We start from the raw sequence: 72,089 nt of genomic DNA, 5'->3' as shown, positions 1-72,089 counted from the left end.
GGGTAAAGAGACTGGAACCTCCGGATTTTTTAATCCTGCACCGGCTGAAGCCACGCTCCTCCAGCAGGGGAAGCTCTTGTGAGAGAGGATCCCTTGCCCGCCACTCTCCCCTTACCCCGACGCAAGGTATGTCTAGCAGGAATCCGGGAGCGGGTCACAGTTCTGTACCTGTTCCAGCCCCCACAACAGAGCCAAGACATGAAGTGGGCGGCTGAGCTTCTTTGCCTTTTTATATAAAGAGCTTTCTTTTACAACAGCTAACGCAATGTCCAAATATAACCAAGCGTCTGTAATAAACGACCGTTTAAACCCAAAATCTTTATGCATGTCATTTTTATGACTTGATAGAAACACAGAATTTGACCACAGATGAGAACTGTAGAGATCATCCTTGCCACTGAAAGCTTAATTGCTAAAGTGATTAAACCTGTATATTCCCCCAAGCACTAGCCGAGACTTAGTGTAGGGGTAAAACAGAATTTTCTTTACTAAGGAAAGCACACACACACACATATATATATATATATATATATATATATATTTACAGCAAACATGATTGGATTAAAGGTATAATCCCATCACCCACCAGGCAGCCCAGAACCGCCATACAGGTCTATGGCCAGCTATGCCCACCCGACAAAGAGTCACTATTTCAGGGTGATCCCGGTAAAGCCGTGTCAATCCCGGGGTACCATTAGAGAGCTCAGCGTCCAAAGATTCTATGATCCAAAAAGCGACGTGATCCGACGTTGGTACCCTGAGCGACAGCATTGGAAACATCCCCGGGAATAGTCCATGCGGTAGCCGGGCAGAGTACCACTGGGTAGACCCCAGTCCTAGAAATCGCTGCTGGGTAGACCCCAGTCCTAGAAATCGGTAATTAAACCACGGTTCCCAAACGAGCTCGCTCTCTGTAACCATCACCAAGTATTGCCCACCACAAGCTTAATGTACCCTCAAAAGAGCATCCGTAACGACGCTGTTCCAATTGTCGTCAGGCATCGCCACGGTCCCTAGCTGCCGCACAGTTCCATGAATTTGTGGCTAGGTCCCGGTCAGGCGCATCGAGTGTTTCCTGGCTTGCAGACCCCCCATGGCCGGCTAGTGCATGGGAGTCTGGTTCCAACACCCTGTGCTCCCCAGACAAGGGACTGGGCAAGCAGGTAAGCAGTCTCCCCAGAAATCCAAAAGTGCCCTACTCCCACACTCAAACATAACCCCACGAGTCTTCAGCCTTAAAGGGTTAACTTGACACTTAAATTGCCCCTAAGCCTCAGACCCTCTAGGTTTAGACTATGACCTGTTTAGACTATGACCTTTTCTACTATGTTAATTCCCGTTTAAGTATTTAAATGCTTCTATTGCATCTCCGATCATCTTCTTTACTCCAAGCTATATATATATTAAGATACTTTAGTCTTTCCTGATAATTTCTATCTTGTAAACGACTAAATCTGCTACACAAGAAGGACATTATGCACCAAGCAGGACCCCATCGTGGCCACCACCTCACCCATTCATCCAATATTTAAAATGATAAAGAAAAAAAAGCTTTGACTATTCTCATAATCATTGTTAATGAATATTTCTTTCTAAATAATAAAAAAGTTGCTCTACCTTGTCCGCTGGCCCCAACGCGTCTTCTTTCAGCCAGCTCCACTTCTTCTCTTCTTCTTATATTTCTCCTTGGTATCAGCTCCATTGACCAGGACTCCTGGATTAGTTCTGCAAAAGCTAAGGAAACCGTCTTTGTCACCCACTTTCTGTGTTAATCCAAACAGGTATATGCACTGCCGGTGCCTGCACTGTTAAAAACTAAGCTGCTGCCACCGGGACTGGCCGCCGTGCAATTGCCCCCCAGGCCGCCCTGAATCCGGGCCGGACGGCTGGCCGGGCGGCCGGCCGGCAGACGACCATTCATGGCAGCCGCAAAGTTAAAAACTAAGCGGCTGCCACCGGGACTGGCCGCCGTGCCGGTAGTGTACCTGGTGGGGGGTGGTCCGCCTGGCGTGCCGCTCACTGAGGGGTGCCGGCACGCCTCCGAAAACGAAGCGCACGGCAACTGTGGCTGTGCGTCAGGACTTGATGTCAAATCCCGGCGCACAACACTGAAGCCACGCCCACCGTCTTCCGCACACCGGAAGGACAGGACACAGAAGAGGGAGAAGAAGAGGAAGAATGAAGAGGAGTAGGAAAAGTGACAGTGCCAGAGGAAAGGTAGGAAAATATTAGTAAGTGTGTGAGAGGGATGGGTGTTATGCTGTAGTTTATGATGAATGTTTGTGAATGAGGGTTTCAGATTGCATGGAAGTGTGGGGGGATAGCATGGCATAGGGAGGCTGCCTAGGCATGATAGGAGTGTAATTGCTGTTGTCAATTTTTTATTTTTTTTCGTCCAATAATTCAATAACAGTATTAATAGATATATATGGTTGCAAACAGCAATCACACGCCTATCCTTATGCTAAGTCAGCCAGTACATGCTAGAACTTGGGCATGATAGGATTGTGATTGCTGTTAATTATATGTGTATATTTATATATATATATATGTATATATATATATATATATTAATATTGTTATCGATTTTTTTTTTGTCTAATTTTGGTGTGTTACTTACAAATAAAGTATTTGAAACGTTTTTATTTTTCGGTTTTGGCCAAATGAATTTTCAGTTTAGGTCCAGAATTTTAATTTCGGTGCATCCCTACTATATACTAAGCCAGTCACTGAAGTGGTAGGCCTACACCACATCAATGTTTGGCTTAGTATACAGTGATAGGGGTTGTACTGCAGTATTGTCAGTGTCTGGCTCAATGTATAGGCACACATTGACAGTGGTACAGCGTAATCCCTAAGTATATAATGATAACAGTTATGCTGTACCCCTGTCAATGTTTGCCTAACCATAGAAACTATGCAGTTTTAAAGTGTGTGTGTGTGTGTGTGTGTGGGGGGGCACATACAGGATCTGCCACAGGTGCCAAATACTCTAGGTACGCCCCTGCATCATGCAGCAGTCAGACCCAATGGCCATTCCTCAGCTCTTTGTCCCACGTCTTAAAAGAGGTGGGATAAAGAGCTGAGGCACGGCTATTGGGCGGCGCGGTGCGTGCACGCCGGCCGCTTTAATTTCATTAGGCGCCGGTGGAGTGACTGCTATCAATGTCGCTCGCAACCGCTTTGGTGGCGCAATGGGCCACTTGACTAGACTTGCCCCCCAGGCCTTAGGCTGCCAGCCCTCCCCTGGTCACCAGTTTGACCAACCACAAGAGAAACAAAGGACATTACAGAAGTGGGCAGCAGAGGTAAGCTTAACATTGGAAGCTTTTAGCTAATTACTAAAAACCATATACCGTATTTGCTAGATTATAAAACGACCCTGATTATAAGACGACCCCCCAAATCTTAATATTAATTTAGGAAAAAAAGAAAAAGCCTGAATATAAGACGACCCTATAGGAAAAAAGTTTTACCAGTAAATGTTAATTCATTTAAACTATTTTTTTAATAAAAGCTATGACTGAGAAAAATATTTTGGTTTTATTTCCTTCTATTTTCCAACCTGCCCCCCAGTAACGCACATCTGCCCCAGAAATGCCTTATACCCCCTATATACCACTGTGCCCCATGATATGCCTTTTAACCCTCTAAATGCCACTGTGCCCCATGATATGCCTTTTAACCCTATATGCCACTTTGCCCCATGATATGCCTTTTAACCCTATATGCCACTCTGGCACTTAGAGGGTTAAAAGGCATATTATGGGGAAGAGTGGCATATAGGGAGGTTTAAGGCATTTCAGGAGGCAGAGTGGCGTATAGAGGGTTAAAAAGCCATTTCTGGAGGCAGAGTGGCATTAAGGGGGTTAAAAGGCATTTCACAAAGCACCCTGCCTCCAGAAATGCCTTATGCCCCCCATTTAACACTCCCCCCCGCCCCACTTACCGGTACTTCTGAGTCTCCTGTCATGTAGCTGGGGCAGCGTGTAGACTCACGCTGCAGCCGGAAGGAGGCGTGGCTAGCAGCGGGGGTTGTCTGCGTGCCACACCGGTGCGGGGAACTCTGATCTTTTGACAGCCGGGGAAGGTCTGCATCAGACTAGCATTTGCTCTGAAAAAAAACCTTCTCTTATAATCGAGCAAATACGGTATTTTTATGTAAGTAACATTCTATAAAGCGTTGTCAACATTTCATGAGGATTTTAAAAAAACAAAACAAAAAGATTTTGTCTTTAAAGAGCAAACCTTTGCTAGAGACGGACTCTATGCATTGTTAGTGACTCTCGTGAGAGTAGTCACCACGGCTATGTAGGCGATGTATGTATTTCAGGAATCTGGTAAAGAAGGAAAAGAGATCCCTGGTCTTGTGAGCTTACAGTCTCTTAGGAGGTTCATAAACTATGGTTATGTACAAACTTGACAAGACATCTGCTTACTTTGGTTCTTTTGACGATTAGTTCCATTTTCTTCATACTTTATTGTACTAGGATTTCGTAGCTCATAAAAAGAACCTTGATCTCACTCTTGCCCAAATAATATATCACCCAGTTACCCACACCCTCTTTTTAAACGCCAAGCAAAGAAAGAAAGTGCTGTAAGACACACTGTTCCTTTGAAGTTGTTTCAGAACAAAATACATCTTTGAAACTAAATTGTCTTCAGATCCTACATGCTTGCTTCACTGAACATATTAATGCTGTAGGTACACTTATGGTTTTTAATACTAATGATTATGGATATCACCCTTTGTACTAGTATTGGTCGTTATATGCAAACCCCATAGCTTAATACCACTGCCTATCCCGCCGATACCTGGAACATTCAGGGTCTGAGCTCCAGGGTTCTAGGTGTGTATAGTCAGATTCTCACTCTTGCAATGCCTGCTTACCTTCTACCTTCTTCTAGGTATTGGGACACCCCTCCTAATTATTGAGTTTAGGTGTTTCAGCCGCACACCTTTGCTAACACGTGTATGGAATCAAAAACACAGGCATATAAAGCTAATTATATGTGTATTTTTGCTATATTAATGTTCCTGGAGGGCTAAGCCAAATGCCAAATGATTTAGGTAAACTATAAAAACACTCAGGAGCTGTGGCAACTGGTGTTTTGTGTGGATAAGTGCAAGATAAAGCCCCTGGGGCATAAAAAACCAAGGGGAATGCATAAAATATTTGATGTTGAGGTTGGGACTGTATGAAAGGAAAGGGGTTTGGGCGGTATGTGTCACGACCGGGGTACAGGTTCTGGATCCGCGCTGCAGAATCAGCGCCCTCTGGAGGAGAGAGGACGTACTGCCACCAGTCAGGGGTCAGGCAAAAGAGTAGTCGGGGTCACAAGCAAAGGTCAGGGCAGGCAGCAATATAACGGAGGTCAGGTTCAAGCAGGAGTCAATACCAGAAAGCTTAATCAGGATTCAAACGCTAGTGAAAGGCAAAAAGGCACTAACACAGGCAATGGTGTAGTGCCAAATGAGGGTTTAAATATCCCTCCAACAATATGGATCCTCCTACCCTCCTAATTAGGGGGAGGAGGAAAAAGAATAAATGTCGCTTTAAGAGCGACATGAATATTCATAAGATTAGCCGTTCGCGCGCCCCGGAATTATCCCTCGAAATCGCCGGGGACGCGCGTCTCGCAGGAGAACGGACCTGGCGGCAGCTCACCGTGACGGCACCAGCAGGGAGCCGACTGCGCGGGCTGCGTCTCGGCGTCCCTGCCGGCAGCCCGACGGAGGAGGTAACAGTATGTGAATAAAAACATGTAAATACATAAAGGGAATCAGCCAGATAAAGGAGGAGAGTATATTTAAAAGAAGAGAAACTACCAAAACCAAAAGGACATAGATTTAAATTAGAGGGGCAAATCAGGAAATATTACTTTACAAAGGTTGTGGATGCATGGAATAGCCTTGCAACAGAAGTGGTAGACGTTAATAGAGTGAAGGAGTTTAAGCATGCGAGGGATAGACATTGTGCATATATATATATATATATATATATATATATATATATACACACATGTCTGCACTGATCGTACACAAGACACAGGAAGGTACTAAATGACAACCACAAGTTACAGTTGATGTAAGGCAGCGTGGCCTACTGGTAGAAGGCACTGGAGGAGGCGGGCTCCAGTCTCAATGAGAGCGTGGGTTCGATTCCCACCGCTGCCATTCGCTTTTTAAAATCCCAATAATGCCATTAAGCCCTCCAAAATATTATGTCAGTTTCTTTTATGGTCTTCTACGGGTTAAGTGTGGCTTCACTGCCATCTAGAGGGGATGACAGGACATCGCAGGGACACATTCACAATCCAGGCTGCAGCGTTTGTATGAATGGATAGATATAGATACACTATATGACCAAAAGTATTGGGGCACCCCTCCTAACTATTGAGTTTAGGTGTTTCGGCTGCACCCATTGCTAACAAGTGTATGAAATCAAACACATAGGCAGAAAAAGTTAATTATATGTGTATTATTTTGCTATATTGATGTTCTTGGAGGGATAAGTCAAATGCCAAATGATTTAGGTAAACTATACAAATACTCAGAGCCGTGGCAACTTGTGTTTAATGTGGCAAAGGGCAAGTTAATGCCCTTCGGTCATAAAAACCCAAGGGCAGCGCATAGAACATGTGATGTTGAGGTTAGGACTGTACGAAAGGAAAGGGGTTTGGGGGGGGGAGGTATGTGAATAAAAACATGTAAATACATAAAGGGAATCAGCATGATAAAGGAGGAGATTTTTTTAACCCCTTAAGGACCAGTCTTTTACTTTTTTGTACCCTTTGGGACCGAGGATGTTTTAACACTTTTTCGGTTCTTGTGCTTAGATGTCACTCATTTAGTGTACCCACACACGTTATATAGGCTTTGTTCAGATACCATTTTTTGATCACATTATCTAATTTCCTAAGATATATATATATATATATATATATATATATATATAAATATATATATATATATACATATATATATATACATATATATATATAATGAAAAATTGAAAAAAAACAAAACTTTTTCTCACTTATTCATCCAAAAAAGCTAATGAAAAAATCTGCTAAATAGATTCTACTATTTGTCCTGAGTTTAGAAATAGCCAATGTTTTTATGGATTATCGGGCAATAAGAACAAGAAGCGTTTTGCTGTTTTGAAACCATTTTTTTCCCCAAAGCTGTTCATTCTGCCCCATGTGCTATTTCGGGTATCTTTGAAGCAGGCCAATGCAATTTATGCCCTCATACCATGGGGGAAAAATAATGTGCAGAAAAAAGCAACAACAAAAAAAACATTGGGTATTTCTAAACAAAACTCAAGACAAACAGTATAATCTATTTAGCAGGTTTTTTTCATTATTTTTAGCAAAAGTGAGAAAAAGTCATTTTTTAGCTGTGGTGACTCTCGTGAGAGTAGTCACCACAGCTAAGAGTAGGCCTTTTTTAATCTTTTTCAATTTATATATGATTAAAAACGTGTTACACTATATATTGTATTTCCCTTGTGCTTTCTACGGTATGAGCCTGCGCCATCTGCTATATGTTGGAGGTTGGGATCTGAAAAAAAGAAAATAAAAAAAGACAAGCCGATATACTGAGCAGTATTTTAATCTGTGAGTGGAACTACAGAGGGGGAGATTGTGTATTTAAAATCGTATCACACAGTGTGTACGATGTTTGATTTTTTCTATTTTATAATTGCCTGATATTTGAGGAAAAAGAAGAGGAAGATAAATTGTATTCTCAAATGAAGCTCTTCAGGACCATCTAACAGTTTACTTAAGTATCATGTTTTACTTTTGTGATAATACTATTTTGTTATATTCTGTTACAATTGTATCATAGCGCTCCACCTGTAGAAATGTTGCAGGAACAGTGTGCAATCTGACCTTCAATAGACTGCATTGTGTCAAGCGATTATGCTCAGGAAGGAACACCAACAAGGAGCAAACTAAAGGAATGGGATGCTCTATAACTCTGGAAAAAAAAGCAAAACAACTCCTTTCTGACCTTTAGGGTCCACCCTCCATTGAATGCTGTTTAGTACACTTCATAAAGTTATTCCATGGGGTTTACTAAAAAGAAACATATATGCATGGAAAGACATATCCAAACCACCAAGCATATCTGTTTAGATCTCCCTTCCCACATTTCACTTGGTCTCCTCTCACATCTCCAACACCAGGGGGCCTCAAATTAAAAGTAAAAAGGTAAATCCACATAGTTTCAAATATCACATTAAAATGTCACTTAAAAGGAAATGTAAAATGTAATCTTTTCAATAAAATTTATGGATTAGCATCTTAGTGATTTACACTTGCACATTTTGTTCTTTTAAATAAAGCTGTAGTATTTAGTTATATGCTTCAACGTGCTTTGTGACCAATGGAACCTCTCCTGCCAGCTATCATTGTGTCATCATACTAGAAGTCTCATATGTTACGCTGGCTCTCCACACATACACACACACACACAGAGCGCAAACAGTTTTGAAGGACCATCTCAAGACAGCTGGCTACCTGGCAAAATGATCTGCGGAGTGTCGGCTCCCCGGCAAAGAGATCCGCAGAGCGTCAGGTTTCCATCAACAGATTTGAAGACTGTCAACGTTTCTATGTATTTCTTGTTGCTATGACATTTTAAGAAAAAAATTCTTTACATTTTAGTACTAGTCAGAGTTAGCCTCTTAGTGCCCAGAGGGAGGGGCAGTTCTTCGAGCCATGGCTTCCCAGAGATTTCCTTCAATAAAACAAGGTTTTTTTCTTTCCTCCGTGCTGAAGAATGACTCTTCGTGAGTCCAGAGGCAGCTCCATCTTTAAACTATCCATACAATGTTTACTATTAAATAAAAAGGTTTGTTCTCATAATTGTTGCGGTCTATGAGTAATTCTTTCAAATTAATATCACCTTTAGTTAAAATGGTATTATTCCAAAAAGTCTACAATGCTGTGCTAATGAAACTTATTTTTGGACTACCAATTTGATTTTATGTCATTGAAATTTGGTGTTACTGTGAAATTGACATCAAATGTTTTAGTTATTTATTGTAAAAACACATCTAACTAATTTAACACATCTATTAAAACTAAAGCATACACAGTCGTTAGCTGAATGTGTTCAATGACAATAGCAAAAAGAACACCTTTGTCGCAACTTTCTGTGTGACACAGATCCAGACGGGTATTGACAATGCCGGCACCGGTACTATTGTTCTTGTCTCATCTACCGTTTGCCGGAGAACTCGCCGCAAAAGTTCTTCTCCCAGCAAAACAGTACAAGTGGAAAAACCCCAAGTAACGTCCACCAGGATACCGATGATCCTAACAGTGAGGAGGCTCCAGAATAAGTAGATAAATATATAAGGGGGCAGTACAGAGATCACTCCCAGGACCTATTTATACCCAGGACTGTATCTATAACAAGGGGACATCCTCTACGGCTGGAGGAAAGAAGGTTTCTACACCAGCACAGACGGGGGTTCTTTACAGTAAGAGCGGTGAGGTTATGGAACTCTCTGCCAGAGGAAGTGGTGATGGTAAACTCAATAAAAGAGTTCAAACGGAGCCTGGACGTGTTTCTTGAAAGCAATAATATTACAAGTTATGGATATTAGATTAATAGGGACAGAACCTTGATCCAGGGATTTATTCTGATTGCCATATTTGGAGTCGGGAAGGAATTTTCCCCCTGGTATGGGGCAATTGGCATCTGCTTCATAAGGGTTTTTTGCCTTCCTCTGGATCAACACAGTAGGGACACAATATGTATATAGGTTGAACTTGATGGACTTTGGTCTTTTTTCAACCTTATGAACTATGTTACTATGTTACTATGTTAAAATGATAGTTCTTGAGTATGCCAGGTGAAGTTTCTGAAACTGAATACCACAGAGAATGGGAAAATCGTGTCTGGGGCACGATTCGCTAAATTAGTGAAACCACAAAAAAACAAATGTAGTCAAGTTCATAATCACAACCAGAGCGGGACGCCAGGCGGGCCAAAGGTCATACACTAGATGGCTAGTCAGATGAACAGGGGTTAAATTCCAGAGCACGTAGTCAGGCGGACCGGGTCATACACAGGACGGAAACAAATTCGAATCGCTGAGCAAAAGGAAGGTCAGGAACGCCAAGGGTCGGGAACATGCCGAACAAAAATGCAACCGACTTGATATCAAAGCGAGGACCACGCCAGGGTAAAGAGACTGGAACCTCCGGATTTTTTAATCCTGCACCGGCTGAAGCCACGCTCCTCCAGCAGGGGAAGCTCTTGTGAGAGAGGATCCCTTGCCCGCCACTCTCCCCTTACCCCGACGCAAGGTATGTCTAGCAGGAATCCGGGAGCGGGTCACAGTTCTGTACCTGTTCCAGCCCCCACAACAGAGCCAAGACATGAAGTGGGCGGCTGAGCTTCTTTGCCTTTTTATATAAAGAGCTTTCTTTTACAACAGCTAACGCAATGTCCAAATATAACCAAGCGTCTGTAATAAACGACCGTTTAAACCCAAAATCTTTATGCATGTCATTTTTATGACTTGATAGAAACACAGAATTTGACCACAGATGAGAACTGTAGAGATCATCCTTGCCACTGAAAGCTTAATTGCTAAAGTGATTAAACCTGTATATTCCCCCAAGCACTAGCCGAGACTTAGTGTAGGGGTAAAACAGAATTTTCTTTACTAAGGAAAGCACACACACACACATATATATATATATATATATATATATATTTACAGCAAACATGATTGGATTAAAGGTATAATCCCATCACCCACCAGGCAGCCCAGAACCGCCATACAGGTCTATGGCCAGCTATGCCCACCCGACAAAGAGTCACTATTTCAGGGTGATCCCGGTAAAGCCGTGTCAATCCCGGGGTACCATTAGAGAGCTCAGCGTCCAAAGATTCTATGATCCAAAAAGCGACGTGATCCGACGTTGGTACCCTGAGCGACAGCATTGGAAACATCCCCGGGAATAGTCCATGCGGTAGCCGGGCAGAGTACCACTGGGTAGACCCCAGTCCTAGAAATCGCTGCTGGGTAGACCCCAGTCCTAGAAATCGGTAATTAAACCACGGTTCCCAAACGAGCTCGCTCTCTGTAACCATCACCAAGTATTGCCCACCACAAGCTTAATGTACCCTCAAAAGAGCATCCGTAACGACGCTGTTCCAATTGTCGTCAGGCATCGCCACGGTCCCTAGCTGCCGCACAGTTCCATGAATTTGTGGCTAGGTCCCGGTCAGGCGCATCGAGTGTTTCCTGGCTTGCAGACCCCCCATGGCCGGCTAGTGCATGGGAGTCTGGTTCCAACACCCTGTGCTCCCCAGACAAGGGACTGGGCAAGCAGGTAAGCAGTCTCCCCAGAAATCCAAAAGTGCCCTACTCCCACACTCAAACATAACCCCACGAGTCTTCAGCCTTAAAGGGTTAACTTGACACTTAAATTGCCCCTAAGCCTCAGACCCTCTAGGTTTAGACTATGACCTGTTTAGACTATGACCTTTTCTACTATGTTAATTCCCGTTTAAGTATTTAAATGCTTCTATTGCATCTCCGATCATCTTCTTTACTCCAAGCTATATATATATTAAGATACTTTAGTCTTTCCTGATAATTTCTATCTTGTAAACGACTAAATCTGCTACACAAGAAGGACATTATGCACCAAGCAGGACCCCATCGTGGCCACCACCTCACCCATTCATCCAATATTTAAAATGATAAAGAAAAAAAAGCTTTGACTATTCTCATAATCATTGTTAATGAATATTTCTTTCTAAATAATAAAAAAGTTGCTCTACCTTGTCCGCTGGCCCCAACGCGTCTTCTTTCAGCCAGCTCCACTTCTTCTCTTCTTCTTATATTTCTCCTTGGTATCAGCTCCATTGACCAGGACTCCTGGATTAGTTCTGCAAAAGCTAAGGAAACCGTCTTTGTCACCCACTTTCTGTGTTAATCCAAACAGGTATATGCACTGCCGGTGCCTGCACTGTTAAAAACTAAGCTGCTGCCACCGGGACTGGCCGCCGTGCAATTGCCCCCCAGGCCGCCCTGAATCCGGGCCGGACGGCTGGCCGGGCGGCCGGCCGGCAGACGACCATTCATGGCAGCCGCAAAGTTAAAAACTAAGCGGCTGCCACCGGGACTGGCCGCCGTGCCGGTAGTGTACCTGGTGGGGGGTGGTCCGCCTGGCGTGCCGCTCACTGAGGGGTGCCGGCACGCCTCCGAAAACGAAGCGCACGGCAACTGTGGCTGTGCGTCAGGACTTGATGTCAAATCCCGGCGCACAACACTGAAGCCACGCCCACCGTCTTCCGCACACCGGAAGGACAGGACACAGAAGAGGGAGAAGAAGAGGAAGAATGAAGAGGAGTAGGAAAAGTGACAGTGCCAGAGGAAAGGTAGGAAAATATTAGTAAGTGTGTGAGAGGGATGGGTGTTATGCTGTAGTTTATGATGAATGTTTGTGAATGAGGGTTTCAGATTGCATGGAAGTGTGGGGGGATAGCATGGCATAGGGAGGCTGCCTAGGCATGATAGGAGTGTGATTGCTGTTATCAATTTTTTATTTTTTTTCGTCCAATAATTCAATAACAGTATTAATAGATATATATGGTTGCAAACAGCAATCACACGCCTATCCTTATGCTAAGTCAGCCAGTACATGCTAGAACCTGGGCATGATAGGATTGTGATTGCTGTTAATTATATGTGTATATTTATATATATATATATGTATATATATATATATATATTAATATTGTTATCGATTTTTTTTTTGTCTAATTTTGGTGTGTTACTTACAAATAAAGTATTTGAAACGTTTTTATTTTTCGGTTTTGGCCAAATGAATTTTCAGTTTAGGTCCAGAATTTTAATTTCGGTGCATCCCTACTATATACTAAGCCAGTCACTGAAGTGGTAGGCCTACACCACATCAATGTTTGGCTTAGTATACAGTGATAGGGGTTGTACTGCAGTATTGTCAGTGTCTGGCTCAATGTATAGGCACACATTGACAGTGGTACAGCGTAATCCCTAAGTATATAATGATAACAGTTATGCTGTACCCCTGTCAATGTTTGCCTAACCATAGAAACTATGCAGTTTTAAAGTGTGTGTGTGTGTGTGTGTGGGGGGGGGCACATACAGGATCTGCCACAGGTGCCAAATACTCTAGGTACGCCCCTGCATCATGCAGCAGTCAGACCCAATGGCCATTCCTCAGCTCTTTGTCCCACGTCTTAAAAGAGGTGGGATAAAGAGCTGAGGCACGGCTATTGGGCGGCGCGGTGCGTGCACGCCGGCCGCTTTAATTTCATTAGGCGCCGGTGGAGTGACTGCTATCAATGTCGCTCGCAACCGCTTTGGTGGCGCAATGGGCCACTTGACTAGACTTGCCCCCCAGGCCTTAGGCTGCCAGCCCTCCCCTGGTCACCAGTTTGACCAACCACAAGAGAAACAAAGGACATTACAGAAGTGGGCAGCAGAGGTAAGCTTAACATTGGAAGCTTTTAGCTAATTACTAAAAACCATATACCGTATTTGCTAGATTATAAAACGACCCTGATTATAAGACGACCCCCCAAATCTTAATATTAATTTAGGAAAAAAAGAAAAAGCCTGAATATAAGACGACCCTATAGGAAAAAAGTTTTACCAGTAAATGTTAATTCATTTAAACTATTTTTTTAATAAAAGCTATGACTGAGAAAAATATTTTGGTTTTATTTCCTTCTATTTTCCAACCTGCCCCCCAGTAACGCACATCTGCCCCAGAAATGCCTTATACCCCCTATATACCACTGTGCCCCATGATATGCCTTTTAACCCTCTAAATGCCACTGTGCCCCATGATATGCCTTTTAACCCTATATGCCACTTTGCCCCATGATATGCCTTTTAACCCTATATGCCACTCTGGCACTTAGAGGGTTAAAAGGCATATTATGGGGAAGAGTGGCATATAGGGAGGTTTAAGGCATTTCAGGAGGCAGAGTGGCGTATAGAGGGTTAAAAAGCCATTTCTGGAGGCAGAGTGGCATTAAGGGGGTTAAAAGGCATTTCACAAAGCACCCTGCCTCCAGAAATGCCTTATGCCCCCCATTTAACACTCCCCCCCGCCCCACTTACCGGTACTTCTGAGTCTCCTGTCATGTAGCTGGGGCAGCGTGTAGACTCACGCTGCAGCCGGAAGGAGGCGTGGCTAGCAGCGGGGGTTGTCTGCGTGCCACACCGGTGCGGGGAACTCTGATCTTTTGACAGCCGGGGAAGGTCTGCATCAGACTAGCATTTGCTCTGAAAAAAAACCTTCTCTTATAATCGAGCAAATACGGTATTTTTATGTAAGTAACATTCTATAAAGCGTTGTCAACATTTCATGAGGATTTTAAAAAAACAAAACAAAAAGATTTTGTCTTTAAAGAGCAAACCTTTGCTAGAGACGGACTCTATGCATTGTTAGTGACTCTCGTGAGAGTAGTCACCACGGCTATGTAGGCGATGTATGTATTTCAGGAATCTGGTAAAGAAGGAAAAGAGATCCCTGGTCTTGTGAGCTTACAGTCTCTTAGGAGGTTCATAAACTATGGTTATGTACAAACTTGACAAGACATCTGCTTACTTTGGTTCTTTTGACGATTAGTTCCATTTTCTTCATACTTTATTGTACTAGGATTTCGTAGCTCATAAAAAGAACCTTGATCTCACTCTTGCCCAAATAATATATCACCCAGTTACCCACACCCTCTTTTTAAACGCCAAGCAAAGAAAGAAAGTGCTGTAAGACACACTGTTCCTTTGAAGTTGTTTCAGAACAAAATACATCTTTGAAACTAAATTGTCTTCAGATCCTACATGCTTGCTTCACTGAACATATTAATGCTGTAGGTACACTTATGGTTTTTAATACTAATGATTATGGATATCACCCTTTGTACTAGTATTGGTCGTTATATGCAAACCCCATAGCTTAATACCACTGCCTATCCCGCCGATACCTGGAACATTCAGGGTCTGAGCTCCAGGGTTCTAGGTGTGTATAGTCAGATTCTCACTCTTGCAATGCCTGCTTACCTTCTACCTTCTTCTAGGTATTGGGACACCCCTCCTAATTATTGAGTTTAGGTGTTTCAGCCGCACACCTTTGCTAACACGTGTATGGAATCAAAAACACAGGCATATAAAGCTAATTATATGTGTATTTTTGCTATATTAATGTTCCTGGAGGGCTAAGCCAAATGCCAAATGATTTAGGTAAACTATAAAAACACTCAGGAGCTGTGGCAACTGGTGTTTTGTGTGGATAAGTGCAAGATAAAGCCCCTGGGGCATAAAAAACCAAGGGGAATGCATAAAATATTTGATGTTGAGGTTGGGACTGTATGAAAGGAAAGGGGTTTGGGCGGTATGTGTCACGACCGGGGTACAGGTTCTGGATCCGCGCTGCAGAATCAGCGCCCTCTGGAGGAGAGAGGACGTACTGCCACCAGTCAGGGGTCAGGCAAAAGAGTAGTCGGGGTCACAAGCAAAGGTCAGGGCAGGCAGCAATATAACGGAGGTCAGGTTCAAGCAGGAGTCAATACCAGAAAGCTTAATCAGGATTCAAACGCTAGTGAAAGGCAAAAAGGCACTAACACAGGCAATGGTGTAGTGCCAAATGAGGGTTTAAATATCCCTCCAACAATATGGATCCTCCTACCCTCCTAATTAGGGGGAGGAGGAAAAAGAATAAATGTCGCTTTAAGAGCGACATGAATATTCATAAGATTAGCCGTTCGCGCGCCCCGGAATTATCCCTCGAAATCGCCGGGGACGCGCGTCTCGCAGGAGAACGGACCTGGCGGCAGCTCACCGTGACGGCACCAGCAGGGAGCCGACTGCGCGGGCTGCGTCTCGGCGTCCCTGCCGGCAGCCCGACGGAGGAGGTAACAGTATGTGAATAAAAACATGTAAATACATAAAGGGAATCAGCCAGATAAAGGAGGAGAGTATATTTAAAAGAAGAGAAACTACCAAAACCAAAAGGACATAGATTTAAATTAGAGGGGCAAATCAGGAAATATTACTTTACAAAGGTTGTGGATGCATGGAATAGCCTTGCAACAGAAGTGGTAGACGTTAATAGAGTGAAGGAGTTTAAGCATGCGAGGGATAGACATTGTGCATATATATATATATATATATATATATATACACACATGTCTGCACTGATCGTACACAAGACACAGGAAGGTACTAAATGACAACCACAAGTTACAGTTGATGTAAGGCAGCGTGGCCTACTGGTAGAAGGCAATGGAGGAGGCGGGCTCCAGTCTCAATGAGAGCGTGGGTTCGATTCCCACCGCTGCCATTCGCTTTTTAAAATCCCAATAATGCCATTAAGCCCTCCAAAATATTATGTCAGTTTCTTTTATGGTCTTCTACGGGTTAAGTGTGGCTTCACTGCCATCTAGAGGGGATGACAGGACATCGCAGGGACACATTCACAATCCAGGCTGCAGCGTTTGTATGAATGGATAGATATAGATACACTATATGACCAAAAGTATTGGGGCACCCCTCCTAACTATTGAGTTTAGGTGTTTCGGCTGCACCCATTGTGTATGAAATCAAACACATAGGCAGAAAAAGTTAATTATATGTGTATTATTTTGCTATATTGATGTTCTTGGAGGGATAAGTCAAATGCCAAATGATTTAGGTAAACTATACAAATACTCAGAGCCGTGGCAACTTGTGTTTAATGTGGCAAAGGGCAAGTTAATGCCCTTCGGTCATAAAAACCCAAGGGCAGCGCATAGAATATGTGATGTTGAGGTTAGGACTGTACGAAAGGAAAGGGGTTTGGGGGGGGAAGGTATGTGAATAAAAACATGTAAATACATGAAGGGAATCAGCATGATAAAGGAGGAGATTTTTTTAACCCCTTAAGGACCAGTCTTTTACTTTTTTGTACCCTTTGGGACCGAGGATGTTTTAACACTTTTTCGGTTCTTGTGCTTAGATGTCACTCATTTAGTGTACCCACACACGTTATATAGGCTTTGTTCAGATACCATTTTTTGATCACATTATCTAATTTCCTAATATATATATATATATATATATATATATATATATATATATATATATATATACATATATATATATAATGAAAAATTGAAAAAAAACTAAACTTTTTCTCACTTATTCATCCAAAAAAGCTAATGAAAAAATCTGCTAAATAGATTCTACTATTTGTCCTGAGTTTAGAAATAGCCAATGTTTTTATGGATTATCGGGCAATAAGAACAAGAAGCGTTTTGCTGTTTTGAAACCATTTTTTTCCCCAAAGCTGTTCATTCTGCCCCATGTGCTATTTCGGGTATCTTTGAAGCAGGCCAATGCAATTTATGCCCTCATACCATGGGGGAAAAATAATGTGCAGAAAAAAGCAACAACAAAAAAAACATTGGGTATTTCTAAACAAAACTCAAGACAAACAGTATAATCTATTTAGCAGGTTTTTTTCATTATTTTTAGCAAAAGTGAGAAAAAGTCATTTTTTTAGCTGTGGTGACTCTCGTGAGAGTAGTCACCACAGCTAAGAGTAGGCCTTTTTTAATCTTTTTCAATTTATATATGATTAAAAACGTGTTACACTATATATTGTATTTCCCTTGTGCTTTCTACGGTATGAGCCTGCGCCATCTGCTATATGTTGGAGGTTGGGATCTGAAAAAAAGAAAATAAAAAAAGACAAGCCGATATACTGAGCAGTATTTTAATCTGTGAGTGGAACTACAGAGGGGGAGATTGTGTATTTAAAATCGTATCACACAGTGTGTACGATGTTTGATTTTTTTATTTTATAATAGCCTGATATTTGAGGAAAAAGAAGAGGAAGATAAATTGTATTCTCAAATGAAGCTCTTCAGGACCATCTAACAGTTTACTTAAGTATCATGTTTTACTTTTGTGATAATACTATTTTGTTATATTCTGTTACAATTGTATCATAGCGCTCCACCTGTAGAAATGTTGCAGGAACAGTGTGCAATCTGACCTTCAATAGACTGCATTGTGTCAAGCGATTATGCTCAGGAAGGAACACCAACAAGGAGCAAACTAAAGGAATGGGATGCTCTATAACTCTTGAAAAAAAAGCAAAACAACTCCTTTCTGACCTTTAGGGTCCACCCTCCATTGAATGCTGTTTAGTACACTTCATAAAGTTATTCCATGGGGTTTACCAAAAAGAAACATATATGCATGGAAAGACATATCCAAACCACCAAGCATATCTGTTTAGATCTCCCTTCCCACATTTCACTTGGTCTCCTCTCACATCTCCAACACCAGGGGGCCTCAAATTAAAAGTAAAAAGGTAAATCCACATAGTTTCAAATATCACATTAAAATGTCACTTAAAAGGAAATGTAAAATGTAATCTTTTCAATAAAATTTATGGATTAGCATCTTAGTGATTTACACTTGCACATTTTGTTCTTTTAAATAAAGCTGTAGTATTTAGTTATATGCTTCAATGTGCTTTGTGACCAATGGAACCTCTCCTGCCAGCTATCATTGTGTCATCATACTAGAAGTCTCATATGTTACGCTGGCTCTCCACACATACACACACACACACACACAGAGCGCAAACACTTTTGAAGGACCATCTCAAGACAGCTGGCTACCTGGCAAAATGATCTGCGGAGTGTCGGCTCCCCGGCAAAGAGATCCGCAGAGCGTCAGGTTTCCATCAACAGATTTGAAGACTGTCAACGTTTCTATGTATTTCTTGTTGCTATGACATTTTAAGAAAAAAATTCTTTACATTTTAGTACTAGTCAGAGTTAGCCTCTTAGTGCCCAGAGGGAGGGGCAGTTCTTCGAGCCATGGCTTCCCAGAGATTTCCTTCAATAAAACAAGGTTTTTTCTTTCCTCCGTGCTGAAGAATGACTCTTCGTGAATCCAGAGGCAACTCCATCTTTAAACTATCCATACAATGTTTACTATTAAATAAAAAGGTTTGTTCTCATAATTGTTGCGGTCTATGAGTAATTCTTTCAAATTAATATCACCTTTAGTTAAAATGGTATTATTCCAAAAAGTCTACAATGCTGTGCTAATGAAACTTATTTTTGGACTACCAATTTGATTTTATGTCATTGAAATTTGGTGTTACTGTGAAATTGACATCAAATGTTTTAGTTATTTATTGTAAAAACACATCTAACTAATTTAACACATCTATTAAAACTAAAGCATACACAGTCGTTAGCTGAATGTGTTCAATGACGAAAGCAAAAAGAACACCTTTGTCGCCAACTTTCTGTGTGACACAGATCCAGACGGGTATTGACAATGCCGGCACCGGTACTATTGTTCTTGTCTCGTCTACCGTTTGCCGGAGAACTCGCCGCAAAAGTTCTTCTCCCAGCAAAACAGTACAAGTGGAAAAACCCCAAGGAATTTAACCCCACTAGATGGCTAGTCAGGGGTTAAATTCCAGAGCGCGTAGTCAGGCGGACCGGGTCATACACAGGACGGAAACAAATTCGAATCGCTGAGCAAAAGGAAGGTCAGGAACGCCAAGGGTCGGGAACATGCCGAACAAAAATGCAACCGACTTGATATCAAAGCGAGGACCACGCCAGGGTAAAGAGACTGGAACCTCCGGATTTTTTAATCAGGCACCGGCTGAAGCCACGCTCCTCCAGCAGGGGAAGCTCTCGTGAGAGAGGATCCCTTGCCCGCCACTCTCCCCTTACCCCGACGCAAGGTATGTCTAGCAGGAATCCGGGAGCGGGTCACAGTTCTGTACCTGTTCCAGCCCCCACAACAGAGCCAAGACATGAAGTGGGCGGCTGAGCTTCTTTGCCTTTTTATATAAAGAGCTTTCTTTTACAACAGCTAACGCAATGTCCAAATATAACCAAGCGTCTGTAATAAACGACCGTTTAAACCCAAAATCTTTATGCATGTCATTTTTATGACTTGATAGAAACACAGAATTTGACCACAGATGAGAACTGTAGAGATCATCCTTGCCACTGAAAGCTTAATTGCTAAAGTGATTAAACCTGTATATTCCCCCAAGCACTAGCCGAGACTTAGTGTAGGGGTAAAACAGAATTTTCTTTACTAAGGAAAGCACACACACACATATATATATATATATATATATATATATATATATATATATATATTTATTTACAGCAAACATGATTGGATTAAAGGTATAATCCCATCACCCACCAGGCAGCCCAGAACCACCATACAGGTCTATGGCCAGCTATGCCCACCCGAAAAAGAGTCACTATTTCAGGGTGATCCCGGTAGAGCGGTGTAAATCCCGGGGTACCATTAGAGAGCTCAGCGTCCAAAGATTCTATGATCCAAAAAGAGACGTGATCGGGACTGGCCGCCGTGCCGGTAGTGTACCTGGTGGGGGGCGGTCCGTCTGGCGTGCCGCTCACTGAGGGGTGCCGGCACGCCTCCGAAAACGAAGCGCGCGGTAACTGTGGCTGTGCGTCAGGACTTGATGTCAAATCCCGGCGCACAACACTGAAGCCAGGCCCACCGTCTTCCGCACACCGGAAGGACAGGACACAGAAGAGGGAGAAGAAGAGGAAGAATGAAGAGGAGTAGGAAAAGTGACAGTGCCAGAGGAAAGGTAGGAAAATATTAGTAAGTGTGTGAGAGGGATGGGTGTTATGCTGTAGTTTATGATGAATGTTTGTGAATGAGGGTTTCAGATTGCATGGAAGTGTGGGGGGATAGCATGGCATAGGGAGGCTGTCTAGGCATGATAGGAGTGTAATTGCTGTTGTCAATTTTTTTTTTTTTTTCGTCCAATAATTCAATAACAGTATTAATAGATATATATGGTTGCAAACAGCAATCACACGCCTATCCTTATGCTAAGTCAGCCAGTACATGCTAGAACTTGGGCATGATAGGATTGTGATTGCTGTTAATTATATGTGTATATTTATATATATATATGTATATATATATTAATATTGTTATCGATTTTTTTTTTGTCTAATTTTGGTGTGTTACTTACAAATAAAGTATTTGAAACGTTTTTATTTTCGATTTTGGCCAAATGAATGCTGAATTTTCAGTTTAGGTCCAGAATTTAAATTTCGGTGCATCCCTACTATATACTAAGCCAGTCACTGAAGTGGTAGGCCTACACCACATCAATGTTTGGCTTAGTATACAGTGATAGGGGTTGTACTGCAGTATTGTCAGTGTCTGGCTCAATGTATAGGCACACATTGACAGTGGTACAGCGTAATCCCTAAGTATATAATGATAACAGTTATGCTGTACCCCTGTCAATGTTTGCCTAACCATAGAAACTATGCAGTTTTAAAGTGTGTGTGTGTGTGTGTGGGGGGGGGCACATACAGGATCTGCCACAGGTGCCAAATACTCTAGGTACGCCCCTGCATCATGCAGCAGTCAGACCCAATGGCCATTCCTCAGCTCTTTGTCCCACGTCTTAAAAGAGGTGGGATAAAGAGCTGAGGCACGGCTATTGGGCGGCTCGGTGCGTGCACGCCGGCCGCTTTAATTTCATTAGGCGCCGGTGGAGTGACTGCTATCAATGTCGCTCGCAACCGCTTTGGTGGCGCAATGGGCCACTTGACTAGACTTGCCCCCCAGGCCTTAGGCTGCCAGCCCTCCCCTGGTCACCAGTTTGACCAACCACAAGAGAAACAAAGGACATTACAGAAGTGGGCAGCAGAGGTAAGCTTAACATTGGAAGCTTTTAGCTAATTACTAAAAACCATATACCGTATTTGCTAGATTATAAAACGACCCTGATTATAAGACGACCCCCCAAATCTTAATATTAATTTAGGAAAAAAAGAAAAAGCCTGAATATAAGACGACCCTATAGGAAAAAAGTTTTACCCGTAAATGTTAATTCATTTAAACTATTTTTTTAATAAAAGCAATGACTGAGAAAAATATTTTGGTTTTATTTCCTTCTATTTTCCAACCTGCCCCCCAGTAACGCACATCTGCCCCAGAAATGCCTTATACCCCCTATATGCCACTGTGCCCCATGATATGCCTTTTAACCCTCTAAATGCCACTGTGCCCCATGATATGCCTTTTAACCCTATATGCCACTGTGCCCCATGATATGTCTTTTAACCCTATATGCCACTCTGGCACTTAGAGGGTTAAAAGGCATATTATGGGGAAGAGTGGCATATAGGGAGGTTTAAGGCATTTCAGGAGGCAGAGTGGCGTATAGAGGGTTAAAAAGCCATGCCTTATGCCCCCCATTTAACACTCCCCCCCGCCCCACTTACCGGTACTTCTGAGTCTCCTGTCATGTAGCTGGGGCAGCGTGTAGACTCACGCTGCAGCCGGAAGGAGGCGTGGCTAGCAGCGGGGGTTGTCTGCGTGCCACACCGGTGCGGGGAACTCTGATCTTTTGACAGCCGGGGAAGGTCTGCATCAGACTAGCATTTGCTCTGAAAAAAAACCTTCTCTTATAATCGAGCAAATACGGTATTTTTATGTAAGTAACATTCTATAAAGCGTTGTCAACATTTCATGAGGATTTTAAAAAAACAAAACAAAAAGATTTTGTCTTTAAAGAGCAAACCTTTGCTAAAGACGGACTCTATGCATTGTTAGTGACTCTCGTGAGAGTAGTCACCACGGCTATGTAGGCGATGTATGTATTTCAGGAATCTGGTAAAGAAGGAAAAGAGATCCCTGGTCTTGTGAGCTTACAGTCTCTTAGGAGGTTCATAAACTATGGTTATGTACAAACTTGACAAGACATCTGCTTACTTTGGTTCTTTTGACGATTAGTTCCATTTTCTTCATACTTTATTGTACTAGGATTTCTTAGCTCATAAAAAGAACCTTGATCTCACTCTTGCCCAAATAATATATCACCCAGTTACCCACACCCTCTTTTTAAACGCCAAGCAAAGAAAGAAAGTGCTGTAAGACACACTGTTCCTTTGAAGTTGTTTCAGAACAAAATACATCTTTGAAACTAAATTGTCTTCAGATCCTACATGCTTGCTTCACTGAACATATTAATGCTGTAGGTACACTTATGGTTTTTAATACTAATGATTATGGATATCACCCTTTGTACTAGTATTGGTCGTTATATGCAAACCCCATAGCTTAATACCATTGCCTATCCCGCCGATACCTGGAACACTCAGGGTCTGAGCTCCAGGGTTCTAGGTGTGTATAGTCAGATTCTCACTCTTGCAATGCCTGCTTACCTTCTACCTTCTTCTAGGTATTGGGACACCCCTCCTAATTATTGAGTTTAGGTGTTTCAGCCCCTTCCACACCTTTGCTAACACGTGTATGGAATCAAAAACACAGGCATATAAAGTTAATTATATGTGTATTTTTGCTATATTAATGTTCCTGGAGGGCTAAGCCAAATGCCAAATGATTTAGGTAAACTATAAAAACACTCAGGAGCCGTGGCAACTGGTGTTTTGTGTGGATAAGTGCAAGATAAAGCCCCTGGGGCATAAAAAACCAAGGGGAATGCATAAAATATTTGATGTTGAGGTTGGGACTGTATGAAAGGAAAGGGGTTTGGGCGGTATGTGTCACGACCGGGGTACAGGTTCTGGATCCGCGCTGCAGAATCAGCGCCCTCTGGAGGAGAGAGGACGTACTGCCACCAGGCACAGGAGACAGATCGTACACCACCAAGAATAATGAAAGGTGGAACTCAGGAACAAAAAATAAATAAATAATAATAACGGTATCCGAGGGGTCAGGCAAAAGAGTAGCCGGGGTCACAAGCAAAGGTCAGGGCAGGCAGCAATATAACGGAGGTCAGGTTCAAGCAGGAGTCAATACCAGAAAGCTTAATCAGGATTCAAACGCTAGTGAAAGGCAAAAAGGCACTAACACAGGCAATGGTGTAGTGCCAAATGAGGGTTTAAATATCCCTCCAACAATATGGATCCTCCTACCCTCCTAATTAGGGGGAGGAGGAAAAAGAATAAATGTCGCTTTAAGAGCGACATGAATATTCATAAGCAGGCTCTCACGACGTAGAGGCGCGCGCCCCGGAATTATCCCTCGAAATCGCCGGGGACGCGCGTCTCGCTGGAGAACGGACCTGGCGGCAGCTCACCGTGACGGCAACAGCAGGGAGCCGACTGCGCGGGCTGCGTCTCGGCGTCCCTGCCGGCAGCCCGACGGAGGAGGTAACAGTATGTGAATAAAAACATGTAAATACATAAAGGGAATCAGCCAGATAAAGGAGGAGAGTATATTTAAAAGAAGAGAAACTACCAAAACCAAAAGGACATAGATTTAAATTAGAGGGGCAAATCAGGAAATATTACTTTACAAAGGTTGTGGATGCATGGAATAGCCTTGCAACAGAAGTGGTAGAGGTTAATAGAGTGAAGGAGTTTAAGCATGCGAGGGATAGACATTGTGCATATATATATATATACATACACACATGTCTGCACTGATCGTTCACAAGACGCAAGAAGGTACTAAATGACAACCACAAGTGACAGTTGATGTAAGGCAGCGTGGCCTACTGGTAGAAGGCACTGGAGGAGGCGGGCTCCAGTCTCAATGAGAGCGTGGGTTCGATTCCCACCGCTGCCGTTCGCTTTTTAAAATCCCAATAATGCCATTAAGCCCTCCAAAATATTATGTCAGTTTCTTTTATGGTCTTCTACGGGTTAAGTGTGGCTTCACTGCCATCTAGAGGGGATGACAGGACATCGCAGGGACACATTCACAATCCAGGCTGCAGCGTTTGTATGAATGGATAGATATAGATACACTATATGACCAAAAGTATTGGGGCACCCCTCCTAACTATTGAGTTTAGGTGTTTCGGCTGCACCCATTGCTAACAAGTGTATGAAATCAAACACATAGGCAGAAAAAGTTAATTATATGTGTATTATTTTGCTATATTGATGTTCTTGGAAGGATAAGTCAAATGCCAAATGATTTAGGTAAACTATACAAATACTCAGAGCCGTGGCAACTTGTGTTTAATGTGGCAAAGGGCAAGTTAATGCCCTTCGGTCATAAAAACCCAAGGGCAGCGCATAGAACATGTGATGTTGAGGTTAGGACTGTACGAAAGGAAAGGGGTTTGGGGGGGGGAAGGTATGTGAATAAAAACATGTAAATACATAAAGGGAATCAGCATGATAAAGGAGGAGATTTTTTTTAACCCCTTAAGGACCAGTCTTTTACTTTTTTGTACCCTTTGGGACCGAGGATGTTTTAACACTTTTTCGGTTCTTGTGCTTAGATGTCACTCATTTAGTGTACCCACACACGTTATATAGGCTTTGTTCAGATACCATTTTTTGATCACATTATCTAATTTCCTAAGATATATATATATATATATATATATATATATATATATATATAAATATATATATATATATATATATATATACATATATATATATAATGAAAAATTGAAAAAAAACAAAACTTTTTCTCACTTATTCATCCAAAAAAGCTAATGAAAAAATCTGCTAAATAGATTCTACTATTTGTCCTGAGTTTAGAAATAGCCAATGTTTTTATGGGTTATCGGGCAATAAGAACAAGAAGCGTTTTGCTGTTTTGAAACCATTTTTTTCCCCAAAGCTGTTCATTCTGCCCCATGTGCTATTTCGGGTATCTTTGAAGCAGGCCAATGCAATTTATGCCCTCATACCATGGGGGAAAAATAATGTGCAGAAAAAAGCAACAACAAAAAAAACATTGGGTATTTCTAAACAAAACTCAAGACAAACAGTATAATCTATTTAGCAGGTTTTTTTCATTATTTTTAGCAAAAGTGAGAAAAAGGTCATTTTTTAGCTGTGGTGACTCTCGTGAGAGTAGTCAGCACAGCTAAGAGTAGGCCTTTTTTAATCTTTTTCAATTTATATATGATTAAAAACGCGTTACACTATATTGTATCTCCCTTGTGCTTTCTACGGTATGAGCCTGCGCCATCTGCTATATGTTGGAGGTTGGGATCTGAAAAAAAGAAAAGAAAAAAAGACAAGCCGATATACTGAGCAGTATTTTAATCTGTGAGTGGAACTACAGAGGGGGAGATTGTGTATTTAAAATCGTATCACACAGTGTGTACGATGTTTGATTTTTTCTATTTTATAATAGCCTGATATTTGAGGAAAAAGAAGAGGAAGATAAATTGTATTCTCAAATAAAGCTCTTCAGGACTATCTAACAGTTTACTTAAGTATCATGTTTTACTTTTGTGATAATACTATTTTGTTATATTCTGTTACAATTGTATCATAGCGCTCCACCTGTAGAAATGTTGCAGGAACAGTGTACAATCTGACCTTCAATAGACTGCATTGTGTCAAGCGATTATGCTCAGGAAGGGACACCAACAAGGAGCAAACTAAAGGAATGGGATGCTCTATAACTCTTGAAAAAAAAGCAAAACAACTCCTTTCTGACCTTTAGGGTCCACCCTCCATTGAATGCTGTTTAGTACACTTCATAAAGTTATTCCATGGGGTTTACTAAAAAGAAACATATATGCATGGAAAGACATATCCAAACCACCAAGCATATCTGTTTAGATCTCCCTTCCCACATTTCACTTGGTCTCCTCTCACATCTCCAACACCAGGGGGCCTCAAATTAAAAGTAAAAAGGTAAATCCTCATAGTTTTAAATATCACATTAAAATGTTACTTAAAAGGAAATGTAAAATTTAATCTTTTCAATAAAATTTATGGATTAGCATCTTTGTGATTTACACTTGCACATTTTGTTCTTTTAAATAAAGCTGTAGTATTTAGTTATATGCTTCAACGTGCTTTGTGACCAATGGAACCTCTCCTGCCAGCTATCATTGTGTCATCATACTAGAAGTCTCATATGTTACGCTGGCTCTCCACACACACACAAAGAGCGCAAACACTTTTGAAGGACCATCTCAAGACAGCTGGCTACCTGGCAAAATGATCAGCGGAGTGTCGGCTCCCCGGCAAAGAGATCCGCAGAGCGTCAGGTTTCCATCAACAGATTTGAAGACTGTCAACGTTTCTATGTATTTCTTGTTGCTCTGACATTTTAAGAAAAAAATTCTTTACATTTTAGTACTAGTCAGAGTTAGCCTCTTAGTGCCCAGAGGGAGGGGCAGTTCTTCGAGCCATGGCTTCCCAGAGATTTCCTTCAATAAAACAAGGTTTTTTCTTTCCTCCGTGCTGAAGAATGACTCTTCGTGAGTCCAGAGGCAGCTCCATCTTTAAACTATCCATACAATGTTTACTATTAAATAAAAAGGTTTGTTCTCATAATTGTTGCGGTCTATGAGTAATTCTTTCAAATTAATATCACCTTTAGTTAAAATGGTATTATTCCAAAAAGTCTACAATGCTGTGCTAATGAAACTTATTTTTGGACTACCAATTTGATTTTATGTCATTGAAATTTGGTGTTACTGTGAAATTGACATCAAATGTTTTAGTTATTTATTGTAAAAACACATCTAACTAATTTAACACATCTATTAAAACTAAAGCATACACAGTCGTTAGCTGAATGTGTTCAATGACGAAAGCAAAAAGAACACCTTTGTCGCCAACTTTCTGTGTGACACAGATCCAGACGGGTATTGACAATGCCGGCACCGGTACTATTGTTCTTGTCTCGTCTACCGTTTGCCGGAGAACTCGCCGCAAAAGTTCTTCTCCCAGCAAAACAGTACAAGTGGAAAAACCCCAAGTAACGTCCACCAGGGTACCGATGATCCTAACAGTGAGGAGGCTCCAGAATAAGTAGATAAATATGTTAAAATGATAGTTCTTGAGTATGCCAGGTGAAGTTTCTGAAACTGAATACCACAGAGAATGGGAAAATCGTGTCTGGGGCACGATTCGCTAAATTAGTGAAACCACAAAAAAACAAATGTAGTCAAGCTCAGAATCACAACCAGAGCGGGACGTCAGGTGTCCAAAGGTCATACACTAGATGGCTAGTCAGGGGTTAAATTCCAGAGCGCGTAGTCAGGCGGACCGGGTCATACACAGGACGGAAACAAATTTGAATCGCTGAGCAAAAGGAAGGTCAGGAACGCCAAGGGTCGGGAACATGCCGAACAAAAATGCAACCGACTTGATATCAAAGCGAGGACCACGCCAGGGTAAAGAGACTGGAACCTCCGGATTTTTTAATCCTGCACCGGCTGAAGCCACGCTCCTCCAGCAGGGGAAGCTCTCATGAGAGAGGATCCCTTGCCCGCCACTCTCCCCTTACCCCGACGCAAGGTATGTCTAGCAGGAATCCGGGAGCGGGTCACAGTTCTGTACCTGTTCCAGCCCCCACAACAGAGCCAAGACATGAAGTGGGCGGCTGAGCTTCTTTGCCTTTTTATATAAAGAGCTTTCTTTGACAACAGCTAACGCAATGTCCAAATATAACCAAGCGTCTGTAATAAACGACCGTTTAAACCCAAAATCTTTATGCATGTCATTTTTATGACTTGATAGAAACACAGAATTTGACCACAGATGAGAACTGTAGAGATCATCCTTGCCACTGAAAGCTTAATTGCTAAAGTGATTAAACCTGTATATTCCCCCAAGCACTAGCCGAGACTTAGTGTAGGGGTAAAACAGAATTTTCTTTACTAAGGAAAGCACACACATATATATATATATATATATATATATATATATATATATATATATATATATATATATTTACAGCAAACATGATTGGATTAAAGGTATAATCCCATCACCCACCAGGCAGCCCAGAACCACCATACAGGTCTATGGCCAGCTATGCCCACGCGACAAAGAGTCACTATTTCAGGGTGATCCCGGTAGAGCGGTGTCAATCCCGGGGTACCATTAGAGAGCTCAGCGTCCAAAGATTCTATGATCCAAAAAGCGACGTGATCCGACGTTGGTACCCTGAGCGACAGCATTGGAAACATCCCCGGGAATAGTCCATGCGGTAGACGGGCAGAGTACCACAGCCGCTGCTGGGTAGACCCCAGTCCTAGAAATCGGTAATTAAACCACGGTTCCCAAACGAGCTCGCTCTCTGTAACCATCACCAAGTATTGCCCACCACAAGCTTAATGTACCCTCAAAAGAGCATCCGTAACGACGCTGTTCCAATTGTCGGCAGGCATCGCCACGGTCCCTAGCTGCCGCACAGTTCCATGAATTTGTGGCTAGGTCCCGGTCAGGCGCATCGAGTGTTTCCTGGCTTGCAGACCCCCCCATGGCCGGCTAGTGCATGGGAGTCTGGTTCCAACACCCTGTGCTCCCCAGACAAGGGACTGGGCAAGCAGGTAAGGAGTCTCCCCAGAAATCCAAAACTGCCCTACTCCCACACTCAAACATAACCCCACAAGTCTTCAGCCTTAAAGGGTTAACTTGACACTTAAATTGCCCCTAAGCCTCAGACCCTCTAGGTTTAGACTATGACCTGTTGTTCTAACATTGTTCTTCCTTTTAAATAAGCTTGCCTTTTCTACTATGTTAATTCCCGTTTAAGTATTTAAATGCTTCTATTGCATCTCTGATCATCTTCTTTACTCCAAGCTATATATATATTAAGATACTTTAGTCTTTCCTGATAATTTCTATCTTGTAAACGACTAAATCTGCTACACAAGAGGGACATTATGCACCAAGCAGGACCCCATCGTGGCCACCACCTCACCCATTCATCCAATATTTAAAATGATAAAGAAAAAAAAGCTTTGACTATTCTCATAATCATTGTTAATGAATATTTATTTCTAAATAATAAAAAAGTTGCTCTACCTTGTCCGCTGGCCCCACACAGCCAGCTCCACTTCTTCTCTTCTTCTTATATTTCTCCTTGGTATCAGCTCCGTTGACCAGGACTCCTGGCTAAGGAAACCGTCTTTGTCACCCACTTTCTGTGTTAATCCAAACAGGTATATGCACTGCCGGTGCCTGCACTGTTAAAAACTAAGCTGCTGCCACCGGGACTGGCCGCCGTGCAATTGCCCCCCAGGCCGCCCTGAATCCGGGCCGGATGGCTGGCCGGGCGGCCGGCCGGCAGACGACCATTCATGGCAGCCGCAAAGTTAAAAACTAAGCGGCTGCCATCGGGACTGGCCGCCGTGCAGGTAGTGTACCTGGTGGGGGGCGGTCCGCCTGGCGTGCCGCTAGCTGAGGGGTGCCGGCACGCCTCCGAAAACGAAGCGCGCGGCAACTGTGGCTGTGTGTCAGGAATTGATGTCAAATCCCGGCGCACAACACTGAAGCCACGCCCACCGTCTTCCGCACACCGGAAGGACAGGACACAGAAGAGGGAGAAGAAGAGGAAGAATGAAGAGGAGTAGGAAAAGTGACAGTGCCAGAGGAAAGGTAGGAAAATATTAGTAAGTGTGTGAGAGGGATGGGTGTTATGCTGTAGTTTATGATGAATGTTTGTGAATGAGGGTTTCAGATTGCATGGAAGTGTGGGGGGATAGCATGGCATAGGGAGGCTGCCTAGGCATGATAGGAGTGTAATTGCTGTTGTCAATTTTTTATTTTTTTTCGTCCAATAATGCAATAACAGTATTAATAGATATATATGGTTGCAAACAGCAATCACACGTCTATCCTTATGCTAAGTCAGCCAGTACATGCTAGAACTTGGGCATGATAGGATTGTGATTGCTGTTAATTATATGTGTATATTTATATATATATATATATGTATATATATATATATATATATATATATATATATATTAATATTGTTATCGATTCTTTTTTTGTCTAATTTTGGTGTGTTACTTACAAATAAAGTATTTGAAACGTTTTTATTTTCGGTTTTGGCCAAATGAATGCTGAATTTTCAGTTTAGGTCCAGAATTTTAATTTCGGTGCATCCCTACTATATACTAAGCCAGTCACTGAAGTGGTAGGCCTACACCACATCAATGTTTGGCTTAGTATACAGTGATAGGGGTTGTACTGCAGTATTGTCAGTGTCTGGCTCAATGTATAGGCACACATTGACAGTGGTACAGCGTAATCCCTAAGTATATAATGATAACAGTTATGCTGTACCCCTGTCAATGTTTGCCTAACCATAGAAACTATGCAGTTTTAAAGTGTGTGTGTGTGTGTGTGTGGGGGGGGGCACATACAGGATCTGCCACAGGTGCCAAATACTCTAGGTACGCCCCTGCATCATGCAGCAGTCAGACCCAATGGCCATTCCTCAGCTCTTTGTCCCACGTCTTAAAAGAGGTGGGATAAAGAGCTGAGGCACGGCTATTGGGCGGCGCGGTGCGTGCACGCCGGCCGCTTTAATTTCATTAGGCGCCGGTGGAGTGACTGCTATCAATGTCGCTCGCACCCGCTTTGGTGGCGCAATGGGCCACTTGACTAGACTTGCCCCCCAGGCCTTAGGCTGCCAGCCCTCCCCTGGTCACCAGTTTGACCAACCACAAGAGAAACAAAGGACATTACAGAAGTGGGCAGCAGAGGTAAGCTTAACATTGGAAGCTTTTAGCTAATTACTAAAAACCATATACCGTATTTGCTAGATTATAAAACGACCCTGATTATAAAACGACCCCCCAAATCTTAATATTAATTTAGGAAAAAAAAGAAAAAGCCTGAATATAAGACGACCCTATAGGAAAAAAGTTTTACCCGTAAATGTTAATTCATTTAAACTATTTTTTTAATAAAAGCTATGACTGAGAAAAATATTTTGTTTTATTTCCTTCTATTTTCCAACCTGCCCCCCAGTAACGCACATCTGCCCCAGAAATGCCTTATACCCCCTATATGCCACTGTGCCCCATGATATGCCTTTTAACCCTCTAAATGCCACTGTGCCCCATGATATGCCTTTTAACCCTATATGCCACTGTGCCCCATGATATGCCTTTTAACCCTATATGCCACTCTGGCACTTAGAGGGTTAAAAGGCATATTATGGGGAAGAGTGGCATATAGGGAGGTTTAAGGCATTTCAGGAGGCAGAGTGGCGTATAGAGGGTTAAAAAGCCATTTCTGGAGGCAGAGTGGCATTAAGGGGGTTAAAAGGCATTTCACAAAGCACCCTGCCTCCAGAAATGCCTTATGCCCCCCATTTAACACTCCCCCCCGCCCCACTTACCGGCACTTCTGAGTCTCCTGTCATGTAGCTGGGGCAGCGTGTAGACTCACGCTGCAGCCGGAAGGAGGCGTGGCTAGCAGCGGGGGTTGTCTGCGTGCCACACCGGTGCGGGGAACTCTGATCTTTTGACAGCCGGGGAAGGTCTGCATCAGACTAGCATTTGCTCTGAAAAAAAACCTTCTCTTATAATCGAGCAAGTATGGTATTTTTATGTAAGTAACATTCTATAAAGCGTTGTCAACATTTCATGAGGATTTTAAAAAAACAAAACTAAAAGATTTTGTCTTTAAAGAGCAAACCTTTGCTAGAGACGGACTCTATGCATTGTTAGTGACTCTCGTGAGAGTAGTCACCACGGCTATGTAGGCGATGTATGTATTTCAGAAATCTGGTAAAGAAGGAAAAGAGATCCCTGGTCTTGTGAGCTTACAGTCTCTTAGGAGGTTCATAAACTATGGTTATGTACAAACTTGACAAGACATCTGCTTACTTTGGTTCTTTTGACGATTAGTTCCATTTTCTTCATACTTTATTGTACTAGGATTTCTTAGCTCATAAAAAGAACCTTGATCTCACTCTTGCCCAAATAATATATCACCCAGTTACCCACACCCTCTTTTTAAACGCCAAGCAAAGAAAGAAAGTGCTGTAAGACACACTGTTCCTTTGAAGTTGTTTCAGAACAAAATACATCTTTGAAACTAAATTGTCTTCAGATCCTACATGCTTGCTTCACTGAACATATTAATGCTGTAGGTACACTTATGGTTTTTAATACTAATGATTATGGATATCACCCTTTGTACTAGTATTGGTCGTTATATGCAAACCCCATAGCTTTATACCACTGCCTATCCCGCCGATACCTGGAACACTCAGGGTCTGAGCTCCAGGGTTCTAGGTGTGTATAGTCAGATTCTCACTCTTGCAATGCCTGCTTACCTTCTACCTTCTTCTAGGTATTGGGACACCCCTCCTAATTATTGAGTTTAGGTGTTTCAGCCGCACACCTTTGCTAACACGTGTATGGAATCAAAAACACAGGCATATAAAGTTAATTATATGTGTATTTTTGCTATATTAATGTTCCTGGAGGGCTAAGCCAAATGCCAAATGATTTAGGTAAACTATAAAAACACTCAGGAGCTGTGGCAACTGGTGTTTTGTGTGGATAAGTGCAAGATAAAGCCCCTGGGGCATAAAAAACCAAGGGGAATGCATAAAATATTTGATGTTGAGGTTGGGACTGTATGAAAGGAAAGGGGTTTGGGCGGTATGTGTCACGACCGGGGTACAGGTTCTGGATCCGCGCTGCAGAATCAGCGCCCTCTGGAGGAGAGAGGACGTACTGCCACCAGTCAGGGGTCAGGCAAAAGAGTAGTCGGGGTCACAAGCAAAGGTCAGGGCAGGCAGCAATATAACGGAGGTCAGGTTCAAGCAGGAGTCAATACCAGAAAGCTTAATCAGGATTCAAACGCTAGTGAAAGGCAAAAAGGCACTAACACAGGCAATGGTGTAGTGCCAAATGAGGGTTTAAATATCCCTCCAACAATATGGATCCTCCTACCCTCCTAATTAGGGGGAGGAGGAAAAAGAATAAATGTCGCTTTAAGAGCGACATGAATATTCATAAGATTAGCCGTTCGCGCATGCACGAACGGCTCTCACGACGTAGAGGCGCGCGCCCCGGAATTATCCCTCGAAATCGCCGGGGACGCGCGTCTCGCAGGAGAACGGACCTGGCGGCAGCTCACCGTGACGGCACCAGCAGGGAGCCGACTGCGCGGGCTGCGTCTCGGCGTCCCTGCCGGCAGCCCGACGGAGGAGGTAACAGTATGTGAATAAAAACATGTAAATACATAAAGGGAATAAGCCAGATAAAGGAGGAGAGTATATTTAAAAGAAGAGAAACTACCAAAACCAAAAGGACATAGATTTAAATTAGAGGGGCAAATCAGGAAATATTACTTTACAAAGGTTGTGGATGCATGGAATAGCCTTGCAACAGAAGTGGTAGAGGTTAATAGAGTGAAGGAGTTTAAGCATGCGAGGGATAGACATTGTGCATATATATATATATATATATATATATATATATACACACATGTCTGCACTGATCGTACACAAGACAAAGGAAGGTACTAAATGACAACCACAAGTTACAGTTGATGTAAGGCAGCGTGGCCTACTGGTAGAAGGCACTGGAGGAGGCGGGCTCCAGTCTCAATGAGAGCGTGGGTTCGATTCCCACCGCTGCCATTCACTTTTTAAAATCCCAATAATGCCATTAAGCCCTCCAAAATATTATGTCAGTTACTTTTATGGTCTTCTACGGGTTAAGTGTGGCTTCACTGCCATCTAGAGGGGATGACAGGACATCGCAGGGACACATTCACAATCCAGGCTGCAGCGTTTGTATGAATGGATAGATATAGATACACTATATGACCAAAAGTATTGGGGCACCCCTCCTAACTATTGAGTTTAGGTGTTTCGGCTGCACCCATTGCTAACAAGTGTATGAAATCAAACACATAGGCAGAAAAAGTTAATTATATGTGTATTATTTTGCTATATTGATGTTCTTGGAGGGATAAGTCAAATGCCAAATGATTTAGGTAAACTATACAAATACTCAGAGCCGTGGCAACTTGTGTTTAATGTGGCAAAGGGCAAGTTAATGCCCTTCGGTCATAAAAACCCAAGGGCAGCGCATAGAACATGTGATGTTGAGGTTAGGACTGTAGGAAAGGAAAGGGGTTTGGGGGGGGGAAGGTATGTGAATAAAAACATGTAAATACATAAAGGGAATCAGCATGATAAAGGAGGAGATTTTTTTTAACCCCTTAAGGACCAGTCTTTTACTTTTTTGTACCCTTTGGGACCGAGGATGTTTTAACACTTTTTCGGTTCTTGTGCTTAGATGTCACTCATTTAGTGTACCCACACACGTTATATAGGCTTTGTTCAGATACCATTTTTTGATCACATTATCTAATTTCCTAAGATATATATATATATATATATATATATATATATATATATATATATATATACATATATATATATATAATGAAAAATTGAAAAAAAACAAAACTTTTTCTCACTTATTCATCCAAAAAAGCTAATGAAAAAATCTGCTAAATAGATTCTACTATTTGTCCTGAGTTTAGAAATAGCCAATGTTTTTATGGATTATCGGGCAATAAGAACAAGAAGCGTTTTGCTGTTTTGAAACCATTTTTTTCCCCAAAGCTGTTCATTCTGCCCCATGTGCTATTTCGGGTATCTTTGAAGCAGGCCAATGCAATTTATGCCCTCATACCATGGGGGAAAAATAATGTGCAGAAAAAAGCAACAACAAAAAAAACATTGGGTATTTCTAAACAAAACTCAAGACAAACAGTATAATCTATTTAGCAGGTTTTTTTCATTATTTTTAGCAAAAGTGAGAAAAAGTCATTTTTTAGCTGTGGTGACTCTCGTGAGAGTAGTCACCACAGCTAAGAGTAGGCCTTTTTTAATCTTTTTCAATTTATATATGATTAAAAACGTGTTACACTATATATTGTATTTCCCTTGTGCTTTCTACGGTATGAGCCTGCGCCATCTGCTATATGTTGGAGGTTGGGATCTGAAAAAAAGAAAAGAAAAAAAGACAAGCCGATATACTGAGCAGTATTTTAATCTGTGAGTGGAACTACAGAGGGGGAGATTGTGTATTTAAAATTGTATCACACAGTGTGTACGATGTTTGATTTTTTCTATTTTATAATAGCCTGATATTTGAGGAAAAAGAGGAAGATAAATTGTATTCTCAAATGAAGCTCTTCAGGACCATCTAACAGTTTACTTAAATATCATGTTTTACTTTTGTGATAATACTATTTTGTTATATTCTGTTACAATTGTATCATAGCGCTCCACCTGTAGAAATGTTGCAGGAACAGTGTGCAATCTGACCTTCAATAGACTGCATTGTGTCAAGCGATTATGCTCAGGAAGGGACACCAACAAGGAGCAAACCAAAGGAATGGGATGCTCTATAACTCTTGAAAAAAAAGCAAAACAACTCCTTTCTGACCTTTAGGGTCCACCCTCCATTGAATGCTGTTTAGTACACTTCATAAAGTTATTCCATGGGGTTTACTAAAAAGAAACATATATGCATGGAAAGACATATCCAAACCACCAAGCATATCTGTTTAGATCTCCCTTCCCACATTTCACTTGGTCTCCTCTCACATCTCCAACACCAGGGGGCCTCAAATTAAAAGTAAAAAGGTAAATCCACATAGTTTCAAATATCACATTAAAATGTCACTTAAAAGGAAATGTAAAATGTAATCTTTTCAATAAAATTTATGGATTAGCATCTTTGTGATTTACACTTGCACATTTTGTTCTTTTAAATAAAGATGTAGTATTTAGTTATATGCTTCAACGTGCTTTGTGACCAATGGAACCTCTCCTGCCAGCTATCATTGTGTCATCATACTAGAAGTCTCATATGTTACGCTGGCTCTCCACACACACAAAGAGCGCAAACACTTTTGAAGGACCATCTCAAGACAGCTGGCTACCTGGCAAAACGATCTGCGGAGTGTCGGCTCCCCGGCAAAGAGATCCGCAGAGCGTCAGGTTTCCATCAACAGATTTGAAGACTGTCAACGTTTCTATGTATTTCTTGTTGCTATGACATTTTAAGAAAAAAATTCTTTACATTTTAGTACTAGTCAGAGTTAGCCTCTTAGTGCCCAGAGGGAGGGGCAGTTCTTCGAGCCATGGCTTCCCAGAGATTTCCTTCATAAAAAAAGTTTTTTCTTTCCTCCGTGCTGAAGAATGACTCTTCGTGAGTCCAGAGGCAGCTCCATCTTTAAACTATCCATACAATGTTTACTATTAAATAAAAAGGTTTGTTCTCATAATTGTTGCTGTCTATGAGTAATTCTTTCAAATTACTATCACCTTTAGTTAAAATGGTATTATTCCAAAAAGTCTACAATGCTGTGCTAATGAAACTTATTTTTGGACTACCAATTTGATTTTATGTCATTGAAATTTGGTGTTACTGTGAAATTGACATCAAATGTTTTAGTTATTTATTGTAAAAACACATCTAACTAATTTAACACATCTATTAAAACTAAAGCATACACAGTCGTTAGCTGAATGTGTTCAATGACAATAGCAAAAAGAACACCTTTGTCGCCAACTTTCTGTGTGACACAGATCCAGACGGGTATTGACAATGCCGGCACCGGTACTATTGTTCTTGTCTCGTCTACCGTTTGTCGGAGAACTCGCCGCAAAAGTTCTTCTCACAGCAAAACAGTACAAGTGGAAAAACCCCAAGTAACGTCCACCAGGGTACCGATGATCCTAACAGTGAGGAGGCTTTAGAATAAGTAGATAAATATGTTAAAATGATAGTTCTTGAGTATGCCAGGTGAAGTTTCTGAAACTGAATACCACAGAGAATGGGAAAATCGTGTCTGGGGCACAATTTGCTAAATTAGTGAAACCACAAAAAAACAAATGTAGTCAAGCTCAGAATCACAACCAGAGTGGGACGTCAGGCGTCCAAAGGTCATACACTAGATGGCTAGTCAGATGAACAGGGGTTAAATTCCAGAGCGCGTAGTCAGGCGGACCGGGTCATACACAGGACGGAAACAAATTCGAATCGCTGAGCAAAAGGAAGGTCAGGAACGCTAAGGGTCGGGAACATGCCGAACAAAAATGCAACCGACTTGATATCAAAGCGAGGACCACGCCAGGGTAAAGAGACTGGAACCTCCGGATTTTTTAATCCTGCACCGGCTGAAGCCACGCTCCTCCAGCAGGGGAAGCTCTCGTGAGAGAGGATCCCTTGCCCGCCACTCTCCCCTTACCCCGACGCAAGGTATGTCTAGCAGGAATCCGGGAGCGGGTGACAGTTCTGTACCTGTTCCAGCCCCCACAACAGAGCCAAGACATGAAGTGGGCGGCTGAGCTTCTTTGCATTTTTATATAAAGCGCTTTCTTTTACAACAGCTAACGCAATGTCCAAATATAACCAAGCGTCTGTAATAAACGACCGTTTAAACCCAAAATCTTTATGCATGTCATTTTTATGACTTGATAGAAACACAGAATTTGACCACAGATGAGAACTGTAGAGATCATCCTTGCCACTGAAAGCTTAATTGCTAAAGTGATTAAACCTGTATATTCCCCCAAGCACTAGCCGAGACTTAGTGTAGGGGTAAAACAGAATTTTCTTTACTATGGAAAGCACACGCACATATATTATATATATATATATATATATATATATATATACAGCAAACATGATTGGATTAAAGGTATAATCCCATCACCCACCAGGCAGCCCAGAACCACCATACAGGTCTATGGCCAGCTATGCCCACCCGACAAAGAATCACTATTTCAGGGTGATCCCGGTAGAGCGGTGTCAATCCCGGGGTACCATTGGAGAGCTCAGTGTCCAAAGATTCTATGATCCAAAAAGCGACGTGATCCGATGTTGGTACCCTGAGCGACAGCGTTGGAAACATCCCCGGGAATAGTCCATGCGGTAGCCGGGCAGAGTACCACAGCCGCTGCTGGGTAGACCCCAGTCCTAGAAATTGGTAATTAAACCACGGTTCCCAAACGAGCTCCCTCACCAAGTATTGCCCACCACAAGCTTAATGTACCCTCAAAAGAGCATCCGTAACGACGCTGTTCCAATTGTCGGCAGGCATCGCCACGGTCCCTAGCTGCCGCACAGTTCCATGAATTTGTGGCTAGGTCCCGGTCAGGCGCATCGAGTGTTTCCTGGCTTGCAGACCCCCCATGGCCGGCTAGTGCATGGGAGTCTGGTTCCAACACCCTGTGCTCCCCAGACAAGGGACTGGGCAAGCAGGTAAGGAGTCTCCCCAGAAATCCAAAACTGCCCTACTCCCACACTCAAACATAACCCCACGAGTCTTCAGCCTTAAAGGGTTAACTTGACACTTAAATTGCCCCTAAGCCTCAGACCCTCTAGGTTTAGACTATGACCTGTTGTTCTAACATTGTTCTTCCTTTTAAATAAGCTTGCCTTTTCTACTATGTTAATTCCCGTTTAAGTATTTAAATGCTTCTATTGCATCTCCGATCATCTTCTTTACTCCAAGCTATATATATATTAAGATACTTTAGTCTTTCCTGATAATTTCTATCTTGCAAACGACTAAATCTGCTACACAAGAGGGACATTATGCACCAAGCAGGACCCCATCGTGGCCACCACCTCACCCATTCATCCAATATTTAAAATGATAAAGAAAAAAAAGCTTTGACTATTCTCATAATCATTGTTAATTAATATTTCTTTCTAAATAATAAAAAAGTTGCTCTACCTTGTCCGCTGGCCCCAACGCGTCTTCTTTCAGCCAGCTCCACTTCTTCTCTTCCTCTTATATTTCTCCTTGGTATCAGCTCCGTTGACCAGGACTCCTGGATTAGTTCTGCAAAAGCTAAGGAAACCGTCTTTGTCACCCACTTTCTGTGTTAATCCAAACAGGTATATGCACTGCCGGTGCCTGCACTGTTAAAAACTAAGCGGCTGCCACCGGGACTGGCCGCCGTGCAATTGCCCCCCGACCGCCCTGAATCCGGGCCGGACGGCCGGCAGACGACCATTCATGGCAGCCGCAAAGTTAAAAACTAAGCGGCTGCCACCGGGACTGGCCGCCGTGCCGGTAGCGTACCTGGTGGGGGGCGGTCTGCTTGGAGTGCCGCTCACTGAGGGGTGCCGGCACGCCTCCGAAAACGATGCGCGCGGCAACTGTGGCTGTGCGTCAGGACTTGATGTCAAATCCCGGCGCACAACACTGAAGCCACGCCCACCGTCTTCCGCACACCGGAAGGACAGGACACAGAAGAGGGAGAAGAAGAGGAAGAATGAAGAGGAGGAGGAAAAGTGACAGTGCCAGAGGAAAGGTAGGAAAATATTAGTAAGTGTGTGAGAGTGATAGGTGGTATGCTGTAGTTTATGATGAATGTTTGTGAATGAGGGTTTCAGATTGCATGGAAGTGTGGGGGGATAGCATGGCATAGGGAGGCTGCCTAGGCATGATAGGAGTGTGATTGCTGTTATCAATTTTTTTATTTTTTTTTCGTCCAATAATTCAATAACAGTATTAATAGATATATATGGTTGCAAACAGCAATCACACGCCTATGATGCTAAGTCAGCCAGTACATGCTAGAACCTGGGCATGATAGGATTGTGATTGCTGTTAATTATATATATATATATGTATATATATATTAATATTGTTATTGATTTTTTTGTCTAATTTTGGTGTGTTACTTTTTCAGTGGCGTCGCTACAGGGGGGCAAGGGGGGGGCAATTGCCCCCCTAGGTTATTCCTTGCCCCCCCGCCGAATTTGTAACCACCCAGGACAGTCCTTGACTGCTAACGACGGCACCATGCCGTCACTAGCACTATCTTACCTTGATGGAGGTCTGTGGATCTCCATCACCACCTACCCCGGCGATCTGCCCCTCACACTGAAGGGCATCACCGGGGCCACCCGATCTGCCCGGTGACGTCTCGCGCGATGACGTCACCGCGCAACTTTATTAACAACTGTTAATTGTCAGTTAAAGAGGTATGGGGGCATGCTGCTTAGATGCCTGTATCTCAGGCATCTAAGCAGCTACATACCCCCAACATATAAAGGTTGGAAAGGTAATTGTAAAAAAGAATAAAAAATATTAAGTTAAAAAAAATTAAAATGTAAAAAAAATGATTTGGGGGTCACTAAAGGCAGATAAAAAAAGATCAAAATTGCCTAGAGACCCCCAAATTAAATTATTTAAACATAAAGTAGTTTAACTTTAAAAAAAAAAAAAAAAAAAGTTTAAGTATTCTAGCTAAATGATCACTGTGGTAGCCAATGTTACCACAGCGATCATATAGCTATAAAAAGTCACATTCCCTTTTAAAAAATGGCCGATACTAATTTTTAATCCTATGATCTCTTTGATCATGGGGTTAAATTTAGAGGGAGAGGGGGGCAATTTTTGAAATCCTGATGAACTGCAAATATTATTAAAATCAGCCATTTAGCCTGGGCGGTACGTGAGTAACCATATCATCCCTGGAGCGCCTTGCATTTTTAATGCAAAACTTATTTTTGCTGTAAAAGTGATTTTTTCTTCTCCCTTTACCATCATTTCTTTGGGATTGTAAGGGGAAAGAATGGTGTGTGCTACTGTGAGTAAATGTATGGAAAGAATGGCGTGTGCTTCTGTGAGTGAATGGAGATATGAAAGGCGTGTGAATGATCAGTAATTAGGGTTGAAGCCTTGACGTGGCATTACTGCTCACGTAGGAAGTTAAATTATGGTACAAAAAGTACACATTTGCAAAAACGACATCCCTTGGCGCATCAAATGAGGGGCTGCATGTGTTTCTAGTACAAACCTGGAGTGCGCAAGACACAAATGAACATGTCGTTATGGTTAGAAAAAACATATTTTCAAGCCAAAGCGACATATTCCATCATTATTTGTGCACTCAACTTTTGTCCTAGAAATACATGTAGCCCCTCATTTAAAGCTCCAAGGGGTGTAGTTTCTTAAAATGGATGAATTGTCTGAATGAGGGAGAGCATGAGTAAATGTGATTGTGTGTATCATAGATGTATAATTGTGGAAGGGCAAAGATGGCAATAGCAGGATGTTTGAGCCTTGGGGAACAGGATGGCACAGGCAGGGTGTATATGGGCAGGGCCGGCCTTTGGGGTGTGCGACCTGTGCGACCCTCTCCCTCCCTTATCACTTTCTAACCCCTTTCCCTACTCACTATCTACCCTCCCCCTTTGTAGTTCTCTCACCTTTAGGTCCAGCGACGGGAGCACGAGGCTTCTGTATTTGTTCTCTGCTGCGGTGGCCGCTGCTTCACTGCTAAGCGCCGAAATATGACGTCATATTTCGGCGCTCAGGATGAAATGCCGGCACCGCGACGGAGGTAGAGGCCTCGTGGAGGAGAATGGGGGGCGCCGAGCGGTTGCTCTCTCTCCTCCGCATTAAAACAAAAAAAACGGGATTTAAAGTCGCATTGCGACTTTTTTCCAAATTCGGCAGGGGGGCAACAGGGGGGGGCAAGGATTAACCTAGGGGGGGAAATTTCCCCCCCTTGCCCCCCTGTAGCAACGCCACTGTATGTGAGACTGGCCTAAATTGACCATAATGTGGGTGTATGTAAAATTGGCAGAAGACAACTGTGGTGTTTCTTTGCAACCATTCTAAGGCGGCAGTAGAAGGGGTGTATGTGAGACTTGCCAAAGGCGACGGTGGTGTCTCTTGGCGCAACCGACCCAACGCAGCCACGGTACGGGTGTATGCGAGACAGGCCAAAGGTAGATGGGATGTCTTTTGGTGCAACCGGCCTAAGGCGGCAGTAGTAGGGGTGTATGTGAGGGTAAGCAGAGCTGTAGAGTTAACACAACATCCTGGAGCCCTACGCTCTGCTATGGAGTCCTTCATACTTATGTATCCTTGTAACCATGGTAGGTGTGTATGTGAGACTCGTCTAAAGCGACGGTGGTGTCTGTTGGCACATCTGGGCTATGGTGACCGTGATATGGGTGTATGTGAGACAAGCTTAAGGCCGCCGTGATGTCTGTTGGTACATATGGCCTAAGGTGACCCTGATATGGGTATATGTGAGACTGGCCCAAGGCGACAGTGGTGTCTTTTGGCTCATCCGGCCTAAGGCGACAATGATATGGGTGTATATTAGGGCTGCATCTAACGATTATTTTCATTAGTTGGCCGATTATTTTTTCGATTAGTCGATTAATCGGATAAAAAAATAAATGTAATTTTTTCATTTATTTAAAATAATTTAATAAACAAACAGGATGTTAAAAACAAATAGCAGAATAAGAAACCTTTGGTAAAAATGCATGTTGTTTTTATTTCCCATCCTGCCCCATTTGAGCCCAGGCTTGCCCCACTGCCTCCCAGATATGCCACATACCCCCAGATATGCCGCTCTGCCCTCCCCACAAATGCCATATACCCCCAGATATGCCACTCTGCCCTCCCCACATATGCCTTATATACCCCTTATGCCTTATACCCCCTGATATGCCACTCTGCCCCCTGATATGCCTTATACCCCCAGATATGCCACTCCGTCCTCCCCAGATATGCCTTATACCCCCACATATGCCTTATACCCCCCAGATATGCCATAGTGCCCTCATAGATTCACAGACTTGTTCACAGCTAACTGACACAATACTTTATTTAGATTCCCCTTAGTTTGCACCCCTTAACCTCTAACTTCACCTTAAGTTAACCTTATTAAATTAACCCTCAACACTAAATTAACCCTAAATATCCCATTAACCATAACTGCCCCTAAATTAACCCCCACATCCCCTAATTTTCAGCAACCCAAATATTAGTTTTATACTTACCGTTTGATGAGTTGCTGAGCAGTGTGGACACTATAAGGGAAGGGGCGGGGGGGCGCCAATCATCAGTGTGACTGCAGAGAGGGACATAAGTAGTAACTGCTGTAAGTGACATTGAATGAACCGATTTATAAAATGAGTGGTAGTTTTCAGAGCATTTTCTCTGAAAAAACCCTCATCAAGCAACTGGTGTTTGTTGGCACATGCGGCCTATTGCGACCGTAGTAAAAGTGTATGCAAGCTGGCTGAAGGCGACGGTGGTGTCTGTTGGCACATCCGGCCTCAGTTGCCTGTAATATGGGTACATGTGAGAGTGGGTGAAAGCAACTGGGGTGTCTGTTAGCACAACCGTTCTAGGGCGACAGTAGTAGGGGTATACGTGAGACTGACCCAAGGCGACGGTGGTGTCTCTTGGCACATCAGGCCTGAGTCAACCGTGATGTAAGTAAATGTGAGATTGGCCAAAGGTGACGGTGGTGTCTGTTGGCTTAACCAGCCTAAGACCGTAATAGGGTTATATGCGAGACTGGCCCAAGGCGAAGTTGGTGTCTGTTGACACATCCGCATAAGGTGACTGTGAAATGGGTATATGTGAGAGTGCGAAGGCGACGGTGGTGTCTGTGGGCACAACCGGCCTAAAGTGACCGTAATAGCAGTGTATGTGAGCAGTGGCGACTCTAGAAACAATATATAGGGGGGGCATACAAGATACCACAGTCAAACTGGGGGGGCATTAATAATTTCCAAAAGTAATGTGCTATGGAATTATATTTTTGTTATTGGGCTAAAATAATACTTGATCATTCAACATGGGAAGCCTGAAGCCACAATTGAGTGTGACTAATCTAGGGCTGCAACTAACGATTATTTTCATAATCGATTAGTTGGCCGATTATTTTTTCGATTAATCGATTAATCGGATAAAAAAATTAATGTAAATTTTTCATTTATTTAAAATAATTTAATAAACAAATTGTTAAATACAAACATCAGAATAAAAAAAAACTTTGATAAAATACATTTCTTGTCTTTATTTCCCAACCAGCCCCCCCCCAATTTATGCACGTTTGAGCCCAGGCTTGCCACGCTGCCTCCCACATATGCCACTCCACGCTGCCTCCCACATATGCCACTCCACGCTGCCTCCCACATATTCCACTCCACGCTGCCCCCCACATATACCACTCCATGCTGCCTCCCACATATACCACTCCACGCTGCCTCCCACATATGCCACGCCACGCTGCCTCCCACATATGCCACTCCACGTTGCCTCCCACATATGCCACTCCACGCTGCCTCCCACATATGCCATGCTGCCTCCCACATATGCCACGCTGCCTCCCACATGTGCCACTCCACGCTGCCTCCCACATATACCACTCCACTCTGCCTCCCACATATGCTACGCTGCCTCCCACATATACCATTCCACGCTGCCTCCCACATATACCATTCCACGCTGCCTCCCACATATGCCACTCCACACTGCCTCCCACATATGCCATTCCACGCTGCATCCCACATATGCCACTGCACGCTGCCTCCCACATATGCCACTCCACCCCCACATATGCCACTGTGCCTGATACGCCTTATACCCCCTGATACACCACTCCATCCTCCCCAGACATGCCACACTACCTCCCAGACATGCCACGCTGCCCTCCCCACATATGCCACTCCAGTCTACCCCCAGATATGCCACTGTGGCCCCAGATATGCCTTATACACCCTGATACACCACTCCGTCCTCCCCAGACATGCCACACTGCCCTCCCCACATATGCCTTATATACCGTATATGCCTTATACCCCCGGATATGTCTCTCCGTCCTCCCCTGATATGCCTTATACCCCCCAGATATCTCATGGTGCCCTCATAGAGTCACAGACCCGTTCACATCACACTGACATCATACTTTTTTAAATAAGTACTGGGTTAATCTTCACTGCCCCAGGATTTAGATTCCCCTTAGTTTGGCCCCCCTTTATCTCTAACTGCACCTTAAGTTAACTTTATTAAATTAATCAAATTAACCCTCAGTCCTCATCATTAAATTAACCCTAAACACCCCATTAACCATAACTACCCCTAAATTAACTCTAAATACCCCATCAAAACAACTACCCTAAATTAACCCTAAACACCCCATTAACCATAACTGCCCCTAAATTAACCCTAAACACCCCATTAACCATAACTGCCCCTAAATTAACCCTAAACACCCCATTAACCACAGCATCCCCTAAATTAACCCTAAAGACCCTGTCAACCACAACAGCCCCTAAATTAACCTTAAACATACCATTAACCACAACTGCCTCAAATTAACCCCAAACACCCCATTAACCACAGCTGCTCCTAAATTAACCCTAAACACCCCATTAACCATAGCTGCCCCTAAACACCCCATTAACCATAACTTCCCCTAAATTAACCCTAAACACCCCATTAACCATAACTGCCCCTAAATTAACTCCCACTTACCCTAACTTTCAGCAGCCCAAATATTAATTTTATACTTACAGTTAGATGAGTGTCACAGCCATGTGGTTCTGGCCTTCTGGGAGAAGGAAGGGGGCGGGGCAAGTTGTCACAGTGATTACAGGCAGGGGCTGGTAAGTAGGAGCTGCTGCTGTGAGTCAGACTAAACGGATTATATAATGAGGGGTATTTTTCAGAGCGTTTGCTCTGAAAAAACCCTCATTTTATAATCGATAATAATCGATTCAACTAATCGATAATGAAATTCGTCGGCAACGAATTTCATTATCGATTATTATCGATTTTATCGATTAGTTGTTGCAGCCCTAGACTAATCCTTGAAATAAATATTATAACACAATAAATAACTTTTCCACTAAATGATTTCAGGGCCTTGAACGTTTTGTCCCCTGAAGTCACTACAACTTCAGGAGGGCATTTTATCTCTGGATAAATATAAATTAAATAATTCCTACTGTAAGTTAAGTGCCAGGAAACAGATGACCAAACACACACACCAACACAGGCTCTGTCACACCGACACCCAGACACACACACCAGGACAGGCTCTGTGACACAGACACACACCAGGACGGGCTCTGCCACACCGACAACCAAACACACACACACACCAGGACAGGCTCTGTCACACAGACACACACACAACAGGACAGGCTCTGTCACACCGACACCCAGACACACACACCAGGACAGGCTCTGCCACACTGACAACTGAACACACACGCCAGGACAGGCTCTGTCACACCGACACCCAGACACACACACCAGGACAGGCTCTGTGACACAGACACACACACCAGGACAGGCTCTGTCACACCGACACCCAGACACACACACCAGGACAGGCTCTGTCACACCGACACCCAGACACACACACCAGGACAGGCTCTGTTACACCGACACCCAGACACACACACACACACATCAGGACAGGCTCTGCCACACAGACACCCACACACATCAGGACAGGCTCTGCCACACCCACATCCAAACACACAAAAACATCAGGACAGGCTCTGACACACTGACAACCGAACACACACACCAGGACAGGCTCTGCCACACCAACACCTATACACACACACCGAGGACAGGCTCTGCTACACTGATAACCAAAAACACACAAACAGCAGGACACAATCTACGTCACAGACGTCTACATCAGGATGGATTTTTCACACTGCATTGTTGTTTATACCCCCCTTAGTGTTTTTGCCCCCTGTGTATTGATGCCCCTGCTGCCCATATATATTAACATTAGCCCCAGTTGCCGATAGCAGGTATAGATCAACACATTAACACACAAACCAAGCTTTGCATGTATAGATCAACTGAAATTCACTTGTGATCTCAAATAAACAGAATCAGACATACAAATCCTGTATTTGCAGGTATACAATAGTATATGAAACGTAGCATTGCAGGTATAGATCAAATAAATACATGGAAACAGCATTGCCGGTATTAATCAACTGAATAAGACATATTAACCCTGTATTTGCAGGTATACATAAATAATGTATGGAAACATAGCATAGCAGATATGGATCTACAGAATAACACACAACCCCAGCTTTGCAGGTATAGATCAATTGGAATTCACAAAAAAACACGTAATTAAAAGGTATATTTAAAACCCCCTAAATTACACGCATAGATCACAGGTTGCATACCCCAAAGCCAGCCCTGGCGTCCACACTGCAATCACACTCCTATCATACCCAGGCAACCAGTAAATGCTGGTACCTAGGCATGATGGGACTGTGGTTGCTGTTAGCAATCACACTCCTATCATGCCAAGTCAGCCAGTACATGCTGGTACAGGGTGGTTGTAAGTGATGTGTAGACCCCATACTGCTGGCAGCATCAATACACAAGGGGGGCAGCTAGCTAGGTTTCAGCATGTACTGGCTGACTTGGCATGATAGGAGTGTGATTGCTAACAGCAATCAAAGTCCCATCATGCCTAGGTTCCAGCACTTACACATCCAACCAGTAAATGCTGGAACCTAGGCATGATGGGACTGTGATTGCTGTTAGCAATCACACTCCTATCATGCCAAGTCAGCCAGTACATGCTGGTACAGGGTGGCTGTAAGTGATGTGCAAACCCCATACTGCTGGCAGCATCAATACACAAGGGGGTCAGCTAGCTAGGTTTCAGCATGTACTGGCTGACTTGGCATGATAGGAGTGTGATTGCTAATAGCAATCACAGTCCCATCATGCCTAGGTTCCAGCATTTACTGGTCGGATGTGTAAGTGCTGGAACCTAGGCATGATGGGACTTTGATTGCTGTTAGCAATCACACTCCTATCATGCCAAGTCAGCCAGTACATGCTCGAGGTGCGGCCCACGTAAGATCGGTTGCACTGGCTGGCGATCTTACGCGGGCCGCACCTTGAGATCTCGCGGGCCGCATGTTGGACGCCCCTGCCTTATCACTTTCTAACCCCCTCTCCCTCCCTTATCACTTTCTAATCCCCTCTCCCTCCCTTATCACTTTCTAACCCCCTCTTCCTACTCACTATCTACCCTCCCCCTTTGTAGTTCTCTCACCTTTAGGTCCAGCGACGGGAGCACGAGGCTTCTGCCTTTGTTCTCTGCTGCGGTGGCCGCTGCTTCACTGCTAAGCGCCGAAATATGACGTCATATTTCGGCGCTCAGGATGAAATGCCGGCACCGCGACGGAGGTAGAGGCCTCGTGGAGGAGAATGGGGGGCGCCGAGCGGTTGCTCTCTCTCCTCCGCATTAAAACAAAAAAAACGGGATTTAAAGTCGCATTGCGACTTTTTTCCAAATTCGGCAGGGGGGCAACAGGGGGGGCAAGGATTAACCTAGGGGGGGAAATTTCCCCCCCTTGCCCCCCTGTAGCAATGCCACTGTATGTGAGACTGGCCTAAATTGACCATAATGTGGGTGTATGTAAAATTGGCAGAAGACAACTGTGGTGTTTCTTTGCAACCATTCTGAGGTGGCAGTAGAAGGGGTGTATGTGAGACTTGCCAAAGGCGACGGTGGTGTCTCTTGGCGCAACCGACCCAACGCAGCCACGGTACGGGTGTATGCGAGACAGGCCAAAGGTAGATGGGATGTCTTTTGGTGCAACCGGCCTAAGGCGGCAGTAGTAGGGGTGTATGTGAGACTTGCCGAAGGTGACGCCGGTGTCTGTTGGTACATGCGACTTAAGGCGACAGTCATATGGGTATATGTGAGAGTGGCCAGAAGCAACTAGTGTTTGTTGGCACATGCGGCCTATGGTGACCGTAATAGAGGTGTATGCAAGACTGACTGAAGCTCACGGTGGTGTCTGTTGTGACATCCGGCCTGAGTCAACCGTGATATGAGTGAATGTGAGAGTGGCCTAAAGCGACTGGGGTTTCTGTTAGCACATCCGGCCCATGGCGACCGTAGTAGAGGTGTATGCTAGACTGGCTGAAGGCGACGGTGGTGTCTGTCGGCACATCCGGCCTCAGTTGACTGTGATATGGCTATATGTGAGAGTGTCTGAAAGCGACTGGGGTGTCTGTTAGCACATCCGGCCTATGACGACTATTGTAAAGGTGTATGCAAGACTGGCTGAAGGCCCTAGGCTGAGTGCGCTATAGGCCGGCGCCTACCTTGCCCGTAGGTAGTATCGGCCCTGTGTGCAACTAATTTTAAGGTATGCTAGCCATCCCAGGCGCCGCAAAGTCATCAAGATTAATTATGGATGGAATAAGCATGTCTTTAATTGTGTGTGATTTTTAGATTCAAATGAGCTGATATCCAATTATCTAACAATATACTATTGTACTTTATTTGACCTATAAATAACCATTTTTCCAGTGCTCTGTTGTAGAAAACATTAAATAATTTTACATAAGCTTCAGCTTTTTGAATGAGAAACAGGAGAGCTGCTGCTTAATGGGATGGTTACGATGAGTTCTCTAATCGCCCCAACTGTCCATTTACAATAAAAAAAACACAGCATCCATAGAAAAATTCTATGAATATATACATTTCAGGGAGTCCTGTAGCTTACTTGATGCATCGACATGCAGCAATATTAATGTGGCCTGGTAAGCAGAGCAGTAGTGTAACCCAAAATCCTGGGCCCCCAGTGATCTGTTATTGAGTCCTTCCATGTAACTATCCTATTTTGTATCCAAATGGCTGTGTCTTGAAATGTGTTATTGTGAAAGGTGTGTGAAAGTATTGCTCACTTATATGCAATTATATTATGGGCCAAATAAACAACTTTGTTCATAATTTAAGCCAGTGGTATGTCAACACATTGTATGAATAGGATCCCTCTGTATCACGGGCTGGAGGACCCTATTTTCTCCCTTGAGCCTAAATGCAACGATAGCAAACAAACCATTTTAGACAAGGCCACACGCCCTCTAAGAATAAACATAATGATGCATTGGCCCATGCTTTATTCAAACTATTATTCATCTCAGCAGCAACCAAGCAGAATAACTCAACAAAGTATCACCCATCAGGAAAATCCTATAGCCTTTCTAAAGTCTTGCACTCTCTGATAAACTGCATTGACTGCCTATCTTTTCAGATTATTCAAGCAGAAGTTACACTCTCAGTAAATTATCTCTGTGAAGAATAGATAAAAAATATAGTTTGATTCAAATGCCAGTGTTAGCCATCATTTTCAGATGCTGGGAACAGTGAATGATGGCATCGACACTGTTGACACTGTTGATGACAGCATAATGCAACAATAGACACTTGCTTTCTGGAAATCTTCCCTGCACACTCAGAGTGTGCAGGGAAGGGACATGGAGGGAGATATAGATATTGCTAGCTACCTCGCAGAGTGTGTCAGGGTTCCAGTCGGTATATCTGAAAGTCACTTCTTCTATAGGATGAAGAATTGGTGATCTCAAACAGATACAGGTCTGATGTTTTTTTTCTTCATGGGAAACTTTGTTTTAAAGGGATAACAGCTGCCAGCTACGTAGGTGGCGGCTCAGGTTGGACTCCCTGTGTAGGAGCAGGATTGGGCTTAGCACTCGGCTGGAGGAAGACAGGCGTCTACTGTAACCTTTCTCTTTGGCGCCATCTGATTAAGCGATGGGGGGTGTCTGTGCAACAATACTTCCTCAAGTCAGAGATGCGATGATCATTCATAACAGAATTTTTTGTAGCATTTGGTGTTTCCAGATATGGCTGTTAGTGCAAGATACTTAATTTTAGACCTGCTTTCTAAAGCCATGATGACTTTATCCAGTTTATTGCAGGCTGTCTTTATGGGCTTTATGGTGAGGGATATTCTGCTTTTGCATTTAATTTCTACTTCAATAAAGTGGTACACATTTTAGTATAGAAGAATTAGTTTGCTTTATTTCAAAAGATAACCATTGCCAACGGTTTTCTTTGGCAGTGTTTTAAACAGAAAACAAATTCATGTATCAATGTCAATATGGTTAAAGTGTACCAAACCTTTAAACTTTTTACCATTCAGACGATAGCCATAGCCATATCCATTTGCAATTAATGTTTCTGAACATTACTTGTGTAACTTTAATGTTTGTTGGACAGGATTACCAAGAACTGGAGCTCATGTTGAACCACTGGCGCTGTTCATATTGTTCATAACCCATACGTCGTGCCAATAGATTTGAGCAAAGCACTGTAAGCAGCGTAGAAGCAAATGGTTAATGGTTCTTTCCTTGAGGTCATTGGAAGAAACTAAGATAAGTGGCTTTCTATTTATAATTTTTGATGCACACTGTCACTTGATGGTTAAAGTTTATTATCTTTTATTGGTGATTTAAAGTGATTTGCTGCACTGTTATCTACACTATATATTTTGTACAAATAAGTGCCAATTATCACACACTATAATTATTCATGGTTAATCACTCAAACCACATACTTAAAAAAACCATACTGGAAAAACAAGCATTTTTCTCTGCTCTGGTAAGCAGAGCTGTAGAGTTAACACAAAATCCTGGAGCCCTACGCTCTGCTATGGAGTCCTTCATACTTCTGTATCCTTGTAATCATGGTAGGTGTGTATGTGAGACTCGTCTAAAGCGACGGTGGTGTCTGTTGGCACATCTGGGCTATGGTGATCGTGATATGGGTGTATGTGAGACAAGCTTAAGGCCGCCGTGATGTCTGTTGGTACACATGGCCTAAGGTGACCCTGATATGGGTATATGTGAGACTGGCCCAAGGCGACAGTGGTGTCTTTTGGCTCATCCGGCCTAAGGCGACAGTGATATGGGTGTATATTAGGGCTGCATCTAACGATTATTTTCATTAGTTGTCCGATTATTTTTTCGATTACTCGATTAACCAGATAAAAAAATAAATGTAATTTTTTCATTTATTTAAAATAATTTAATAAACAAACAGGATGTTAAAAACAAATAGCAGAATAAGAAACCTTTGGTAAAAAAGCATGTTGTTTTTATTTCCCATCCTGCCCCATTTGAGCCCAGGCTTGCCCCACTGCCTCCCAGATATGCCACATACCCCCAGATACCCCCAGATATGCCACTCTGCCCTCCCCACATATGCCATATATCCCCAGATATGCCACTCTGCCCTCCCCACATATGCCTTATACCCCCTGATATGCCACTCTGCCCCCTGATATGCCTTATACCCAGGGCCGGCCGAAGACTTAACGCCGCCTGGGGCGAAGTTTAAAACGCCGCCCCCCCCCCCCGCCGACGCCGGGGGGGGCGAAGTTTAAAACGCCGCCCCCCCCCCCGCCGACGCCGGGGGGGGCGGCATTTTAAACTTCGCCGACGGCATAATCTACGACCCCCCCCCGGTACTTACCTTTAAACAGTCCTGCGGCGAGTCTCCCTGCTCTGCCACGGTGCCGGCTTGTAATGCTGAGCGCCGGAAATTGACGTCACTTCCGGCGCTCTGCATTACAAGCCGGCACCGGGACCGAACAGGGAGACTCGCCGCAGAGGAGAGAGAGAGAGGGGCGCCGAGCGGGTAAGCTAAAACCACTCGGTGCCCCTCTCTCTCTCCTCCGCTTCAAAAAAAAAAAAGCGCTTGGGGCGGCAAAGTGCCGCCCCTTCTAAAGTGCCGCCTGGGGCAATTGCCCCAGTCTGCCCCATTATAGGGCCGGCCCTGCTTATACCCCCAGATATGCCACTCCGTCCTCCCCAGATATGCCTTATACCCCCACACATGCCTTATACCCCCCAGATATGCCATAGTGCCCTCATAGATTCACAGACTTGTTCACAGCTAACTGACACAATACTTTATTTAGATTCCCCTTAGTTTGCACCCCTTAACCTCTAACAGCACCTTAAGTTAACCTTATTAAATTAACCCTCAGCACTAAATTAACCCTAAATATCCCATTAACCATAACTGCCCCTTAATTAACCCTAAAGACCCCATCAATCACAACTGCCCCTAAATTAACCCTAAAGACCGAATCAACCATAACTGCCCCTAATTTAACCCAACGACCCCATTAACCATAACTGCACCTAAATTAACCATAACTGCCCCTTAATTAACCCTTAAGAGCCCATCAACCTTTACTGCCCCTTAATTAACCCTAAAGACCCCATTAACCAAAACTGATCCTAAATTAGCCCTAAACACCCCATCAACCATAACTGCCCCTAAATTAACCCTAAAGACCCTATTAACCATAACTGTCCCTAAATTAACCATAACTGCCCCTAAATGAACCCTAAAGACCCCATTAACCAAACCTGTCCCTAAATTAACCCTAAAGAGCCCATCAACGATAACTGCCCCTAAATTAACCCTGCAGACCCCATTAACCATAAATGCTCCTAAACTAACCCTAACTGCCCCTCAATTAACCCTTAAGAGTCCATCAACCTTTACTGCCCCTTAATTAACCCTAAAGACCCCATTAACCAAAACTGATCCTAAATTAGCCCTAAACACCCCATCAACCATAACTGCCCCTAAATTAACCCTAAAGACCCTATTAACCATAACTGTCCCTAAATTAACCATAACTGCCCCTAAATGAACCCTAAAGACCCCATTAACCAAAACTGTCCCTAAATTAACCCTAAAGAGCCCATCAACGATAACTGCCCCTAAATTAACCCTGCAGACCCCATTAACCATAAATGCTCCTAAACTAACCCTAACTGCCCCTCAATTAACCCTTAAGAGCCCATCAACCTTTACTGCCCCTTAATTAACCCTAAAGACCCCATTAACCAAAACTGATCCTAAATTAGCCCTAAACACCCCATCAACCATAACTGCCCCTAAATTAACCCTAAAGACCCCATTAACCAAAACTGTCCCTAAATTAACCCTAAAGAGCCCATCAACGATAACTGCCCCTAAATTAACCCTGCAGACCCCATTAACCATAAATGCTCCTAAACTAACCCTAACGACCCCATTAACCATAACTGCCCTTCAATTAACCCTAAACACCCCATCAACCATAACAGCCCCTAAATTAACCCTAAAGACCCCATTAACCATAACTGCCACTAAATTAACCCTAAACACCCCATAAACCATAACTGTCCCTAAATTAACCCCCACATCCCCTAATTTTCAGCAGCCCAAATATTAGTTTTATACTTACCGTTTGATGAGTTGCTGAGCAGTGTGGACACTATAAGGGAAGGGACAGGGGGCGCCAATCATCAGTGTGACTGCAGGGAGGGACATAAGTAGTAACTGCTGTAAGTGACATTGAATGAACCGATTTATAAAATGAGTGGTAGTTTTCAGAGCATTTTCTCTGAAAAAACCCTCATCTTATAATTGATAAAATCGATTCAACTAATCGATAATGAAATGCATTGGCCAGGATTTTCATTATCGATTATTATTAATTTTATGGATTAGTTGTTGCAGCCCTAGTGTATATGAGACAGGCTAAAAGCGATGGTGGTGTCTGTTTGCGCAATCGGCCTAAAACGACCATAGTAGGGGTGTATGTGGGAGTGACTGAAGACGACGGTGGTGTTTGTTACCACATCCGTCCCTAGGCAACGTGATATGAGTGTTTGTGAGACTGGCTGAAGGCTACGGTGGTGTCTGTTGGCACATCCGGCCTCAGTTCACTGTGATATGGGTACATGTGAGAGTGGGTGAAAGCAACTGGGTGTATGTTAGCACTACTGTTCTAAGGCGACAGTAGTAGGGGTATACGCAAGACTAGCCCAAGGCGACGGTGGTGTCTGTTGGCACATCCGGCCTATTGCAACCATAGTAGTTTGTGAGACTGGCTGAAGGCGACGGTGAGTAGTTTGTGAGACTGGCTGAAGGCGACCGTGGTGTCTGTTGGCACATCCGGCCTCAGGTGACTGTGATATGGGTATTTTTAATAGTGGCTGAAAGCAACTGGGGTATCTGTTAGCACATCTGGCCTATGGCGACCGTGGTAGAGGTGTATGGTAGACTGGCTGAAGGCGACGGTGGTGTCTGTTGGCACATCGGGCCTCAGTTCACTGTGATATGGGTACATGTGAGAGTGGGTGAAAGCAACTGGGTGTATGTTAGCACTACTGTTCTAAGGCGACAGTAGTAGGGGTATATGCGAGACTGGCCCAAGGCGACGGTGGTGTCTGTTGACACATCCGGCCTCAGGTGACTGTGATATGGGTATTTTTAATAGTGGCTGAAAGCGACTGGGGTGTCTGTTAGCACATCTGGCCTATGGCGACTGTGGTAGAGGTGTATGGTAGACTGGCTGAAGGCGACAGTGGTGTCTGTTGGCACATCCGGCCTCAGTTGACTGTGATATGGGTACATGTGAGAGTGGGTGAAAGCAACTGGGTGTCTGTTAGCACAACCGTTCTAAGGCGACAGTAGTAGGGGTATATGCGAGACTGGCCCAAGGCGACGGTGGTGTCTGTTGGCACATCCGGCCTAAGGAGATTGTGATATGGGTATATGTGAGATTGACAGAAGGCGACAGTGGAGTCTATTGGCACATGGGACCTAAGCTGACAGTCATATGGGTATATGTGAGAGTGGCCGAAAGCAACTGGTGTTTGTTGGCGCATCCGGCCTATGGCGACCGTAGTAGAGGTGTATGCTAGACTGGCTGAATGCGACGGTGGTGTCTGTTGGCACATCCGGCCTGCGACAACCGTGATATGAGTGATTGTGAGATTGGGTAAAGGTAACGGTGGTGTCTGTTGGTGAATGTGATGAGTCAGCCGTGATATGAGTGAATGTGAGATTGGGTAAAGGCAACGGTGGTGTCTGTTGGCACATCCGGCCTCAGTTCACTGTGATATGGGTACATGTGAGAGTGGGTGAAAGCAACTGGGTGTATGTCAGCACTACTGTTCTAGGGCGACAGTAGTAGGGGTATATGCAAGACTAGCCCAAGGCGACGGTGGTGTCTGTTGGCACATCCGGCCTATTGCAACCATAGTAGTTTGTCAGACTGGCTGAAGGCGACGGTGAGTAGTTTGTGAGACTGGCTGAAGGCGACGGTGGTGTCTGTTGGCACATCCGGCCTCAGGTGACTGTGATATGGGTATTTTTAATAGTGGCTGAAAGCAACTGGGGTGTCTGTTAGCACATCTGGCCTATGGCGACCGTGGTAGAGGTGTATGGTAGACTGGCTGAAGGCGACGGTGGTGTCTGTTGGCACATCCGGCCTGAGTCAACCGGGATATGAGTGAATGTGAGATTGGGTAAAGGCAACGGTGGTGTCTGTTGGCATATCCGGCCTCAGTTGACTGTGATATGGGTACGTGTGAAAGTGGGTGAAAGCAACTGGGTGTCTGTTAGCACAACCGTTCTAAGGCGACAGTAGTAGGGGGTATATGCGAGACTGGCCCAAGGCGACGGTGGTGTCTGTTGGCACATCCGGCCTGAGTCAACCGGGATATGAGTGAATGTGAGATTGGGTAAAGGCAACGGTGGTGTCTGTTGGCATATCCGGCCTCAGTTGACTGTGATATGGGTACGTGTGAAAGTGGGTGAAAGCAACTGGGTGTCTGTTAGCACAACCGTTCTAAGGCGACAGTAGTAGGGGGTATATGCGAGACTGGCCCAAGGCGACGGTGGTGTCTGTTGGCACATCCGGCCTGAGTCAACCGGGATATGAGTGAATGTGAGATTGGGTAAAGGCAACGGTGGTGTCTGTTGGCATATCCGGCCTCAGTTGACTGTGATATGGGTACGTGTGAAAGTGGGTGAAAGCAACTGGGTGTCTGTTAGCACAACCGTTCTAAGGCGACAGTAGTAGGGGGTATATGCGAGACTGGCCCAAGGCCACGGTGGTGTCTGTTGGCACATCCGGCCTATTGCACCCATAGTAGAGGTGTATGCAAGACTTGCTGAGGGCGACGGTGGTGTCTGTTGCCACATCCAGCCTAAGTCATATGGGTATATGTGAGAGTGGCCGAAAGCAACTGGTGTTTGTTGACACATGCGGCCTATGGCGACCGTAGTAAAAGTGTATGCAAGCTTGCTGAAGGCGACGGTGGTGTCTGTTGGCACATCCGGCCTCAGTTGCCTGTAATATGGGTACATGTGAGAGTGGGTGAAAGCAACTGGGGTGTCTGTTAGCACAACCGTTCTACGGCGACAGTAGTAGGGGTATACGTGAGACTGACCCAAGGCAACGGTGGTGTCTGTTGGCACATCCGGCCTACGGCGACCGTAGTAGAGGTGTATTCAAGACTGGCTAAAGGCGACGGTGGTGTCTCTTGGCACATCCGGCCTGAGTCAACCGTGATGTAAGTAAATGTGAGATTGGCCAAAGGTGACGGTGGTGTCTGTTGGCTTAACCAGCCTAAAACCGTAATAGGGTTATATGCGAGACTGGCCCAAGGCGATGTTGGTGTCTGTTGGCACATCCGCATAAGGTGACTGTGAAATGGGTATATGTGAGAGTGGCGAAGGCGACGGTGGTGTCTGTGGGCACAACCGGCCTAAAGTGACCGTAATAGCAGTGTATGTGAGACTGGCCTAAATTGACCATAATGTGGGTGTATGTAAAATTGGCAGAAGACAACTGTGCTGTTTCTTTGCGCAACCATTCTAAGGCGGCAGTAGCAGGGGTGTATGTGAGACTTGCCAAAGGCGACGGTGGTGTCTCTTGGCGCAACCGACCCAACGCAGCCACAGTACGGGTGTATGCGAGACAGGCCAAAGGTAGATGGGATGTCTTTTGGTGCAACCGGCCTAAGGCGGCAGTAGTAGGGGTGTATGTGAGACTTGCCGAAGGTGACGCCGGTGTCTGTTGGTACATGCGACTTAAGGCGACAGTCATATGGGTATATGTGAGAGTGGCCAGAAGCAACTAGTGTTTGTTGGCACATGCGGCCTATGGTGACCGTAATAGAGGTGTATGCAAGACTGACTGAAGCTCACGGTGGTGTCTGTTGTGACATCCGGCCTGAGTCAACCGTGATATGAGTGAATGTGAGAGTGGCCTAAAGCGACTGGGGTTTCTGTTAGCACATCCGGCCCATGGCGACCGTAGTAGAGATGTATGCTAGACTGGCCGAAGGCGACGCTGGTGTCGGTCGGCACATCCGGCCTCAGTTGACTGTGATATGGCTATATGTGAGAGTGTCTGAAAGCGACTGGGGTGTCTGTTAGCACATCCGGCCTATGACGACTATTGTAAAGGTGTATGCAAGACTGGCTGAAGGCCCTAGGCTGAGTGCGCTATAGGCCGGCGCCTACCTTGCCCGTAGGTAGTATCGGCCCTGTGTGCAACTAATTTTAAGGTATGCTAGCCATCCCAGGCGCCGCAAAGTCATCAAGATTAATTATGGATGGAATAAGCATGTCTTTAATTGTGTGTGATTTTTAGATTCAAATGAGCTGATATCCAATTATCTAACAATATACTATTGTACTTTATTTGACCTATAAATAACCATTTTTCCAGTGCTCTGTTGTAGAAAACATTAAATAATTTTACATAATCTTCAGCTTTTTGAATGAGAAACAGGAGAGCTGCTGCTTAATGGGATGGTTACGATGAGTTCTCTGATCGCCCCAACTGTCCATTTACAATAAAAAAAACACAGCATCCATAGAAAAATTCTATGAATATATACATTTCAGGGAGTCCTGTAGCTTACTTGATGCATCGACATGCAGCAATATTAATGTGGCCTGGTAAGCAGAGCAGTAGTGTAACCCAAAATCCTGGGCCCCCAGTGATCTGTTATTGAGTCCTTCCATGTAACTATCCTATTTTGTATCCAAATGGCTGTGTCTTGAAATGTGTTATTGTGAAAGGTGTGTGAAAGTATTGCTCACTTATATGCAATTATATTATGGGCCAAATAAACAACTTTGTTCATAATTTAAGCCAGTGGTATGTCAACACATTGTATGAATAGGATCCCTCTGTATCACGGGCTGGAGGACCCTATTTTCTCCCTTGAGCCTAAATGCAACGATAGCAAACAAACCATTTTAGACAAGGCCACACGCCCTCTAAGAATAAACATAATGATGCATTGGCCCATGCTTTATTCAAACTATTATTCATCTCAGCAGCAACCAAGCAGAATAACTCAACAAAGTATCACCCATCAGGCAAATCCTATAGCCTTTCTAAAGTCTTGCACTCTCTGATAAAATGCATTGACTGCCTATCTTTTCAGATTATTCAAGCAGAAGTTACACTGTCAGTAAATTATCTCTGTGAAGAATAGATAAAAAATATAGTTTGATTCAAATGCCAGTGTTAGCCATCATTTTCAGATGCTGGGAACAGTGAATGATGGCATCGACACTGTTGACACTGTTGATGACAGCATAATGCAACAATAGACACTTGCTTTCTGGAAATCTTCCCTGCACACTCAGAGTGTGCAGGGAAGGGACATGGAGGGAGATATAGATATTGCTAGCTACCTCGCAGTGTGTGTCAGGGTTCCAGTCGGTATATCTGAAAGTCACTTCTTCTATAGGATGAAGAATTGGTGATCTCAAACAGATACAGGTCTGACGTTTTTTTTCTTCATGGGAACTTTTTGTTTTAAAGGGATAACAGCTGCCAGCTACGTAGGTGGCGGCTCAGGTTGGTCTCCCTGTGTAGGAGCAGGATTGGGCTTAGCACTCGGCTGGAGGAAGACAGGTGTCTACTGTAACCTTTCTCTTTGGCGCCATCTGATTAAGCAATGGGGGGTGTCTGTGCAACAATACTTCCTCAAGTTAGAGATGCGATCATCATTCATAACAGAATTTTTTGTAGCATTTGGTGTTTCCAGATATGGCTGTTAGTGCAAGATACTTAATTCTAGACCTGCTTTCTAAAGCCATGATGACTTTATCCAGTTTATTGCAGGCTGTCTTTATGGGCTTTTTGGTGAGGGATATTCTGCTTTTGCATTTAATTTCTACTTCAATAAAGTGGTACACATTTTAGTATAGAAGAATTAGTTTGCTCTATTTCAAAAGATAACCATTGCCAACGGATTTCTTTGGCAGTGTTTTAAACAGAAAACAAATTCATGTATCAATGTCAATATGTTTAAAGTGTACCACACCTTTAAACTTTTTACCATTCAGACGATAGCCATAGCCATATCCATTTGCAATTAATGTTTCTGAACATTACTTGTGTAACTTTAATGTTTGTTGGACAGGATTACCAAGAACTGGAGCTCATGTTGAACCACTGGCGCTGTTCATATTGTTCATAACCCATACGTCGTGCCAATAGATTTGAGCAAAGCACTGTAAGCAGCGTAGAAGCAAATGGTTAATGGATCTTTCCTTGAGGTCATTGGAAGAAACTAAGATAAGTGGCTTTCTATTTATAATTTTTGATGCACACTGTCACTTGATGGTTAAAGTTTATTATCTTTTATTGGTGATTTAAAGTGATTTGCTGCACTGTTATCTACACTATATATTTTGTACAAATAAGTGCCAATTATCACACACTATAATTATTCATGGTTAATCACTCAAACCACATACTTAAAAAAACCATACTGGAAAAACAAGCATTTTTCTCTGCTCTGGTAAGCAGAGCTGTAGAGTTAACACAAAATCCTGGAGCCCTACGCTCTGCTATGGAGTCCTTCATACTTATGTATCCTTGTAATCATGGTAGGTGTGTATGTGAGACCCGTCTAAAGCGACGGTGGTGTCTGTTGGCACATCTGGGCTATGGTGATCGTGATATGGGTGTATGTGAGACAAGCTTAAGGCCGCCGTGATGTCTGTTGGTACACATGGCCTAAGGTGACCCTGATATGGGTATATGTGAGACTGGCCCAAGGCGACAGTGGTGTCTTTTGGCTCATCCGGCCTAAGGCGACAGTGATATGGGTGTATATTAGGGCTGCATCTAACGATTATTTTCATTAGTTGTCCGATTATTTTTTCGATTATTCGATTAATCAGATAAAAAAATAAATGTAATTTTTTCATTTATTTAAAATAATTTAATAAACAAACAGGATGTTAAAAACAAATAGCAGAATAAGAAACCTTTGGTAAAAATGCATGTTGTTTTTATTTCCCATCCTGCCCCATTTGAGCCCAGGCTTGCCCCACTGCCTCCCAGATATGCCACTCTGCCCTCCCCACATATGCCATATATCCCCAGATATGCCACCCTGCCCTCCCCACATATGCCTTATATACCCCTTATGCCTTACACCCCCTGATATGCCACTCTGCCCCCTGATATGCCTTATACCCCCAGATATGCCACTCCATCCTCCCCAGATATGCCTTATACCCCCACACATGCCTTATACCCCCCAGATATGCCATAGTGCCCTCATAGATTCACAGACTTGTTCACAGCTAACTGACACAATACTTTATTTAGATTCCCCTTAGTTTGCACCCCTTAACCTCTAACAGCACCTTAAGTTAACCTTATTAAATTAACCCTCAGCACTAAATTAACCCTAAATATCCCATTAACCATAACTGCCCCTTAATTAACCCTAAAGACCCCATCAATCACAACTGCCCCTAAATTAACCCTAAAGACCGAATCAACCATAACTGCCCCTAATTTAACCCAACGACCCCATTAACCATAACTGCACCTAAATTAACCATAACTGCCCCTCAATTAACCCTTAAGAGCCCATCAACCTTTACTGCCCCTTAATTAACCCTAAAGACCCCATTAACCAAAACTGATCCTAAATTAGCCCTAAACACCCCATCAACCATAACTGCCCCTAAATTAACCCTAAAGACCCTATTAACCATAACTGTCCCTAAATTAACCATAACTGCCCCTAAATTAACCCTAAAGACCCCATTAACCAAAACTGTCCCTAAATTAACCCTAAAGAGCCCATCAACGATAACTGCCCCTAAATTAACCCTAAAGACCCCATTAACCATAAATGCTCCTAAACTAACCCTAACGACCCCATTAACCATAACTGCCCTTCAATTAACCCTAAACACCCCATCAACCATAACAGCCCCTAAATTAACCCTACAGACCCCATTAACCATAACTGCCACTAAATTAACCCTAAACACCCCATAAACCATAACTGTCCCTAAATTAACCCCCACATCCCCTAATTTTCAGCAGCCCAAATATTAGTTTTATACTTACCGTTTGATGAGTTGCTGAGCAGTGTGGACACTATAAGGGAAGGGGCAGGGGGCGCCAATCATCAGTGTGACTGCAGGGAGGGACATAAGTAGTAACTGCTGTAAGTGACATTGAATGAACCGATTTATAAAATGAGTGGTAGTTTTCAGAGCATTTTCTCTGAAAAAACCCTCATCTTATAATTGATAAAATCGATTCAACTAATCGATAATGAAATGCATTGGCAACGATTTTCATTATCGATTATTATTAATTTTATGGATTAGTTGTTGCAGCCCTAGTGTATATGAGACAGGCTAAAAGCGATGGTGGTGTCTGTTTGCGCAATCGGCCTAAAACGACCATAGTAGGGGTGTATGTGGGAGTGACTGAAGAAGACGGTGGTGTTTGTTACCACATCCGTCCCTAGGCAACGTGATATGGGTGTTTGTGAGACTGGCTGAAGGCGACGGTGGTGTCTGTTGGCACATCCGGCCTAAGGAGATTTTGATATGGGTATATGTGAGATTGACAGAAGGTGACAGTGGTGTCTATTGGCACATGGGACCTAAGCTGACAGTCGTATGGGTATATGTGACAGTGGCCGAAAGCAACTGGTGTTTGTTGGCGCATCCGGCCTATGGCGACCGTAGTAGAAGTGTATGCTAGACTGGCTGAAGGCTGCGGTGGTGTCTGTTGGCACATCCGGCCTCAGTTCACTGTGATATGGGTACATGTGAGAGTGGGTGAAAGCAACTGGGTGTATGTTAGCACTACTGTTCTAAGGCGACAGTAATAGGGGTATACGCAAGACTAGCCCAAGGCGACGGTGGTGTCTGTTGGCACATCCGGCCTATTGCAACCATAGTAGTTTGTGAGACTGGCTGAAGGCGACGGTGAGTAGTTTGTGAGACTGGCTGAAGGCGACCGTAGTGTCTGTTGGCACATCCGGCCTCAGGTGACTGGGGTATCTGTTAGCACATCCGGCCTCAGGTGACTGGGGTATCTGTTAGCACATCTGGCCTATGGCGACCGTGGTAGAGGTGTATGGTAGACTGGCTGAAGGCGACGGTGGTGTCTGTTGGCACATCGGGCCTCAGTTCACTGTGATATGGGTACATGTGAGAGTGGGTGAAAGCAACTGGGTGTATGTTAGCACTACTGTTCTAAGGCGACAGTAGTAGGGGTATATGCGAGACTGGCCCAAGGCTACAGTGGTGTCTGTTGACACATCCGGCCTCAGGTGACTGTGATATGGGTATTTTTAATAGTGGCTGAAAGCGACTGGGGTGTCTGTTAGCACATCTGGCCTATGGCGACTGTGGTAGAGGTGTATGGTAGACTGGCTGAAGGCGACGGTGGTGTCTGTTGGCACATCCGGCCTCAGTTGACTGTGATATGGGTACATGTGAGAGTGGGTGAAAGCAACTGGGTGTCATATGGGTATATGTGAGAGTGGCCGAAAGCAACTGGTGTTTGTTGGCGCATCCGGCCTATGGCGACCGTAGTAGAGGTGTATGCATGGCTGGCTGAAGGCGACGGTGGTGTCGATTGGCACATCCGGCCTCAGGTGACTGTGATATGGGTATTTTTAATAGTGGCCGAAAGCGACTGGGGTATCTGTTAGCACATCTGGCCTATGGCGACCGTGGTAGAGGTATATGCTAGACTGGCTGAAGGCGACGGTGGTGTCTGTTGGCACATCCGGCCTGCGACAACCGTGATATGAGTGATTGTGAGATTGGGTAAAGGTAACGGTGGTGTCTGTTGGTGAATGTGATGAGTCAGCCGTGATATGAGTGAATGTGAGATTGGGTAAAGGCAACGGTGGTGTCTGTTGGCACATCCGGCCTCAGTTCACTGTGATATGGGTACATGTGAGAGTGGGTGAAAGCAACTGGGTGTATGTCAGCACTACTGTTCTAGGGCGACAGTAGTAGGGGTATATGCAAGACTAGCCCAAGGCGACGGTGGTGTCTGTTGGCACATCCGGCCTATTGCAACCATAGTAGTTTGTCAGACTGGCTGAAGGCGACGGTGAGTAGTTTGTGAGACTGGCTGAAGGCGACGGTGGTGTCTGTTGGCACATCCGGCCTCAGGTGACTGTGATATGGGTATTTTTAATAGTGGCTGAAAGCAACTGGGGTGTCTGTTAGCACATCTGGCCTATGGCGACCGTGGTAGAGGTGTATGGTAGACTGGCTGAAGGCGACGGTGGTGTCTGTTGGCACATCCGGCCTGAGTCAACCGGGATATGACTGAATGTGAGATTGCGTAAAGGCAACGGTGGTGTCTGTTGGCATATCCGGCCTCAGTTGACTGTGATATGGGTACGTGTGAAAGTGGGTGAAAGCAACTGGGTGTCTGTTAGCACAACCGTTCTAAGGCGACAGTAGTAGGGGGTATATGCGAGACCGGCCCAAGGCGACGGTGGTGTCTGTTGGCACATCCGGCCTGAGTCAACCGGGATATGAGTGAATGTGAGATTGGGTAAAGGCAACGGTGGTGTCTGTTGGCATATCCGGCCTCAGTTGACTGTGATATGGGTACGTGTGAAAGTGGGTGAAAGCAACTGGGTGTCTGTTAGCACAACCGTTCTAAGGCGACAGTAGTAGGGGGTATATGCGAGACTGGCCCAAGGCGACGGTGGTGTCTGTTGGCACATCCGGCCTGAGTCAACCGGGATATGAGTGAATGTGAGATTGGGTAAAGGCAACGGTGGTGTCTGTTGGCATATCCGGCCTCAGTTGACTGTGATATGGGTACGTGTGAAAGTGGGTGAAAGCAACTGGGTGTCTGTTAGCACAACCGTTCTAAGGCGACAGTAGTAGGGGGTATATGCGAGACTGGCCCAAGGCGACGGTGGTGTCTGTTGGCACATCCGGCCTATTGCACCCATAGTAGAGGTGTATGCAAGACTTGCTGAGGGCGACGGTGGTGTCTGTTGCCACATCCAGCCTAAGTCATATGGGTATATGTGAGAGTGGCCGAAAGCAACTGGTGTTTGTTGACACATGCGGCCTATGGCGACCGTAGTAAAAGTGTATGCAAGCTTGCTGAAGGCGACGGTGGTGTCTGTTGGCACATCCGGCCTCAGTTGCCTGTAATATGGGTACATGTGAGAGTGGGTGAAAGCAACTGGGGTGTCTGTTAGCACAACCGTTCTACGGCGACAGTAGTAGGGGTATACGTGAGACTGACCCAAGGCAACGGTGGTGTCTGTTGGCACATCCGGCCTACGGCGACCGTAGTAGAGGTGTATTCAAGACTGGCTAAAGGCGACGGTGGTGTCTCTTGGCACATCCGGCCTGAGTCAACCGTGATGTAAGTAAATGTGAGATTGGCCAAAGGTGACGGTGGTGTCTGTTGGCTTAACCAGCCTAAAACCGTAATAGGGTTATATGCGAGACTGGCCCAAGGCGATGTTGGTGTCTGTTGGCACATCCGCATAAGGTGACTGTGAAATGGGTATATGTGAGAGTGGCGAAGGCGACGGTGGTGTCTGTGGGCACAACCGGCCTAAAGTGACCGTAATAGCAGTGTATGTGAGACTGGCCTAAATTGACCATAATGTGGGTGTATGTAAAATTGGCAGAAGACAACTGTGCTGTTTCTTTGCGCAACCATTCTAAGGCGGCAGTAGCAGGGGTGTATGTGAGACTTGCCAAAGGCGACGGTGGTGTCTCTTGGCGCAACCGACCCAACGCAGCCACAGTACGGGTGTATGCGAGACAGGCCAAAGGTAGATGGGATGTCTTTTGGTGCAACCGGCCTAAGGCGGCAGTAGTAGGGGTGTATGTGAGACTTGCCGAAGGTGACGCCGGTGTCTGTTGGTACATGCGACTTAAGGCGACAGTCATATGGGTATATGTGAGAGTGGCCAGAAGCAACTAGTGTTTGTTGGCACATGCGGCCTATGGTGACCGTAATAGAGGTGTATGCAAGACTGACTGAAGCTCACGGTGGTGTCTGTTGTGACATCCGGCCTGAGTCAACCGTGATATGAGTGAATGTGAGAGTGGCCTAAAGCGACTGGGGTTTCTGTTAGCACATCCGGCCCATGGCGACCGTAGTAGAGGTGTATGCTAGACTGGCCGAAGGCGACGCTGGTGTCGGTCGGCACATCCGGCCTCAGTTGACTGTGATATGGCTATATGTGAGAGTGTCTGAAAGCGACTGGGGTGTCTGTTAGCACATCCGGCCTATGACGACTATTGTAAAGGTGTATGCAAGACTGGCTGAAGGCCCTAGGCTGAGTGCGCTATAGGCCGGCGCCTACCTTGCCCGTAGGTAGTATCGGCCCTGTGTGCAACTAATTTTAAGGTATGCTAGCCATCCCAGGCGCCGCAAAGTCATCAAGATTAATTATGGATGGAATAAGCATGTCTTTAATTGTGTGTGATTTTTAGATTCAAATGAGCTGATATCCAATTATCTAACAATATACTATTGTACTTTATTTGACCTATAAATAACCATTTTTCCAGTGCTCTGTTGTAGAAAACATTAAATAATTTTACATAATCTTCAGCTTTTTGAATGAGAAACAGGAGAGCTGCTGCTTAATGGGATGGTTACGATGAGTTCTCTGATCGCCCCAACTGTCCATTTACAATAAAAAAACACAGCATCCATAGAAAAATTCTATGAATATATACATTTCAGGGAGTCCTGTAGCTTACTTGATGCATCGACATGCAGCAATATTAATGTGGCCTGGTAAGCAGAGCAGTAGTGTAACCCAAAATCCTGGGCCCCCAGTGATCTGTTATTGAGTCCTTCCATGTAACTATCCTATTTTGTATCCAAATGGCTGTGTCTTGAAATGTGTTATTGTGAAAGGTGTGTGAAAGTATTGCTCACTTATATGCAATTATATTATGGGCCAAATAAACAACTTTGTTCATAATTTAAGCCAGTGGTATGTCAACACATTGTATGAATAGGATCCCTCTGTATCACGGGCTGGAGGACCCTATTTTCTCCCTTGAGCCTAAATGCAACGATATCAAACAAACCATTTTAGACAAGGCCACACGCCCTCTAAGAATAAACATAATGATGCATTGGCCCATGCTTTATTCAAACTATTATTCATCTCAGCAGCAACCAAGCAGAATAACTCAACAAAGTATCACCCATCAGGCAAATCCTATAGCCTTTCTAAAGTCTTGCACTCTCTGATAAAATGCATTGACTGCCTATCTTTTCAGATTATTCAAGCAGAAGTTACACTGTCAGTAAATTATCTCTGTGAAGAATAGATAAAAAATATAGTTTGATTCAAATGCCAGTGTTAGCCATCATTTTCAGATGCTGGGAACAGTGAATGATGGCATCGACACTGTTGATGACAGCATAATGCAACAATAGACACTTGCTTTCTGGAAATCTTCCCTGCACACTCAGAGTGTGCAGGGAAGGGACATGGAGGGAGATATAGATATTGGTAGCTACCTCGCAGTGTGTGTCAGGGTTCCAGTCGGTATATCTGAAAGTCACTTCTTCTATAGGATGAAGAATTGGTGATCTCAAACAGATACAGGTCTGACGTTTTTTTTCTTCATGGGAACTTTTTGTTTTAAAGGGATAACAGCTGCCAGCTACGTAGGTGGCGGCTCAGGTTGGTCTCCCTGTGTAGGAGCAGGATTGGGCTTAGCACTCGGCTGGAGGAAGACAGGTGTCTACTGTAACCTTTCTCTTTGGCGCCATCTGATTAAGCAATGGGGGGTGTCTGTGCAACAATACTTCCTCAAGTTAGAGATGCGATCATCATTCATAACAGAATTTTTTGTAGCATTTGGTGTTTCCAGATATGGCTGTTAGTGCAAGATACTTAATTCTAGACCTGCTTTCTAAAGCCATGATGACTTTATCCAGTTTATTGCAGGCTGTCTTTATGGGCTTTATGGTGAGGGATATTCTGCTTTTGCATTTAATTTCTACTTCAATAAAGTGGTACACATTTTAGTATAGAAGAATTAGTTTGTCTCTATTTCAAAAGATAACCATTGCCAACGGTTTTCTTTGGCAGTGTTTTAAACAGAAAACAAATTCATGTATCAATGTCAATATGTTTAAAGTGTACCAAACCTTTAAACTTTTTACCATTCAGACGATAGCCATAGCCATATCCATTTGCAATTAATGTTTCTGAACATTACTTGTGTAACTTTAATGTTTGTTGGACAGGATTACCAAGAACTGGAGCTCATGTTGAACCACTGGCGCTGTTCATATTGTTCATAACCCATACGTCGTGCCAATAGATTTGAGCAAAGCACTGTAAGCAGCGTAGAAGCAAATGGTTAATGGATCTTTCCTTGAGGTCATTGGAAGAAACTAAGATAAGTGGCTTTCTATTTATAATTTTTGATGCACACTGTCACTTGATGGTTAAAGTTTATTATCTTTTATTGGTGATTTAAAGTGATTTGCTGCACTGTTATCTACACTATATATTTTGTACAAATAAGTGCCAATTATCACACACTATAATTATTCATGGTTAATCACTCAAACCACATACTTAAAAAAACCATACTGGAAAAACAAGCATTTTTCTCTGCTCTGGTAAGCAGAGCTGTAGAGTTAACACAAAATCCTGGAGCCCTACGCTCTGCTATGGAGTCCTTCATACTTATGTATCCTTGTAATCATGGTAGGTGTGTATGTGAGACCCGTCTAAAGCGACGGTGGTGTCTGTTGGCACATCTGGGCTATGGTGATCGTGATATGGGTGTATGTGAGACAAGCTTAAGGCCGCCGTGATGTCTGTTGGTACACATGGCCTAAGGTGACCCTGATATGGGTATATGTGAGACTGGCCCAAGGCGACAGTGGTGTCTTTTGGCTCATCCGGCCTAAGGCGACAGTGATATGGGTGTATATTAGGGCTGCATCTAACGATTATTTTCATTAGTTGTCCGATTATTTTTTCGATTATTCGATTAATCAGATAAAAAAATAAATGTAATTTTTTCATTTATTTAAAATAATTTAATAAACAAACAGGATGTTAAAAACAAATAGCAGAATAAGAAACCTTTGGTAAAAATGCATGTTGTTTTTATTTCCCATCCTGCCCCATTTGAGCCCAGGCTTGCCCCACTGCCTCCCAGATATGCCACTCTGCCCTCCCCACATATGCCATATATCCCCAGATATGCCACTCTGCCCTCCCCACATATGCCTTATATACCCCTTATGCCTTACACCCCCTGATATGCCACTCTGCCCCCTGATATGCCTTATACCCCCAGATATGCCACTCCGTCCTCCCCAGATATGCCTTATACCCCCACACATGCCTTATACCCCCCAGATATGCCATAGTGCCCTCATAGATTCACAGACTTGTTCACAGCTAACTGACACAATACTTTATTTAGATTCCCCTTAGTTTGCACCCCTTAACCTCTAACAGCACCTTAAGTTAACCTTATTAAATTAACCCTCAGCACTAAATTAACCCTAAATATCCCATTAACCATAACTGCCCCTTAATTAACCCTAAAGACCCCATCAATCACAACTGCCCCTAAATTAACCCTAAAGACCGAATCAACCATAACTGCCCCTAATTTAACCCAACGACCCCATTAACCATAACTGCACCTAAATTAACCATAACTGCCCCTCAATTAACCCTTAAGAGCCCATCAACCTTTACTGCCCCTTAATTAACCCTAAAGACCCCATTAACCAAAACTGATCCTAAATTAGCCCTAAACACCCCATCAACCATAACTGCCCCTAAATTAACCCTAAAGACCCTATTAACCATAACTGTCCCTAAATTAACCATAACTGCCCCTAAATTAACCCTAAAGACCCCATTAACCAAAACTGTCCCTAAATTAACCCTAAAGAGCCCATCAACGATAACTGCCCCTAAATTAACCCTAAAGACCCCATTAACCATAAATGCTCCTAAACTAACCCTAACGACCCCATTAACCATAACTGCCCTTCAATTAACCCTAAACACCCCATCAACCATAACAGCCCCTAAATTAACCCTAAAGACCCCATTAACCATAACTGCCACTAAATTAACCCTAAACACCCCATAAACCATAACTGTCCCTAAATTAACCCCCACATCCCCTAATTTTCAGCAGCCCAAATATTAGTTTTATACTTACCGTTTGATGAGTTGCTGAGCAGTGTGGACACTATAAGGGAAGGGGCAGGGGGCGCCAATCATCAGTGTGACTGCAGGGAGGGACATAAGTAGTAACTGCTGTAAGTGACATTGAATGAACCGATTTATAAAATGAGTGGTAGTTTTCAGAGCATTTTGTGAGACTGGCTGAAGGCGACGGTGGTGTCTGTTGGCACATCCGGCCTAAGGAGATTTTGATATGGGTATATGTGAGATTGACAGAAGGCGACAGTGGTGTCTATTGGCACATGGGACCTAAGCTGACAGTCATATGGGTATATGTGACAGTGGCCGAAAGCAACTGGTGTTTGTTGGCGCATCCGGCCTATGGCGACCGTAGTAGAAGTGTATGCTAGACTGGCTGAAGGCTACGGTGGTGTCTGTTGGCACATCCGGCCTCAGTTCACTGTGATATGGGTACATGTGAGAGTGGGTGAAAGCAACTGGGTGTATGTTAGCACTACTGTTCTAAGGCGACAGTAGTAGGGGTATATGCGAGACTGGCCCAAGGCGACAGTGGTGTCTGTTGACACATCCGGCCTCAGGTGACTGTGATATGGGTATTTTTAATAGTGGCTGAAAGCGACTGGGGTGTCTGTTAGCACATCTGGCCTATGGCGACTGTGGTAGAGGTGTATGGTAGACTGGCTGAAGGCGACGGTGGTGTCTGTTGGCACATCCGGCCTCAGTTGACTGTGATATGGGTACATGTGAGAGTGGGTGAAAGCAACTGGGTGTCTGTTAGCACAACCGTTCTAAGGCGACAGTAGTAGGGGTATATGCGAGACTGGCCCATGGGTGAAAGCAACTGGGTGTATGTCAGCACTACTGTTCTAGGGCGACAGTAGTAGGGGTATATGCAAGACTAGCCCAAGGCGACGGTGGTGTCTGTTGGCACATCCGGCCTATTGCAACCATAGTAGTTTGTCAGACTGGCTGAAGGCGACGGTGAGTAGTTTGTGAGACTGGCTGAAGGCGACGGTGGTGTCTGTTGGCACATCCGGCCTCAGGTGACTGTGATATGGGTACATGTGAGAGTGGGTGAAAGCAACTGGGTGTATGTTAGCACAACCGTTCTAGGGCGACAGTAGTAGGGGTATACGTGAGACTGACCCAAGGCAACGGTGGTGTCTGTTGGCACATCCGGCCTACGGCGACCGTAGTAGAGGTGTATTCAAGACTGGCTAAAGGCGACGGTGGTGTCTCTTGGCACATCCGGCCTGAGTCAACCGTGATGTAAGTAAATGTGAGATTGGCCAAAGGTGACGGTGGTGTCTGTTGGCTT

The sequence above is a fragment of the Sceloporus occidentalis genome, unplaced genomic scaffold (assembly GCF_023333645.1).
Source record: "Sceloporus occidentalis isolate IW3139 unplaced genomic scaffold, rSceOcc1.0.p SCAF_65, whole genome shotgun sequence".
Lineage (NCBI taxonomy): Eukaryota > Metazoa > Chordata > Lepidosauria > Squamata > Phrynosomatidae > Sceloporus > Sceloporus occidentalis.
Note: the sequence above shows the minus strand (reverse complement) of the source record.